The sequence below is a fragment of the Sus scrofa genome, chromosome 14, assembly GCF_000003025.6.
Source record: "Sus scrofa isolate TJ Tabasco breed Duroc chromosome 14, Sscrofa11.1, whole genome shotgun sequence".
NCBI lineage: Eukaryota > Metazoa > Chordata > Mammalia > Artiodactyla > Suidae > Sus > Sus scrofa.
Window position 1 is genome coordinate 59,767,514 of NC_010456.5, and position 60,948 is coordinate 59,828,461.

General features: G+C 41.8%; 1 long non-coding RNA gene across 1 annotated transcript; it reads right to left on the bottom strand.

The window, feature by feature from the left end:
- On the bottom strand, positions 17,673-60,043 carry LOC110256786. Its single transcript, XR_002338773.1, has 3 exons — positions 59,890-60,043; positions 49,465-49,573; positions 17,673-17,918 (listed from the first exon to the last, which is right to left on the bottom strand). It is a non-coding gene; the product is annotated as an uncharacterized LOC110256786 (long non-coding RNA).

Below are 60,948 nucleotides of genomic sequence, written 5' to 3' on the forward strand. Positions count from 1 at the left end.
CCTCTAATTCCTATGGTTTACCATCTCTACATGTTTCTTTGCCTTTTAGATTTCCTCCAGTCAATTGCCTGTTCACAGTCTTTGCTATCCTTCAATCAAGGTTCTTTTTCCTTGTTGATTGGCTAGAGTCTCTTGTTTAATCTAGATATCCACCTGGCTTGAGATACTGTGTCTTTTCCTAATCTCTTCATTTTGTCCATGATATCCTGCATATTGTCTAGGAGTTCTTTGCTTTGGTGCAGTCAGATTCACCAGTCTTTTTTGCTTGATGTTTGTACTTTCGACCTTTCTCACGCTTAGGCCACTAACACTATCTGCTATTAATTTTATTTGTAGGGGAGTCCTTATTTATAATACTAGGTGGGGTCCAGTTTTATGATATTTTTTTGGTGTCGTTAGGTAGTCTGTCCTTTTCCCACTGATTTGTGACAGCTTTTCTAAAAATGTATTAAGTTCTCAAGAGTCTGTTTCTGGGGGCTCCTTTCTGCCTCACTGACGTCTTTTGTGTGTTCTTGGGCCAGTCAGAGACTGTTTCTACTACCATAACTTTCTAGTGCACCTTGAAAACCTAGCAGGACAAATATCCCCCTCTCTTCTTTTCAGCTGACTGCATTATTCATGGTCCTTTATCCCTCCATGTAAATTTTAGAATAGGTTTATCAAATACCTTTAAAAAATCAGCTTAAATTTTCATTAGAGTTGCAATAAATTTAAGGATTTTAGGGGTAGAATTGGCCTTTCACATATTCACAAGAGCATAGAACATCTGTCTATCTGTGTTTTCAGATAATCTTTTCTGCCTTTCATCACGGTTTCAAGTTTTCCCTGTAGGAGTTTTGTGAGTTCTTTGTTAAGTGAATCCCCAGTTTATACCTGCTGTTCATGGTCCTTGATTTTTTATTATATTCCTTACCTTTATTTGATCAAGCATTTTTATAATTCCATGGGTCCTCATCTAATAGCTTGTTGGGTATCCTTGCTTTGACTATTCCTTTAATGATTATCTTAAATGAATAAGCACCTTTGACTTATTAAAATATATTATAACATTAATTTTATCACCTCCTGGATAATGCAAAGACCTTAAAACATTTTGGTATTTACCCTTCTTCTGCTTCTCATGCTCTTGTTATTAAGAATTTTACTTCTGCCTCTATATATTTAAATCCTACAAGACATTATTATTGTTGGAGGTAGTATTTGTTTTTATGTATCTATGCTCTTTTTCCATTGTTAACTTCTTTTTTTTCTACTTTTTATTTTGAAATAATTATAGATTCACAGGAAATTGCAAAGAAATGTACGGGGAGATTTCATGCTCGAAAAGAAGTTTTCTCTTTAATTTTTTATTATAATTAATTTACACTGTTCTGTCAATTTCTGCTGTACAGCAAAGTGACCCAGTTATACACATATACATTCTTTTTCTCACATCCATTATTAGCTTCTATCTGAACTCATTTACCTTCAGCCTGCAGAAGGCAATATATTCTTTAGTGTAGGTCAGTTGGTAACATATATGTATATATATATATGGTAAAATATCTTTATTTTACCTTTGTTTTTTAAGGTCGATTTTACTGAGGTTAGTATTTCCCTTTAGCAATTTGGAGAATTACATTATCTTCTATTTCCATTATTTTTTGTGATAAATCAACTGTCAGTCTTACCATATTGCCTCTTTCAAGGAAATATATCTTTTCCATGTGCTTTAAAGACTTTGTCTTTGTTTCAAGTAGTTCGAATATGATTTGTCTGTGTATGGCTTTCTTTTTATTTATCCTGCTTGGGTTATATAGAGTTTCTTAGCTTGGTGGTTTGTTGTTATTCTTCAGTTTGAAAATCCTTGGCTGCTATTTCTTAGCATATTTTTTACAGGCTCATTTCTTCTTCCTTCCCCTTCTCTTTCTTCTTCCTCCTCCTCTTCCTCTTCTTTCCCTTCCCCTTTCTCTTCTCCTCCTCCCTCCCTTCCCCTCCTCCCTCCCTGTTCTTCTTCAATTGAATTTAAATGTATATTATGGAATTCTTGTTGTGGTGCAGCAGAAACAAATCTGACTAGTATCCATGGGGATGCAGTTTCCATCCCTGGCCTTGTTCAGTGGGTTAAGGATTGAGCATTGCTGTGAGTTGTGGTGTAGGTCACAGACGCAGCTCAGATCTGGTGTTGCTGCAGCTGTGGTGTAGGCCAGCAGCTACAGCTCCAGTTCAACCCCTAGCCTGGGAAACTCCATATGCCATGGATGTGGCCCTAAAAAGATGGGGAAAAAATGTATATTATAAACCATATGACCTTTGTGTCCTTTTTTGCATTTTTAAAATCCTCTTGTCTTTCCACACTCCAGTTTGGTTATTTTCCTTCTGGTTTGTCTTGAAATTCACTATTTCTCTCTTTAGTTGTGTCTAATTTGCTGTGACACCTATTCATCAAGTCCTTAATTTTAGTTATTATAAATTTTGGTTAAGTTTCCATTTTCTCCATTGTAATTTGCATTTCTCTGGGCTAAATTTTCCATACTGTTTTTAAACTTCTTCAACATGTAGATCATAGTTAAAGTCCTATTCTAACCATTTCAATATCTGGATCTTCTATGTGACTGTTTCTATTATGTGTTTTTTTTTTTTTCTCTTGGCTTTTGGTCTATTGTATTTTTGCATGTCTGTTCATTTTTAATTGAATGTTCACATTTCGTATGAAAATATTTTGAGGCTCAGTATGGTAGGTTCATTTACTTGTGCTTAGAACAAGAAGTTGGGCAAGGAGTGGATGACTTTAAAACAATTCCGGACTGAACCGATTTGAAGTTTAATACTTGTGAGAGCTGGTCTATTTCTGATTCACCCTGACTTCTAGAGTGTACTTCTTCAGGGTCTCACCTGAGGATCTGGGGTGTTTACCAAGTCCCACTTCCTTGATGGCTGATGAATGTCAATTTTTGCCCCAGCCTCATGTGTGTGCCTGAAGCCCAGCCCAGCTTTTCAGTCTCTAAGCCACAGCTTTCACTTTTGGGATCATCAGTGGCCTCAGTGGATGGTGCAGCACCCAACATAGGATTCATCTTTCTGGGTTTCCCTTCTCTTCAGGTTTTTGGTCCCTAAAGACCTTGCTATTTTTGTACCTCTAATTCTGGAAAATTTCTTAAAAATCTTTTTTCCAGCTTTTCAGTGTGTGTGTGGGGGGGATTGGTCTCAAGAAAGTTCTTTTACCAGAAGTGGAAGTACCCAGCATATTTTTTAACATTAAAAAATACCCCCCAAATCAGAAAACATTAGAATGTATAATGTGTAGAAGTGTTAGCATAGCTTCATAAATTTTCAGTTACATATTAATTTATGTACTGTGTATCAGGCTAAAAAGTATAATGTATAATTCTTACTGTGGGTCATCATCAAAACACACTGAAAGGTACTGTGTTAAACAAAATCCAAATTTCAGTTCTATGCTTTATAGTCAGTACAATACAGGAAAATGCAATAGCTGCCTTTGAAATAAAAGATTTACATCCTGACTCAGTGTTGACTGAGTTATGTTAAAATGGGCAAGCCACTTAAGCTCTCCAACCTGTTTGTTTATCTACAAGTTGAAGAATTGGACAAAATGTTCTGTGATGTCCTTGCCATCTTTCTTTCTGTCACCTTCTCTAATTCAGAAGTTGCTTAGACGCTGTTTCTCATTTTTTCTCATCTGTAAGTGCAAGTAATGGAAATAATAATGGCTCATAAAGATGCGCATTTCTCACATAGTAATGCCTCTGTAGTTGAGATGTGCCTTACACTTGATAGTATCTTATAAACACTGCCAGCCAGTTGTGACATTGTGCTGTACAGACTTGGTAGTAACTGTTTATAATCATCACTTGGGTCAATAATACCTGTATTACAGCTGCAGATATTGAATTTAGGTGCCTTATAAAAAATCTTCAGAAAGGTAAAACACTGCTAGTATTAAAACCAAAAGGTATCATGGATGGAGAAAGGCCCAGAAAAAGCAGTGGAGTATAAATTTAATATTAGTGTCTGAGCTGTTGGCTGTATCAAGTTAAGCTGGAAGACAGTTTCTTAGAATCCCTAAACCCATGAGGTTTCAAGTCAGAAACAACCAAAAGAGGAATCTGCATGACATTTAAAACACAGAAATAAAGTTGCTGTTACTGTCAGATGACTCTCGTGGACAGATGCAGTGAGAGACAGGTGCCCAGGGGCCTGCCGTTTCCAGCTTTTTTGTTTTCCCAGCTCCATTGCTGTCTTTTTTTCCCTGTTGCTGACAGGAGCCCTGATCCACTATCAGACACTTAGCGTGGACCTGCAGGAACAGTGACTGTGCAGAGGTGATAGCTTGTGCAGATGTCCACCAGTTCCCATCCAGAGTCACCCAAAAGCTTCACTTTGTCCCCTGCACCAGCAGTCAGGGGGGCTGATTAGTGAATCTTCTCTAATCCCAGTTCCCCTTTCTGGCCCCTTACTTCTTCAACTTATAATATAAAGACAGTTTCCTTCAGTATCAGAAATAGTTTTTTTGTGTTTGTTTGTTTTTGTTTTTGTTTTTTTTTTTCTTTTTGCCTTTTCTAGGGCCGCTCCTGCGGCATACGGAGGTTCCCAGGCTAGGGGTCCAATTGGAGCTGTAGCCACTGGCCTACGCCACAGACAACAGCAATGCAGGATCTGAGCCACGTCTGTGACCTACACCACAGCTCACGGCAACGCCACGACGGGAACTCCAGAAATAGTGAGTTCTTTCTGTCATAATAATTATGATTTCGATTTCCATAATGATCTGTCATTTACAAAGTAGTTTCAAGTACAGTCTTTTATTTAATTCTCACCACAAAGCCAGTGCAAGGCTGGTGATTATCCCTTTTTTATGAGCGAGGAAACTGAGGTTCAAAGAATTAGTTAGCTTTCCCAGTGGAACATTCATTATCAGGTTAATTAAAGTGGTCATTCCAGGATAAATTGCTGAAATGAGAAACAAGCTGATTTCTGGCTTCATTGCAAAGCTCCACCCTGGCTTTTTTCATTACTCCTCTGACTCTGGTGCGTTCTGTCCCTAAGCTGCCTCCCCCACCACAGAGGACCAGGCACAGGGGGGAGAGAAGGGATGCACAAAGAAATGCCTCTTGGGGGCCAGAGAATGGGGGTTTGTTTCAGGTAGCAGGGGTATCATTTACAGAGTGCTCACTCCCTAAAGTGCAGACCTTTGGGGAAATCCACACAGCAATACCCCAAACAGTCTCGAGCTTAGCAATGAGGTTTGGTGGAAGACAAGTCTCTCCCCGCTGAGGTATCCTGAGAGTGGAGGGGTTGTCACCAGGGTTCAGGGCTGTGTACAAAGGGACTCCACGCGTGTTCATTCATTGGTTGGTCTGTTCATTTATTGACCACTGTTGCCAGCATCATGCAGAGGATACATACGGGTACCCCGCAGCCCTCCTCCCCCAGGTCCTAGAGAGTGGGGGTGGTAAATGCCCACAGGGACCCCTGTGAGGGAAACACACCTCCTTGACTTTGCCTCCTGAACCCCCCAGGATGGGAGCAAAGGGAAAGGGTCCAGGCTGCAGTCGTTTCCTGGAGGTCCACCCCCAAACCCCCAACCCTAGAACCTCTCCAGTGTCATTTTTAGAAAGATTTTGTGTTTGGCTTATTTTAGTGGACAATTCTATTTCATGTTGAGACCATTTGGATGGGTAGCTGGGTTTTAAGACATGGGGCGTTAATATTTGTTCTCCCCACAGTAGGGCCAAGTCCGTTGCCCTCTGCCGCTGTGGCCAGGCAGGAACCTGTGGGCTTAGAGGGATTAAGGCCCAGTTGAAGAGAAGGTAAAAATCAATGTAAAGTTCACATTCCAACCCCGCTCCCTGCCCGCCCCCAGGAGAAGGGAACCTATAACTGGGGGTGTTTTTACAAGGCTGATTTCAAGAATCACACCGAGCCTGAGGCCGCAAGGAAGGTGATTAGAAGGGAGAAAATGCTGCAGTTTGGGCTGCCTGCATTTCCTCCTCCCCCACCCTCCCCAGCCCAAGGAGAGCAGCTGAGCCTTTGGAAGCAGCAACACCCCAAATAGAAAATTTCACACATATGCTCTGCAGATTTTCAGAAGAAGAAATAATAAAATTCTTGCGATAGCAAGTAGCCTTCCTGGTGTTGTTTTTCAAAGCCCACTAGACATAACCCCTGGGGCTCCCAGGCTGCTCAAACGGTCTCATAGACAATAACGTTATTCTAATGCCTGGAGAGGCATTGACCATCCTTAGCAGTGAGGTCATAAAGAACGCTCTTCACTGAAGCTAAAGAGGCTCAGCTCTGCTGGTTCAGTTTGAATTAAAACAATTAAAACCACTCTGCAGTATTAGCTGTATCAGTTTACCAGGGTTGCCATGACACACCAGGTGGCTTCAACAATAGCATTGTACTGTCTCACAATTCTGGAGGCTGGGCGTCCAAGATCAAGGTCAAAGTTCCTCCTGAGGGCTCTCTCTGTGTAGACAGGTGTCTTCCCCTGTGCCCTCACAGGGTCCTCCCTCTGTGTGTCCCTGTGTCCTGGTCTCCTCTTCTGAGGACACTGGTCCTATTGGATAAGGGTTCACCTAAGGACCCTGTTGAACTGAAGCACCTCTTTAAAGACCTCATCTCAGAGTTCCGTCGTGGCACAGTGGTTAACGAATCTGACTAGGAATCAAGAGATTGCAGGTTCGATCCCTGGCCTTGCTCAATGGGTTAAGGATCTGGCATTGCCGTGAGCTGTGGTGTAGGTTGCAGAGGCGTCTCGGATCCCGTGTAGCTGTGGCTCTGGAGTAGGCTGGTGGTTACAGCTCCGATTAGACCCCTGGCCTGGGAACCTCCATATGCCGCAGGAAGTGGCCCTAAAAAAGGCAAAAAGACACACACACACACACAAAAAGACCTCATTTCCAAATACAGTCACATTGTGAGGTACTGGGGCCTAGAACTTTAACACATGTATTTTGAGAGACACAATTCTGCCCATATCATCAACCAAACACTGCCTTTCCCGTGAAAGGAAATATTTACCATGGCCCTCTGTCTGTGTGCAGGCCACATAGAATTGAGTGTTCTCCTGTTTTCATCAACACCTTTTTGTATTATTATTATCAATGCTGCTGCAAGGACTTCATCTTTTGCAACCTAGCTGCATTTTTTTTTTAATGGAAGTGATAAACTTTCACACACTCTTGCGCTTCGGGGTAGTTTCCAGTTCTTCAAACATAAATATGAGGCACAGACACACACAGCCCGCCCAGGGCTGGCAGTTTGGCCGTGGAAGTGTTGAGCTCCCTTCCAGGCCCAGGGCAGGTCTGGATGCTGTCAGTTGTTGCCATGCAACCCAGGGTGGTTGGGACTTGCCCTCAGAGTCATTTTCCCCTGTGTAAAATCATCCTCTCCTGAGGCCCTTAGGATGACCAAACGAGATGACATTTGTAAAGCAATTAAAGAACTTAGGGCAGGGGCTGAAAATAACTTCCCTCTTGCCTGCTCACATCTTTGTACATAGGATTTATGTGTGATTCTTCAAACAGCTGCCAAAAATTCCCTCCCAAACTGCTGATTCAAGATGCTCTGTTACTGCCCAGGCTTTGTGACACAAGCCCTGCCCTGGCCTGTCGCTGCTTTAGTGGCTCATCCCAAACACTGTTCTCAGCTGATGCTGTGAGCCGGGAACAAGGACAGGACACTGGGATGGCTCCTCTCTGCTCCCTGACACACAGCTTCATCTGGTGAGGCTTCAGAGCTGGGACTGGAAATATCCACTGGCATCTTCTCTTACTCAAGGTTTTCCTGCTGGGACCTCGGCTGGGTAGCCTGGGCAGCAAGGCCCAACGAGGACTGTTGACAGAGGCACCCGGACATGGACTTCCTTGGACTCCCAAAGATAGTGTCCCAGCAAGGTGGAAACAGTGTGGCCTTCATGATTCGGCCACTCCTGCCATTCTGTAGAGAGAAAGTCACAGCCTGGTTCACATCCACCAGGAGGGGACAGAGATCCTAACTCTCCATGGAGAGGGTGAAAAGAATTTGCATCCATTTTTCATAAACCACTACAAAGCCCATTAGCAACTTGGACCAGGACAGGGAGAGAGAAGAGCTGCCAGCCTTGGGGGCTGAGGGAAGGACACTCAGTTGTTAAAGGTTCTACCCCACCCCACTGGGAACTAAATGCATTGTCTTATTCCTTCCAAATATATGCAGGAATCTCCACTGTTCTGGGCCTCAGTTCCCCCGTGTGTAAAATGGAGGAGTTAGGAGGTCGTGGGTTCGATCCCTGGCCTTGCTCAGTGGGTTAAGGATCTGGCGTTGCCGTGAGCTGTGGTGTAGGTTGCAGACGCAGCTCGGATCCCGAGTTGCTGTGGCTGTGGTGTAGGCCGGCGGCTATAGCTCCAATCAGACCCCTAGACTGGGAACCTCCATATGCCGCGGGTGCAGCCCTAAAAAGACAATAAATAAATAAAATGGAGGGGTTGAAATGGATAATCTCTAAAAGCTATTTTGACTTTAAAAGTCTAAGATTCCATCAAGATCCATTGCTGTGATTTGCCCAGTGAAAATGTCTTCAGAATTGTTCTGGCTGAACAGGTGTAGCAGTATGGGGACAGCCACTCACAGCTCTTTCCATCTCTGAAACCCCTTTCAGTGCCACAGTGACCTCCACACCCCACCCCTCACTGCACCCTCATCACATCAATCAGACTTAGATCTTTGGCCTATCCCCCTTCTGCCCCTCTAAGGTTCTCCATGCAGCTACCCAGCTCAGCTGAAAGGCCGTCTGTTGTCTGGTCTTCTGGGGCCAGCCCTCCTGGTAGCACAGAGTCGGGATGGATGCTGAAGCCCCTCCCCGCCAGGGCAGGTGAACTACCTGGTGTCCGAAACCACAATCCATCCACAGGACACGCTCCACGCTGCCTGCCCCTCCTGGTTCCCCTGGTCGTGCTGACCCCAAGGGGCCACACCCCAGGACTGAGGAAAGCTTTGATGTTTAAAAGCACCTGGAAAAATACATTTTCTTTCATTACACAGGTGACATCTAAAATTCATCCTAATAGCATATCTCATTATCTGATTCAAACACTATTTTCTATCAGTTTGTGTCCCACACAAGATTCAGAAATGCCATTCTGATCTACCTTTCCTGAGAAAGAAATTCCAGAAAGTTTGTCCAGGCCTGGTTTTCCCCTGAAATAGCACAGCCTGGAAGCACCACTGTCTACATCACTAACGTGACAAGTACAGCCACCCATGGAACTCTGTGAGTGTCATCGTGTAGAAGCCAGTCCCCCCCCCTTCGAAGGTTGGGGAGGGGTCAAGATCTATGACTCGCACAGCTTCTCACTCCCACTTCCTCCCTCCCAGGGGTCCTCCCACCCTCCAGCCCACCATTAGTTAGTCCCACCTATAGAAGAAGAGAGATAATCAGGCTGTTGGGTGATCCCAAGTCTCCCTCCCCCTCCTTCTCCCCTGAAGCTTTTCCAGCCCTGCCTCTGTCTGCTCTCCCGGGGCTCTGCACGAAAAGGCGTGCAAAGGCGGCAACCCAGTTCCAGGACCTGGGCTCTCACCGATGGTGTGAAGCAGCCAGACGTCCCGCAGCACCCCTCACCCCTCTCCCTTCACTCCCTGGCCACTTCTGTTTGCACAAGATAACACAGTCAAACATCTTTTTGGCACGATCCCAACACAATCACCATAATTCCTCCAGCTCCTGACATGGAACAACATTGCTTGATTAAACATATCCGTTTAAAGTAAAAGCCTCATTAATACCCAGGGTTGGAAGCCCATTTCACTTGGATAACTGCTTGCCTTATTATTTTATTTGATTTATCCCTCTGCCCAGCTCCCATTATAAGGTTTCCCTCCCATTTAATTTAGCATCCACACTAAATGCGTCTGTCTCATTGGACACGTGCAATCTAGAGGAGCCCCAATCCAGAAGCTCCCCCCAAGTCTCTTTCTTTCCATGCTTCAAATGTTCCCTGTTTGTCTCCTGGGAGGAGGGCACCCAGACTATTTTAACCCTGGAAAGGGGAGAAAAATGAAAGAACAAATAAAGGCTTGTTTTCTACACAGACCTTGAGGGAAACTGTGTGAGATGCGTCAAACTCAAGTTTAATTCTTCTGCAGGCCCAGTCCTCTCCCCGGGAATCCCACTGACACTCAGGAATTGTTGGGGCCATCTTCCCAGGAACAGATGCTGCGACTAGTGCTGATCTCATGCTCAGCCCCATTTGTATTGTTGAAACCACCTCTGCAAGGTCACAGCCGACACCTGGCATCCTGGTCGGAGGGCAGTGTTCTTCCCACCTCCCCCTTGTTGCCAGATGGTCCTGAACTTTTTTGAGAATAGCCCTGTCCTGGGCACTACCCTGGATAATATTTCCCACATAATCCTGGCTTCCATAGTTTTCCAGATAAGACCACAGTAAAAAATAAAAATAACGTCACTCTCGCATGGCCCTCTGCTGGTCCCCAGAGCTAAGACTCTCAAAATCATGGGGTGGAGAGGACAGGGTGCTGTCTCTAATTAAATATGAAGCCCTGCTCTGCCTTCCTGCTAGAAGGTTCTGGCTCCCCCTGCCCCCTGGGGTCGGGGGCATCTCCCTCTCACAGTCTCATTAGAAAATACTGCTTCAGGCCACTGCACCTGGGAGGACCCAGGCATTCTTTAGTGCAGTGGGAACACGGGAAGACGCTGCAGATGAAGAAGGATGCACGTGGTGGAGGCTCACCTTTGCCTCCACCCTCATACTCTAGGACGCATTGGAGACAATCAGGTCCACATGATTCTTGATTCCTCTCGTGAAGGTGTTGAGATGGGCACCAAAAGTCCACCTTCTACAGGGAGGGGTGGGGCAAGAGACTAAGCCTCTTTCTCCCCTAAAATCAATGCCTTTCAAATCTTGGTTGGTCGCACTGCGCAAAGCTTACATGACATGGAACTGGGGACAGATTTGCAAACTGATGTGGCTCCCAAGGATGGCAGGAATGACAAATGGGTCTCAGTGGGTGGTAGCAGCAGATGGTTCAGTGCTTATCAGTCACCAGTAAGATTTATGGATGCTTTAATATTGCAAAAGGAATCTGAGTTAATTTCAGATCACTGCAAGGTAAATCCATGCGAACTTCCCACATTCCAAGTACATGGAGAGAGGGAGGGATGGAGTGGAGTGGCAGAGTGCACTCTGCAGCCCCTGCCTGATGCCAAGGTAACTGTTCTTGCCTCATGTACGCAGGACAGTGCTCTTGACTCTGCAGCATTGCAGGGCATTTTCCCTCAATTTTCTTACTGTTCCATCAAAATCTATGTGCTTCCATTGAATCGTGTCAAGTCTGTGGACTTTATCCATCATGTGTGACATGACATGAGTGGGAAATTGTGAGACTGGCTGGTCTGGATAATTTCTGAAGGCTCACTTCTGACCTGCAGCCAGGAGGGTGGGGCTGGCCAGAGCAGGGTGGAGAGAGATTGCTAGTTGGCCACCCACTCCCACTTGTACAAACAGGTCAAAAGACAGAAGAACAAAGGGAAACCCTTTTATCTCATCATAGAATGGCCTCTGGAAAACACTGGCAGGCTGCCTAACATGGTTTTCCAGCACTGGAGTGGAGGGAACCTACATTCGGCATTGAAATGGATCAGGGATGCTGAGACACAGCCCTGTGCTCTGCCAGAGATGGTCCCCTGTATTTTCCGAGGCAGGTGGAAGGGGGGTTGGAACATGCTGAACTGTGTCTTATGTAACACTTCATAGAAGATTGAGGTCAATTGCCTGTTCTGCTAGATGGAGATGTGGCACCGATGGAGACTGTGGGGAAGTTAGTGCCCCAGCTGTATGGCTCCAGAGCCAGGGCCAATTTGGGAATCTTCTCTATGCTGCCACCATGACATGCTTTTCATCTGAAAAACATGACTTTCAGTTGACTCTGCCCAAGAAAACACACTGAGCTTTACCCTAATGCCAAGGGGGATGCAAGACTTTGCCTGGTGGTCATTATGGGCTGGCCAGAAACCCTTCATTGCTGGTGGATGACCTTTAACCCACAACTTTACCCTGTGCCCCGGCACTTTCTGGGCCACCATTGTATTCCATCTGTGCCAACACCCACCCACAGTCTGAACCAGGCTTCCTGGATTGGCCACCATCACACAACCAGCAAGATCCTCTGTTAATGACCCAGCACTGCCCAGCATCGTTGTTGCCATGGTGACAGTCACCCATGAGTACATTAAGAACAAAACAGCCATTTTGTAGCAGGTGTAGTCCTAGCATCACAGAGCAGTACTGACTTATAAAGCTTTCTAGTTTCCCCAAGACTTTTCTTTCCCACAAGACTTTTAAAATTAGGAACAAATATGGAATCGCTAACATAATTTCCCTAGCAACAAGAGAGATGCTCTTCCCTCCTGTAGAGGGGTTAAAAATAACATTGCATGTGCCACTGTAACCAACTAGGACCTCCAAATCCTCTTCTATAACAACCCCCTGGTCATTGTAGATGTCAAATTACCCAAATCCCACCTAACATCAAGGGACTCTTTCTAAGGCACAAATGGAATTCATCTTTGTCAGATCACCAGGCTTCCTCTTTGCCTACATAAAACACAATTCATAGTCAGCTAGGTCCTTATAAGCAGGGGCAGGTCTTCCTTCCTACCCCTTTCCAGCACAGGACCAATCTTCTAGGCATAAGCAGTTACTCAAGATTCTCTGACCCGACCATGTATCTGCCTGGGGGCCTCCTTCCCTTTTGTCCTTTTAATATATTAGCATACAATAAAATGGAAAGATCTTAAGTGATCGGTTCAATGAGTTTTAGCAATGATATATGCAAGAGAAGATATAGAACATTTCCAACACTCTAGAAAGTTCTCTCGTGTACCTTCCCAGTCAATCTATATTTCTTGACCATTTATGACACCTATTGTACAGATGAGTTTTACCTGTTCTGGAACTTCATAAGGGGCATCATATAGAATGTATTCCTTTGTGCATTCCACTGTGTGAACATGTCACAATCTAAAAAACTTTCTGTTAATGGGCAGAGATGATCATACATAAGGCTGTTAAGAATGCTGGAGTTCCTATTGTGGCTCAGTGGGTTAAGAACCCAACTAGTGTCCATGAGGATGTGGTTCAATCCTGAGCCTCACTCAGTGGGTTAAGGATCCAGGGTTGCCATGAGCTGTGCTTGAGGCTGACAGCTGCAGCTCCCATTTGACCCCTAGCCTGGGAATTTCCATGTGCCTCAGGTGCCACTCTAAAAAGAAAAAAATAAATTTTTTTGTGTTGGTCTTTTTGTGAACAATTTTTAAAAATTTCTTTTGTGATAATATCTAGGAGTAACACTGTTGGGTCATGGGGTAGCTGTATGTCTAACTTTACTAGAAAATGCTAGACTCTTCTCCACATTGTATCTTTGAACCCTTTCCTCATCATATGTGAGAATTAAGTTGCTCCATATCCTCACCAGCATTTGGGATTGTCAATATATTTTTTTAATTTTACCATTCTAGTGGGTAACAGTTTCTCACTGTGGTTTTTAACTTGTAGTTTTCTGACAAAAATGACAGGAGCATATTTTCATGTGCTTTGGCCACTTGCATGTTTTCTTCTGTGACGTGCTCGTCCTAGTGTTTGGTCCATTTAAGAAGTTGGATTATCTTCCTATTAATTAATTTATTAATAATATGGTCTGGATAAAGTATTTTGTCAGATATATGTTCTGCAAACAGCTTTTCCCTATCTGTGGTTTGGCTGTTCATTTCCTTGATGGTGTCTTTTAATGGGCAGAAATTTTTAACTGTGATGAAGTCCAATTTATCATTTATTTTTTGTTTAAGGTTAGTCCCCTTTTGAGTCTTGTCTCAAAAATCTCTATCTAAATGGAGGTTGCAAAGAACTTATTTTATATTTTCTTCTAGAAGCTTTGTGGCTCTGCTTTTTTCATAGACTTTTGAGTCATCTCAAGTTTTATTTTTATGTGTGTAATGAGGCAGAGGTTGAGTATATTTTTTTTCCCTAAAGATGTGCAGTATTTCTAGCACTATTTGTTGAAAAGATTTTCCTTTCACCATTGAATTATTTTGGTCCCCTCATCAAAAATAAGTTGACTCTGAAACTCTGGGTCTATTTCTGGACTGTTCCTTCTGTCCCATTTACCTATGTGTCTATTCCTTGTGTCTGCACACAACACCACAATGTCTTGGTCATTGTACTTTACAGAAAATAGTACAAATTCTTCAACATTCTTCTTTGTCAAGATGGTTTTGGTATTTCTGGGTTGTCTGAATTTTCATAAAAATTTTAGAATTAGCTTTTTTATCTCTTCCCTAGAAAAGCCTGATGGATTTTGATAGGCATTTCATTGGAATGATATATCAATTTAGAGCAAATAAACATTTTAAAATAGTGAGCCACAAAGAAGGCAAGAATATAAAATGGGGAAAAGACAGTCTTTTTAGCAAGTGGTGCTGGGAAAACTGGACAGCCACATGTAAATCAATGAATATGGAACACACCCTCACACCATGCACAAAAATAAACTCAAAATGGCTTAAAGACTTAAACATAAGACAAGACACCATAAAACTCCTAGAAGAGAACATAGGCAAAACATTCTCTGATATCAACCTTACAAATGTTTTCTCAGGTCAGTCTCACAAGGCAGCAGAAATAAAAGCAAAAATAAACCAATGGGACCTAATTAAAGTGACAAGCTTTTGCAAAGCAAAGGAAACCATTAAAAAAAAAACCCCTATGAAGTGGGAGAAAATAGTTTCAAATGATGCAACTAACAAGGGCTTAATGTCTAAAATATATAAACAACTTACACAACTCAACAGCAAAAAAACCAACAACTCAATTGAAAAATGGGCAAAAGACCTGAATAGACATTTCTCCAAAGATCTACAGATGGCCAACAGGCACATGAAAAAATGCTCAACATCACTAATTATTAGAGAAATGCAAACCAAAATTACTATGAGGTACCACCTCACACCTGTCAGAATGACCATTGTTAACAAGTCTACAGATAACAAATGCTGGAGAGGGTATGGAGAAAAGGGAACCCTCCTACATTGTTGGTGGTACAAACTCTATGGAAAACAGTATGGAGGTGCCTCAGAAAACTAAGTATAGAACTACCATATGATCCAGCAATCCCACTCCTAGGCATATATCCAGACAGAACTTTCCTTGGAAAAGATACATGCACCCCTATGTTCCTTACAGCACTAATCGCAATAACCAAGACATGGAAACAACCTAAATGTCCATCAGCAGATGAATGGATTAAGAGGATGTGGTACATATACACAATGGAATACTACTCAGCCATAAGAAGAACAAAATAATGCCATTTGCCGCAACATGGATGGAACTGGAGACTCTCATACTAAGTGAAGTTAAGTCAGAAAGACAAATACCACATGATATCACTTATATCTAGAATCTAATACATGGCACAAATGAAGATTTCCACTGAAAAGAAACTCATGGACTTGGAGAACAGACTTGTGGTTGCCAAGGGGGTCAGGGAGGGAGAGGGATGGACTGGGAGTCTGGGGTTAATAGATGGAAACTTTTGCATTTGCAGTGGATAAGCAATGAGATCCTGCTGTACAGCACAGAGAACTATATCTAGTCACTTATGGTGGAACATGATGGAGAATAATGTGAGAAAAAGAATGTATATATATGTGTGTGTGTGTGTGTGTGTAACTGGGTCACTTTGCTGTACAGTAGAAATTGACAAAACACTGTAAACAAACTATAATGGAAAAAATAAAAATCATTTAAAAATAGTGAGCCTTCTATACATGAGTATGATGTAACTTTTCACTTATTTATATCTTCTTAAATTCCTTTCAATAATGCTTGTAGTTTTTAGGGTAAAACTCTTGCACATTTTTATTATATTTACTCCTAGATGTTTGATTTTTTAATGGTATTTTGGAGAGTGTTTTTATTCTTCAATAAGCGAAAGTCCTTTATTACTTCACCTGTGTTTTGCACATGTGGTTCCGGACACGTGGAATACCTTTCTGCTTGTCTACATACCTATCTGCTAGCCCTTCTTCCAAGCATCACCCTTTATAGGAAACCTCCCTCTTTCCCCAGCCTGAGTTAGTAACCTCACCTCTGTATTGCAATAAGGGTTTGTAGGAGTCTGTGTCAATACAAAGATCTTGCCATATTTAATTGGTTTTTTGTTGTTGTTTCTCTCCTAACTGGACCTTGAACTCTTTGAGGGCAGTGGTTGTGCCTTCAATCTCTGTTCACAGTAAATGTTGAATTAAGGAGTCAGCATATAGACTCACAAGCCAAACAGGCATGTTAAAGTTGTGAGGAATGTCAGATGTCACATTCGGTTCTCTGCTTGAAACTCCACTCCATCGCTGCATGTCTGGCTTCAATGAACCTGACTGGTTTTGGCTGTGACCAGATGTGATGCCCCAGAGGTTGCTGTTTGTGTCCCTTATCACTAGACCTTTGATGAGGCTGCCATGGGAACTGAGGAACATTCTGGTTCCTTACTTAAGCAGTAAAGGTCTAGAGTCAAATCTTCTTGGCTAATATTGCCTTTCTTTGTTGTTTAGTTTTAGGCGCAATTAAAACACTCTACTTCCTTATTTGTTAAATATGTTGACTTGGTACCATTTCATGATTTAGAATGTTTTCTCTTTACATTTCCCAATTAACATGTAAGATTAACATGATTTTTAGTATTCACACCAATTCTAGGTAGTTTTACATAGTGATGAATTGTAACTGCATGAAATTTTTTGCTCTACCACATACTAGGTGCATAATTTTGTCCCATTGTACATAAGGAGGCGTGTATGAGCATGTTCATTGCACAAATCACACATCTATTATGTTGATGGAAATGTAGTTGTTTCTCCTTAGGAAAGAGGAAAAGTAAAATGTGTTGTAGGTCATTTTATGAGAGTTCCTGTCATGGCGCAGTGGTTAACGAATCCGACCAGGAACCATGAGGTTGTGGGTTCGGTCCCTGCGCTTGCTCAGTGCGTTAAGGATCTGGCATTGCCGTGAGCTGTGGTGTAGGTTGCAGACGCGGCTCAGATCCAGCATTGCTGTGGCTCTGGCGTAGGCCGGTGGCTACAGCTCCGATTGGACCCCTAGCCTAGGAACCTCCATATGCCACGGGAGCGACCCAAGAAATAGCAAAAAAGACCAAAAAAATAAAAAAATAAAATAAATAAATGCATTTTATGGAGTATCACACAACAATTAGAAGTGGTGAATTAGATTCATATATGACAACATGGATGGATCTTAATAACAGAGCAATTAGGGGGAAAGTAAGAACTAAATAACACAAAAACATTTGTGTAGGAGTTCCTGCCATGGCTCAGTGGTAATGAACCCAACTAGTATCCATAAGGATGCAGGTTTGATCCCTGGCCTTGCTCAGAGGGTTAAGGATCCAACATTGCCATGAGCTATAGTATATGTTGCAGATGCAGCTCAGAGCCTGCATAGCTGTGGCCAGGGCTATGGCCAGCAGCTGCCGCTCCCGTTGGACCCCTAGACTGGGAACTTCCATATGCCACAGATGCAGCCCAAAAAGGCAAAAAATAAAATAAAAATAAAAATAAAAAATAAGTAAAGACCCAAAAAACAAACAAAACAAAACAAAACACCATTTGTGTAAAAACTCATCAAACGTTAATAAAAATTTGTTGAAACAACAGACAAATTTTTTAAAAACACATTCAAACAAAAAGATACACTAGAATTCTTGCAAGGATGGAAGGTTTTGTTGTAGGAGTGGAGAGCAGGGGATTAAAGGAAATCAATCAGTGAACCACGGAAGGGTCCTGGCAGGTCACTAAAGATCAGTGTGAAATGAGGACCTTGAGGAACTCAATCTTCTCGTCCTAAGACCTGAGAGAAAAGAAAATTAAAAAGTAAAAACCATATTTTGAGAGGATTAAATGAGAATTCATGAAAAGTACTTATCGAGTGCCTAGCACATAGTAAACATTGAATCATTTCATTAAACTAATATTTGTAGACCAAATGAGGGGAGGGACCTTGTGTATTTGGTTTATCCCAGCATCTCTAGCACTAGAACCATGCCTGGGTGCACAATAAGTATTTGTTGAGTGAATGGCAGGCACTGAGGTACAGTGATGAGCAAAAGCAATGTTGTTTCTGCCCTCATGGAGCTGACTTTGGAAGGGAGACGAACACCATTTTTTTCCCTTTTTTCCTTTTTTTTTCATTTTTTAAAGTTTTAATTGAAGCATAGTTGATTTACAATGTTGTGATAATTTCTGCTGCACAGCAAAATGATTCAGTTATGCATGTACACACTTCCATTCTCTTTTAGATTCTTTTCCCACATAGATTATCACAGAATATTGGGTGGAGTTCTCTGTGTGGTACAGCAGGTTCCTATTGGTCAGTTATTCCATACACAAATAAATATAATATTGCACCTGTTTCTTTTTTTTTTATTTTCCCACTGTACAGCAAGGGGGTCAGGTTATCCTTACATGTATATATTACAATTACAGTTTTTCCCCCACCCTTTCTTCTGTTGCAACATGAGTATCTAGACATAGTTCTCAATGCTATTCAGCAGGATCTCCTTGTAAATCTATTCTAAGTTGTGTCTGATAAGCCCAAGCTCCCGATCCCTCCCACTCCCTCCCCCTCCCATCAGGCAACCACAAGTCTCTTCTCCAAGTCCATGATTTTCTTTTCTGAGGAGATGTTCATTTGTGCTGGATATTAGATTCCAGTTATAAGTGATATCATATGGTATTTGTCTTTGTCTTTCTGGCTCATTTCACTCTGGATGAGATTCTCTAGTTCCATCCATGTTGCTGCAAATGGCATTATATCATCCTTTTTTATGGCTGAGTAGTATTCCATTGTGTATATATACTACATCTTCCGAATCCAGTCATCTGTCGATGGGCATTTGGATTGTTTCCATGTCCTGGCTATTGTGAATAGTGCTGCAATGAACATGCAGGTGCATGTGTCTCTTTTAAGTAGAGTTTTGTCCGGATAGATGCCCAAGAGTGGGATTGCAGGGTCATATGGAAGTTCTATGTATAGATTTCTAAGGTATCTCCAAACTGTTCTCCATAGTGGCTGTACCAGTTTACATTCCCACCAGCAGTGCAGAAGGGTTCCCTTGCACCTGTTTCTAAGCACAAATGCTCCTGGTTCTATGAAATTCTGTAATGGGGAAATTTGAACTGGTTAGAGACCTCAGAAAAAGCTTTGTTTAGCAAGTGATCATTGAGGCAAGATGAGTAGGAATTAACTAGATAAAAAGAGGAAGATCATTCCAAATGGAAAATGTAACATGCGCAAAGTCCCTGTGGCAGATGAGAGCTTGGTAAATACAAGAGACTGAAAGCAGGCCAGTGTACTGGGGCTCAGAGAAGGATGGCCCCCAGGTGGGCAGTGAGACTGGAGAGGGTGCTGGAGCCAGACCATGTAAGGCCTCATCAACCACATCAAGGAACTTGTCTTTATCTCCTAAGCAATGGAAAGTCAATGAAGGGCTTTCTGAGGAGAGAGACACAAGCAAATACTCATTTTAAGAAGATCATTTCAGGCATCAGTTCAGAGGCACATGGAGGCGCCCACAGTGGATGGTGACTTTAGTTAGAGGACATGCCCATAGTACAGCTGAAAGACCACTGTAGCTGGCCCTGGGCTGATAGTGGTGAGATGGAGAGAAGTGGGTGGAGAGTAAATACTGGCCGAAATGACCATTTCTAAGCCACTGATATGGGACATGAGGCAGATCCATTCCATATGGCTGATTCCTAAATGTCAAGAAAAATCCGAGGAGTTCCAATTGTGGCTCGGCGGGTTAAGAATCTAACATACTCTCCGTGAGGATGTGGGTTCGATCCCTGGCCTTGCTCAGTGGGTTAACGATCTGGTGTTGCCGCAAGATGCAGCATAGGTCACAGATGTGGCTGTGATCCATTGTTGCTGAGGCTGTGTTGTAGGTCAGCAGCTGCAGCTCTGATTCAACCCCTCGCCTGGGAACTTCCATATGCCACAGGTGTGGCTATAAAAAGAAAAAAGAAAAAGAAAAAGAAAAATCTGAATCTATCTAGAATAATTTTGGTGCTCATGGGAGGGAATTAATGGATCATAAGGTACCCAAGGCTCACAATGAGATAAGAACTCTAAATAAACTGGGGGCAAAGGCCATCCCCCCCATCTCTCCTGATACTGCCCTACCACTCACTTGACAACAGGAAGGATTTGGGTTTTATCAATATCCTGGTCCTAGCTTAGCAGGTTAAGGATCCAGCGTTATCACTGCTGTAGCTCAGGTTTGATCCCTGGACTGGGAACTTTTGTATGCCATGGGCATGGCCAAAGATTTAAAAAAATTTTTTTTAAAAAAAGTCTTGGTCCAAATTTATCCCTTTGACCTAGGTAATGATGACCCTGGCCTTGTGGATATGTAAATTCATGATGTTCATCAACTAACTGTGGAGTCTGGTGCTGCCCACAGCTCCTATGGTAGCACAGCCTCTATCTGCCCATCCAGGACCTTCTTGACCACATCAGTCCAACCACATACCTGTCTACCAGAAGAAGGGAGGACACAGGCTTGTCAGTCCTCGCAGGGCCAGGCCAAGGACACTCCAAGTCTGCTGATCTCCACACCTCTCACACAGAGCCAGCCTGCCCTTCTACACCTATTCAGTGGACCTCTGGAGCCAAGTCCAGCTCCAAGCCCTCTCAGAGGTCAGTTTGAGGGCAGCAGCCTGTGTTCCCAGTCTTCCTTCCAGGGCATCTCGCCCCCACCCACTTCAATTGTACCCAGTGATGAAAGCTATCACTGTGCCCCAAGAAGCACCTCTCCCCTGGCTGACACCCTCTAGGTGTTAGTTCCTTCTTTTCCTGCAGGAAGACCCTCACCCCTTGTCCCATAACACCTCAGCACCACTCTTCATGGACGCCATCCTATGATCCCTTCAGACACCTGGAATCACATCACATATCATTTCTATAAAAGGGATTCCAATGAATGCTGTGGCAGCAAATAAAAGGTATCGGGGGTGGGGACCTGAGTGCTGAATTGTCCATCAGATATTGCTTCTTCTTCTCCCAACTGTCACCTAAGGGTCCCAGTATGCAACCCACCCTACACATCCATGCCTTGACCCCTCCAGGCAGGGCAGTCACCCTGGCCAGTGAGTACATCAGTCTTCAGTCAATCACTTCACTAATCTCCTAAGCACCCATCGTACACGAAGCCACCTTCAGGGACACAAAGTTTGTGTGGGTGGGAGAGGATGTCCCATAAAGTACATGGATTATTTGTGCTTTGTGCTCTTTCTACACAACCTCTACAAGCACAGAGGGAAACACATTCCTAACATGTGCAGGATGAGTGCCAGCTAGAGCTGCCTGCCACCCATGCTCCCTCAGCCAAGTGGTCAGGAAGCGGTGTCTTCTGAGCCAAACCATTGAGGTGGTCTGACCTGAGATGCCCTCTCTCTACAAAAGAGATGCAAGCAGCACATGTCCCCTGACCACACGCACACCTCTCCCCCCTTTATCCTACATTTGTCCTTTTTAAAAGGTTTAAGCATCATGGTAGCATGATTCACAATAGCCAAAAAGCAAAAATAACCCAAATGCCCATCAACAGATGACTGGATAAAAAAAAAATGTAATGCTCACAGACAGTGGGATACTATTCAGCCTTAAGAGGGAAGGAAACAGTGACCCGTGCTACGACATGGATGAATCTTGAAGACATGAAGCTAAGTGAAAGAAACCAGTCACAAAAGAATAAATATCATATGATTCCACCTATATGAGGTTCCCAGAGGAGTTAAATTCATAGAAACTGAAAGTAGAATGGTGGTTGCCAGTGGCAGGAAGGAGGAGGAAGGAAGAGTTAGTTTGAATGGGGACAGAGTTTCATTTGGGAAGATGAAAAGCATTCTGGAGATGGATGGAGGTGGTGGTTGCACAACAATGTGAATGTACTTCATGCCACCGAACTGTACACTTAAAAATGGTTAATTGGTAAATTTCATGTTATGTGTATTTAACCACAATGTTTTTAAGTTAAAAAATGTTTAACGGGAAGCAAAATAGAGATGAGACCAATAGGATGTTTTTTGATGGAAACGAAGTTGATCACACTATGGGAGGGCATCTAACTGGGTGACCCGAGCCAGCCTCTACAGAGGTGTAGCTGTTGTGGCAGGAACCACTGCCCCACCACAGATGTGGATGATCTGGTGTTAGAAGTGTAGATGGAGCCTAAGGGATCCACTGCTTGGTTATTAAAGCCAGGCCAAAGATAGCACTGGATGGAAGAATGCCCAGAGACAAGACTTGGCTTGTTGGTTTCCTTCATGGCCAGCCTTTTCTCCTCCTGCTTCTCCAACACTGATGTCTAAAGGGAGGTGGCTTGGCCCACCACCTTCTCCTTGGGCTGTTGGCCCCCTTCCTCTAATCTTGACCCCTCACCTCTTAGGGTGAGTCCAGTTCTGACTTCTCCTTCCAGATTCAGACCAGCATCCACAGCTGCCTTCTGGATCTTTTCACCTGGGAGTCCCAAACCATCTCAAATGAAGCCTGTTCGAAAAGGTACTCATCGCCTGTCCCACCCAAGACACTGCTCCTTCTACATTTCAACTCCATCTACTCACCAAAGTCAGAGATCTAATGTCTACTGGACCTTTTCTCTCTTTCTTCCCCTGCACGCTCTATGGATCTTCACCTTGTATGCATAGATGCTCGAATTCAGCCCTTGTCATCTCTTACCTGTGCACCAAGGGTAGTTTCTTACCTGGTTTTCCTCCAGCCTCAACCCCTTGGGTTCATCTCTGAGAAGCTGACACAGAGGGCTACCTAACACGAACATATGGCCCTGTCACTGCCTGGATTCAAACTTCCTTTTAATAATTCTTTATCGCCTACATAATAACGTCAAGCCCTGCAGCTTATCATAGAAAAGCTTTCATGAACAGGAGTTCCCGTCATGGCTCAGCAGAAACAAATGTGACTGGTATCCATGAGGACGCAGGTTTGATCCTTGGCCTCACTCAGTGGGTTAAGGATCTGGTGTTGCTGTGAGCTGTGGTATAGGTTGCAGACACAGCTCAGAGCTGGTGTGGCTGTGGCTGTGGCATAGGCCAGGGGCTACAGCTCAAATTCAACCCCTAGCCTCGGAACATCCATATGCCGAGGGTGCGGCCCTAAAAATATATACATACATACATACATACATAAAACAAAGAAAGGCTTTCATGACCAAACTCTATGTTTAAGTTGTATTAAACCAATTGCTTAGTATTATTACACTTCCTTATTACAGAATTGTTAAAGGGTCCGTTTTTTAAGTATAAAGTCATGACTCCATGCTAATATAAAGTGAACGTGTGTCAGAGAATTAATTTTGTTCACTATTTACCTGGGAAACAATAACTGGTTTCAACTGATTAAAAGGAAAATCCCAAGAGCAGATACACAGAGAGGCAAGAAGAATAGTAACATGAATTTGCTTAACAGATGCAAAACTGGCTTCTTGTGTGGTGGAAAGGGAAGTAATAGTATTTCTACTGGAAAAAAATCATTGTCGTGTCTGTGGCCAACAGTCATTTGCATCAATATCCACTAAGTTGCTTATGGTGTGTGAAATCGCACGCCACCATTTCCCCTGGTATCAACGTCTGATACTCATGCAGTGCCTTTGCCACAATTCGTGCCCTGATATTGATCTGTTAACTTAAGGCCATGGTTTCTTCTGATTCCCTTAGTTTGCCCACAGTGTCCTTCTACAAGATCCCACCAGGACACCATTTGATGTTGAGTTTTCCTCCTCTCACCTTGGGCTCCTCCTGGCTGTGGCAGTTTTTCCGACTTCCTGTTTTTGTTTTTGTTTTTGTTTTGTCTTTTTGCTATTTCCTTGGGCCGCTCCCGCGGCATATGGAGGTTCCCAGGCTAGGGGTCTAATCGGAGCTGTGGCCGCCAGCCTACACCAGAGCCACAGCAACTCGGGATCCAAGCCGCATCTGCAACCTACATCACAGCTCAAGGCAACGCCGGATCGTTAACCCACTGAGCAAGGGCAGGGACCGAACCCGCAACCTCATGGTTCCCGGTCGGATTCGTTAACCACTGCGCCACGACGGGAACTCCCGACTTCCTGTTTTTGATGACCTGTGCAGTTTTGAGATCTATTACAGGCTGTCCATTTGTAGGAATTTTTCTCCTTATTAGACTGGGGTTTACAGGTTCTTGGGAGGAAGATCACAGAGGTAAAATGCCCTTCTTATCACATCGCATCAAGGGTTCATATCACTAGCAACGTAGTGTCACTGTTGATGCAGACCTTGATCGCCAGGCAGACCTGGGATTCGTCAAATTTTCTACGCCACAGTTACTCCTCTTTCCTCACTTCTATACCGTCCTCCTTAGAAGGACATCGCTCTGTGCAGCCCTCACTTAAGGCTCACTCCCTTTAAGGTGGGGTAGCTTCATAATTTTTTGGAAATTACTTTGCACAGGAGATGTGTCTGTTCTTCCTTACGTTTTAATTAATTCGTCATTTGCTGATATCCAGGTGGTGTTCTTGTTCTGAGCGCTTTCTTACTGTCTGCCCTACAAGCTGCTCCAGGCACACTCAAATAGTTCCTGCTCCAGTCCTAGAATCAGCCACTTGTCCAAAAACGCGGTTTCTTTTAATTGGGACCCAAGAACTGGCTGCATCCATTGATACTGAGGAATCCTTGCCTCTCTCAGCATGCAAGCAAAAAAAGAAATACATATGTATGTGCTGACATACACATATTCACATACAATCACATATATAGATGCACACACACAAACACACACATATATATGAGTGTGTGTATATATATAATATATGCATATTATATACATTACATATGTATATTATATGCATATATTATATATATAATTTGAAAGCTCCAATTAAAGTTTTCTCCAAAGATTGGACCGTGTGGTCCTTCACCTCCCATTCACATGGTCCCTCCCTGGTCACGTACCACCCAGGGCAGGGGAGTACATGGGTACATTTATTCTTTGAATTGCTTTGTCTTTCTCTAGACTTTGACTCCCCCAGCCTCTCCATTCTTATAGAAATCCTCTCCTTTTTGCCTCCTCCACTTCACTGGCTGCCCTTTCTTGGGTTCATTCACAGCTTTCTCTTCCTTCACCACCTCTTAAGGTACAGAATATACATTTTTCTTTTCTTTTATCTTTTGCTTTTTAGGGCTGCATCTGTGGCATATGGAAGTTCCAAGGCTAGGGGTAGAATTGGAGATACAGCTGCTGGCTGACACCATAGCCACAGCAACACCCGATCCAAGCCGAGTCTGCAATCTACACCACAGTTCACGGCAACACCAGATCCTTAAACCACAAGGACAGGGATTGAACCCGCAACCTCATAGTTGCTAGTCAGATTCATTTCTGCCATGCCACAATGAGAACGCCTTTTTTTTTTTTTTTAACATTTTTCTTTCTTTTTTTTTTCCTTTCCTTTTTACAGCTGCATACATAGCATGTGGATGTTCCCACACTAGGGGTCTAATCAGAACTGCAGCTTCCTGCCTACACCACAGCCACAGCAACATGGGATCGAAGCCACGTCTGCAATCTACACCACAGCTCATAGCAATGCCGGATCCTTAACCCACTGAGCAAGGCCACGGATCGTACCCACAACCTCATGGTTCCTAATCGGATTCGTTAACCACTGAGCCACAATGGGAACTCCCTAAATGATTTTTTTAATTTGCATATGATAAAGTCCACTGCACTATAAAGTTCTATGAGTTTTGACAAACTGTGTGCCATGAATCCACCACTATAGTATCACACAGAATAATTCCCCTGCCCTAAAAATCCCCTGGGCTCCACCCATTCATTCCCCCAACCCCACACCCTTAACCCTGACAACCCCTGATCTTTTCACCATCTCCACAGCTGTGCCTTTTCCAGGATGTCACAGAGTTGGAACCATACAGTATGAAGCCTTTTCACATCGATTCTTTCCCTTAGTGATAAGTATTTAAGTTCCTTCAAGTCCTTTCGTAAGAGCTCATTTCTTTTTAACTTTGAAGAATATTCTATCACAGGATGTCACACAGTTTGTTTATGCATTCATCTTAAAAGACATCTTGGTTGCCTCCAGTTTTTAGTGATTATGAATAAAAATGCTGTAAACATTCATGGACAGGTTTGTGTGTGACAGAAATTTTCAACTTGGGCAAATTAGGAGTGAGATTGCTGAATTGTATGGTAAAACTATGTTTAGCTTTATAGGAAATTAGCAAACAGTTTTCCAAAAGCCGTAGCATTCTGCATTCCCACCAGCAACAGATAAGAGTTCTTATGTCTCCGTATCCTCACTTGAGGTCAGTTTTCTGGATTTTCAGTCATTCTAACAAGAGTGAAGTAGTACCTCATTTTTTAAAAGTTTGCATCACCCTGATAACAAATGCCATTGAGAATCACTTCATCTACTTATTTGCCATCTGGATGTCTTCTTTGGTGAGGTGACTGGTTAGATATATTTTTTTCCATCCATAATTGAGATTTTATCAGTCATTTTAAGGATTGGTACACAGACATTATGGAGAATTTTACAGCAATTCTTTTGTGTGTGTGTGTCTTTTTTACGTCCGCAAGTACGGCATACCGAAGTTCCCAGGCTAGGGGTAGAATCAGAGCTGCAGGTTCCAACCTATGCCACAGCCACAGCAATGCTGAGCTGTGTCTATGACCTACACCACAGCTCATGGCAACGCCAGATTTTTAACCCACTGAGTGAGGCCAGGGATGGAACCTGCAACCTCATGGTTCCTAGTTGGGTTTGTTTCCACTGCGCCATGATGGGAACTCCCCTCACAGCAATTCTTTTTTTTTTTTTTTTTTTTTTTTTTGTCTTTTTGCTATTTCTTGGGCCGCTCCCGCGGCATATGGAGGTTCCCAGGCTAGGGGTCGAATCGGAGCTGTAGCCACCGGCCTACACCACAGCCACAGCAACGCGGGATCCGAGCCGCGTTTGCAACCTACACCACAGCTCACGGCAACACCGGATCCCTAACCCACTGAGCAAGGGCAGGGACTGAACCCGCAACCTCATGGTTCCTAGTTGGATTCGTTAACCACTGCGCCACGATGGGAACTCCCCCTCACAGCAATTCTTAATGAACATACCAAAAAATAATCCACGTAGATTTTAATTCTTTTCTAAAGAGTTATTATAGTGACTTTCCAGCTTAAGATTTGCAGACAGGTTTTCCCTAAGATATCAACTGACAGTATGTTCAAGGATTGATAAGCTATTACAGTGCAAGTCTCAGTAACTCACATTTTAAGACCACACATCCTATGTACTCAGGTTTTCCGTTTTTTCCAACAGTTTAACAACCTGATTAGGAAAACTGGATTACCACGGCCAAAGGTATACAAAACGCAGATAGTCTGAGATGCCAGGGAGAGCCAAGATGAGGGAGCAGTTTTTTGAAGAAGTAACTCCACTAAAAATAGCAGTGGAACAGAAGGAATTGCAGACATTCAAGGTTGAGGCAGCATTCCAGATCAGCAAGGGCTTTTGCAGCCTGCCCAAGGCCCTGGGGACACCCTGGGCCTCCTCTGTTCCCATCTTCTCATCAGAAGAAGTTATGAATCATTTCCCTGGGGTCACTGTTTCTATACCTCCTGCTGCTGCCTCCAGTAAGTGGGCTCTCATGTCTGTCTCTCAGTCGGAAGCCCTGAAAGAAGATGTGATTGCTTCCCTTAGTCCCCATCAGCCAACGTGCACCAAGCTGTCTGAGATGCCCAACCTCACAGGTGATAGGCCTGCCGATAAATTAGCTGGCTTTGGGAAAGACAGCCACCAGGGTCCACTTACCTGTGACCGGGTGTTGGAGACACATGTGTCAGACAGGGAGCCATGGAGTAAGCGCTCCTGACTCTGAGAGGAGGGCATGGGGCTTACACAGGCTGGTGAGCGGTTTCTTGAGCAAAGTCTGTCATAAGTTTCCCCTGGGGGCAACATTTCCCCATCACCATCTCCAACAGCAAACACTCAACCCCCCAAAAACACTAACATTTGAACAGAGGAACACCTAAAGGAGAGGGCCATCTGAATCCACGAGAGTTTCTGGTTGGACCATCTATCCCTGCCTTAAAGGCCACAGTGCATCCCAGGATCCAAGAGAGCAGACATTCAAGCCATTCTCCCCTCCCCTCCCACTCATTGTCACGAGGGTGGGTGGACATCGTGACTTAAAAAGGAGTTGTCAGCAAGATCCAGAGCAAAAGCGGAGGAAGAGGACTTTGGGTCTCTTCACTCTGGGCATGGAATTCCTGCTATTCTGCGTTCTACCTACCATTTCTAAAATTCACTTAGCCATGGTTTTATATACATGCATGCTTTATCTCAGCCACTGCCTTATTTTCACCTGCAGCCCACCATGTGTATCATTATGCTAAGGAAGGAACTGACATGAAAAGAATGAGTACAAAGAGTCACAAAATTTGAGCCCCCATGCCTGGGAAGGCTTCAGGGTAAAGTGGTGCTGTTCTGGCTTCCTCGAGGTATTTCTGACAATTTGTGTGGGCTTTCTTTTGGTTTTCTTGGTTGGTGATGGTTTGTTTTTTTTTTTTTTGGCGGCGGCGGGGGCGGGGGGGCTCAGAAGTGATCTCTAACAAGCCTGCAACGTGAGCTACAGTCTGCGTGAGATGGGATGTGATCACCTCCTTGACATCTCCTTTAAATAGGTCAAATCTCCCAAAAAGGAGATGTGGCCTCATCGCTAATACACATGACATTTTCCATGAATTGGAGCTAGTTTGGGGCCTCTAAGAAGCCTTTAGAAATAGTCACCAGCCTCCTCTAGTCTCTTGAAGGAGACACTGCATTGAGTAATCAGCGTATCCTCTGGCTGCAGTCGTGAGGAATATCCCTTCCTGGGGTCTGAATCAAGGCACTTATCAAAGGGGAGAAAAAAAATTGATGTCACCAAGTTTGTTCTGGGCATGTTTCCCCCTTTTCTTTGTGTATATCTGAAAATTAATTTCAATCTTAGGCCACAATATTTCATTGCTGTTGTAGCCCAGATCTTTCTTTTTTTTTCTTCTTCTTCTTCTTCTTTTTTTTTTCCTTTTAAGGGCCACACCCATGTTATATGGAGGTCTCCAGGCTAGCGGTCGAATTGGAGCTACAGCTGCCGGCCTACACCACAGCCACAGCAACGCAGGATCCAAGCCACATCTGGGACCTACACCACAGCTCATGGCAACGTGGGATCCTTGACCTTCTGAGCCGCAACCTCATGGTTACTAGTCGGATTCGTTTCCACCGCGCCACAACAGGAACTCCCTGAGATGATTCTAATGATATAACTATCTCCACTTGTGGGCTTGTGCTTCATAATAAAACTCAGGAGGGCAGTTGTCATTAAAGTGCAGTGATACCTGCATTTCAAATGAGCTCAACCCATTTGGGGGTCTCATAATATTGGGGGAATGAATATATCATGGTCTTCACGTTGGGAATGGCTACAACACTGAGTCTCTGGAGAGACAATAGTTGCAGGATTTAAAATGCTCTGAGCTATTCTTTGACAGCGAAGGTGTTGCTTTAATACTCATTAAAAACCCGGATAGCATTCTCTTTGGAACATTTTGAAATGGTCCTGAAATTCATCTTTCAGACTGGAGGTGGAGGAGTTTTATCAGATTTTCTTAACCATCGCACAAGAGCAATGCACTCTTTCCTCGATAGAATCACAGAGAAAAATGTATCCTTCACCTGTTCCAGACAACAGGCCAGGAACGCCACCATTAGTAATTTATTGTAAATTGGTATTTCATTGTTCCAGCTTTCATCTAAGTGGCCTGGCAGGGGGGAGGGGTGGAGTGTGAGTAGTTTTCTATAGGCCATTGGGTCATTTGTATTTAGTCCCTTAGTCACCAAAGAGTTTCTGTCAGAACCAAAAGCAAACTTCTGTTCCTGGCAGTCAGGCAGTTTAGTCACCCTGTCCAGTCCTTTTGACTGAGATGACTACATTGCTGAATAAATATTACATTTTTCCTTTTAAATGCATTGATGGATGGCACCAAAGGAAGAAATCCACAGAGACTCTAAACCAAGCAAAGTCACAAACCTTAGGAGTGAAGTAAGTGCAAAACTAGCATTCTCTTTCAAGGTCTCTCTGTTGAAAATTGGAGTAGTTGGGCTTTTGCTTTGATGAATGCACAGGTGTGAGGCCAGATGAAAATCCTGGAGACCACCCCTAGAGAGGAATCTGATGCAAAAGACCTGCATAAGACTGGTGCCCCAAAGGGCTGCAATTGTAAGCATTAGGGTGAACCAGAAATAAACCCTAATGTGCCTCAGGTAAAGCAGGGAAACATACTTGTCCAGACTCAAGGGCTGGGAAAAGAAGGACACTCCTCTGAGAATACACAACTCTAAATAAGATCTTATACAGATTTTCAGAGTAAATTCAAATAAGCTCTATAGCCTCCAAAAATCACAAGCAGATGACTTTATTTAAGGTGGTCCAGGTGGTAGCACCTTCACGCTCCTGTGAAAACTAAATGTAAATTCTCTTTGAGTGAGTTTAACATCACCCCAGAGCTCAAAGAAGTCCCAGAGATAATGGTCCAAGGAAATAAGCTTCTAATAGCGCAAATTACAAAAATCACAAGATAAGGTAGTATGTGTGAGAACCAACAGAGTAAAGAGACAGAAGAAACAAATCCTTGAAGACAACTTGAAAATATGATCTAGAAACAGTAGATCACACAAAACAACCATGAAGGGTTTTTTTTTAAATCAAAATTAAAAAGCAATAAATGAAATTAAAATTCAATGGATGGATTATCCAGCAGATTAGATATGGCTAAAGAGAAATTTAGTGAACTTGAAGTTAGGTCAAAGATACTTTCCCGAATGTAGCTTAGAGAGGCAAAGGAACAAAACGTGAAAGAGGAGATGGGAAACAGAGAGGTCAAAATGATAGTGTGTAACATGTCTTAACAGAGAATCAGCATGAAATAGGCAGAATTATGTCGTGTTATAAAAGATTGGTGGATGAAAATTGTCCCAGCATTATGAAAGGATACCAATTTTTAGATCCAAGGAAACTAAAGTTGGAATGAAAGCAGATGGAAGACCTGTTAAATATAAGAAAAAATGATAAAGAGAATGATGCATATGTAGGTAAATCTAATGTACATTCATAACACAAAATAGTAGTAGTATTTGATTTATAGGTCAAGCACAGTGCAGTATTAAAATTCTGAACAGCATGAAATGTAAGAAGAATGTTGGTCATTATAAGTTTTTGAAAGTCCTTGTATGATCCAAGAGGAGGTTGAAGATGCTGTTTAATTTTAGTCTTTAGAAGCTTTGCACATGTATTTGAAGATCTAGGGTAGCTATCATGAGACTAGAAACCATTCTGAAAAAATAGAAATGGTAAGAGGCTATTTATTGCAGTACTGTGAATAGAAGCAAAAGGCTGAAAACTCTTATGTTCATCAGTAGATGACTGGTTGAATACACTATGATACATCTATGCAGTGGTGTTCTACAAAAAATAGACCTTCCAAACTAAGTAGGCAGAATAAATAAAATTGGGGGGGGGGGGTAAAAACCCTTCCATCATTCCAAAAGAATGCAAAAAAAGGAGAAGGAAAGTATAAACAGGAGAAAGAAGACAAATCAAAGCATGTAAAATGTTAGAGTAATGACTCTAAATCTAGTATATAAGTAACTATAATAAGTGTAAAATGACTAAACTCTATAGTTAGAAGCAGAAAGCATGAAACTGGATTAAAAGAACTCCATGCATATGCTGATTATGAGAGGTATACCTAAAACACAGGATCTTAAATGATTGAAAGGCAGTGGCTAGAAAAATATGCATCAGGTGAATATTAACCCCCCAAAAAGTGACAAAGAAAACTTTAAAAAATAAGCTTTGCAGTTTCTGCTATGGCTCAGTGGGTTAAGGATCTGATGTTGTCTCTGAGTTGACATGGGTTTGATCCCCAGCCCAGCACAGTGGATTAAGGATCAGGTGCTGCTGCAGCTGTGGTGTAGATTGCAGCTGCAGCTCACATTCAATGCCTGGCCCAGGAAATTCAACATGCCACAGATGTGGCTGAAAAAGAAAAAAAAAGTTTTGCTACAGATTTACTAGAGTTAAAGATGATGAAAATTCAATGCATGAGAATGAATTTGTGGGAAACATATTTAACTTCAAAACACATAAATCAAAAATTGATTTATCTGAAAGAGGAAATGTAAAAATTTATCTTGGATTTCCTATTGTGGCTCAGCAGTAACAAACTCAACTAGTATCCATGAGGACACAAATTCCATTCCTGGCCTCACTCTGTAGGTTAAGGATCTGGCATTGCCATGAGCTGTGGTGTAGGTCACAGCCGTGGCTCAGATCTGGCATTGCTGTGGCTATGGTGTAGACCGGCAGGTACAGCTCCAATTAGACCCCTAGCTGGGAACCTCCATACTCTCTGGGTGTAGCCCTAAAAAGACAAAAATAAATTCATCTTAATGGTGAAAGATATTAATATATCTATCCTCAGATAACTGTAGTTGACCAACTATAATTAATAAATCAAGCAAACCAAATATTAGTAAATATACAGACAATATACAACATTGTATCTCAAAATTATGGAACATATATGTCATTTTCAAGCACATGCCTGCAAAAACTGACCATATTCTAGGTTATAAAGCTAACTCCATCCAATTTAGAAGGGCTGGCATCAGACATGACCACAGTGCATTATGCTAGAGAACATTAATAACAATAGCAACAACAAAACCTATAAAAAATCATACATTTAGGCATTAAAAATAGACTTTTAATGACTCATTGATCCAAGAAGAATTATAATGGAAATGCGAAAATATTTTGATGTAAAAAATAATGAAACTATTTCATACCAAATTCATGGGACCGACAAAATAATAACTCTATTAGCTTAGGTATTAAGCAAAAAACAAAAAGAAAAAGGAAGCTACTAAAATAATGAAGTAATGAGGTAAACATTCACTTGATTTCAAGAACACAGGAGAGTTAAAACAGTAGAAAGGAGAGGAAGGCATGATAAAGTAGATGGTAATGATAATGTAAACAAACTTGCCTTAGAAAGGATCAACAAAAACAAAGTTTGGTTCTTTGAAAGAGTTGAACGCATACAAAACTTTGGTTGAAATTTATTAAGAAAAAGAGAGACCAGAAACCCCAGGGGTTTATATAGGAAAACAAAGAGAACACATGCTGATAAATAAAACAGATAAGAAATTATGATTAATACCTTTTTGCTAATACATTTTAAAAATTAATGGATTGGACAAATTCCTTTAAAATGTAGTTTATCACATGGAAGCAACCTAAATGTCCATCACTGGAAGAATGGATAAAGATGTGGTACATATGCACAATGGAATATTACTCAGCCATTAAAAGGAAAAAATAATGGCATTTGCCACAACATGGATGGACTTAGAAATTATCATGCTAAGTGAAGTTAGTCAGACAATGAGACAGCAACATCATATGCTATCACTTATATGTGGAATCTAGAAAAAGGATACAATGAACTTCTTAGCGGAACAGACACTGACTATGGTTTCCAAAGGAGACAGCTTTGTTGGGGGGAGGGATGGGCTGGAGGTTTGGGATGGAAATGCCGTAAAATTGGGTTGTGATGATCATTGTACAACTACAGATGTGATAAAATTCATTCAGTTAATAAAATGTAGATTATCAAGAGGAAATAGGATGAATGGTCTTAAAATGATTAAGGTAATTAAATCAGTAATTTAAAAAAAATTCTCTCAGGGAGTTCCTGTTGTGGCGCAGTGATTAACAAATCCGACTAGGAACCATGAGGTTGCAGGTTCGATCCGTGCCCTTGCTCAGTGGGTTAACGATCCGGCGTTGCCATGAGCTGTGGTGTAGGTCGCAGACGCGGCTTGGATCCCGAGTTGCTGTGGCTGTGGTGTAGGCCGGTGGCTACAGCTCCGATTTGACCCCTAGCCTGGGAACCTTCATATGCCTTGGCAGCAGCCCAAGAAATAGCAAAAAAGACAAAAAAAAAAAAAAAATTCTCTCAAAGAAAACACCAGTCCCACTTGGCTTTGCTACCAGTTTTACCTAACATTCAGGAAGAATAATTGATAACTGCCAGTTAATATAAGAAGAGGGGAGAAATAGCCAGTTCACTTCGTGAATTTGGCATGATTTTAGTACCTAAAACCTGATAAGAATAGTATGAGAAAGTAAAATTATATGTCAGTCCTGCTTGTGAATGTAAATGCAAAAAGCTTCAGCACAAATGAAATCCAGCAATATATAAAAAGATGAATGCATCATGACCAAGAAGATCTAATCATGGGAGTAAAAATTAGTTTAATATTAGGGAAATAATCTATGAAATTCACCATGATAATAAATTTAAGAATAAAAACCACATATTATCTCAATAGTACAGAAAAACAGTTGATAAAATTTCATTTCTAATCATGATAAAACAGCTCTTAGCAAACTTTAATGAGGAGAGAATGTCTATAACCTAATGGTAAACATTTAAAAATTTTATAATAGACATCATACCTAATGGTAAAATATTGAAATCATTTCTCTTAAGATTAAGAGGAAAAGTAGTTGGCCTTCAACTTTCATTCAACTTTTTATTGATTGCTAGAATAAGCAATAAGATGGGAAAAAGAAAAGATATAAATACATAAATGGAGAAGTAAAAATGTCATTATTGGCTAATAATATAATTGTATAAATAGAAAATTTAAAAGAAGCCAACAGGAGTTCCCTGGTGGCCTAGTGGTTAAGGATCCAGTGTTGTTACTACTGTGGCTCAGGCCACTGCTGTGGCATGGGTTTGACCCCTGGACTGGGAACTTCCACATGTCATGGGCACAGCCAAAATAAATAAATAAATAAATAAATAAAATAAAAGAAGCCAACAACAAATTATTTTAATGAGAGAATTTAACAAGATTGCTCTATAAAATTCTCCAATGGGGAGAAGCAAAATTATATATGCACTTTACCCTTTGATAAAGCAATCCTGTTTCTATTACTATATCTCAAAGACAGCAAAATGAGAAGTCTGCACAGAGTATCCATTGTAGCACTATTTGTAATACCAAAAGAATGGAAATAATGCAGTTGTCCATCAGCAGGAAACTGGTTGAATAAAGTGGTTGTGTATGATATATCCACACAATTGAGTTAAAAAAGGAATGAGGTATGCCTTTATACCCTACTATAAAATATATCCCCATATCCTGCTAAAAGCAAGGTGAAGTGGATATGAATATATAAATATGCCAGTTTATATTAAAACAAGAAAGGATAAATTTAAAAATTAGAATGATTATCTCTAAGAGATAGAAAGAAATAGGATAGAAAAGGAGATGAAAGCTAGGGTTCTCTGGCGTTCGCATTGTGGTGGAAATGAATATGACTAGCATCCATGAGGACACAGGTTCAATCCCTGGCCTTGATCAGTGGGTTAAGGATGCAGTGTAGCCGTGAGCTGTGGTGTAGGTGGCAGATGCAGCTCGGATCCTGCGTTCCTGTGGCTACAGCATAGGCTGGAGGCTATAGTTCTGATTCGACCCCTAGCTTGGGAACCTCCATCTGCCGCAGGTGTGGCCCTAAAAATACAAAAAAAGAAAAAGCTAGAGTTCTCTGAATACAACTTGTTCTGTAGAGTTAATTTGGCAATTATGTGAAGATTTTACAAAATTATGAAACAAAATTATTCCCTAAAAATCTAAAGCAAAATTAAACAAATCTGACTTGTACATTGATTGAGTCGTTGGCATAACCCCATAGAGAAAATTATTCTAATTGACTTTAAAACATAGTAATTTGATTTTGCATTTCTAAAGAAACACATCCTAAGAATTCTAAAATATGTAATCACATTATTAGTAATAATACTGGTATTAGCATTCTGAAACTAAGATGGATGAGAGAGAAAGAAAGTAAACAATTTTGTCAATGTGGTGGGAAGTAAGATTTCAGTGTCCAAAATAAAAAAAATCAAAGACATTCACAAGCTCATAATGTACCTGATATTTAATCTTTTAAAAATGCACATCTTAGCTCTGTCCACTAACAAAGACTTGAACAATGACCAACTCACTAGCAATAAGTACCACAAGCACAAGACAGGTTCTTAAATACCATTTCCCAAGAACCAGGGCTCTTTGGAGAAATGTCTGCTTCCATGAGATGTGCAAGATGGAACTGTAGCATCTTGTCAGACCAGACATCAAGGAAACTGTCAAAGTCAGTTGGGGTTGTAAAAAATGGACCCAGAAGCCACATGAAGAGATTCCCAGGGGCCAAATTAAGGGTAGTGTGTATATTACTAAAAATAATGACGGCTGTGGATTTAAACACACATATAGTTTAGTCCAGGAGTTACTCATGATCACACAAACAAGTGAGTGTATTAAATGCCTCTTTATTGGTTGACTTTAAGGATACTAGGGAACTAACCCATTATTTTGTAAAGTGATGAATCACAGAAAAGAATCAAGAGTTTATATTCACTTTTCCATGTGAGCCATTCCTCAAAGCAGCCAAAATGTTGTTGAGGGAAATCTCCCTTTATCACTGCTTATAAATGAAAGAATAAGTTAGATAATCATATATTTGGCACCTCTAATGATCACCAGTGGTTGCTAACCTCACAGATTGGCAGGTAACGGGATATCACATGTCTCATGATGGGAGTTTCTGTAAAGTTACTCCTCCCATCCTCCCAAAGAATCGAACCTGCATCAGATCAGGCCTCGGACCTGTCAATTTACAGGACACAAGGTGAGAAGAACACTCTGATGGCACTCAGATGCAATGAGCAACATTTAAACAGTGCCAAGTCATAAAAACCAAATGACCTAGTTTCTTTAACAAATAAAACTGCAAGAAAAGGGGGGAAGGAGAAAAAGAGAGGGTGAGGGAGCAGCAGCAGCCCCAGAGTTTGTTCTGCATCCCAGATTTCTTTTATGTGTTTCCCTTCTTGAGGGTGAGGTCTGCCCGGGTGGGCTGTGAAACTTCCAGATACTGTATCCATATCCACAGCCAGGAAGGAAGACGGGGAGAGGGTCAAACTCTTGAGAACCCTTCTCTGGGACTCCCAACCGTGACTCAAGCAGAGTTAGGTCTCCTGGGCCTAGGGAGATGACTGTTTAATTTTATCTCAAACAAAATCTGGGTTAGGTGAGATAGGAGGGAGAGTATACACTGAACATTGGGCAGCCATTTGTCTCTGGCACAGATGGATTTGCACACATTGTCCTAGAGACACTGCTTGTCCTGGTGGGTCAGACAGCTGGGGTCCAGATCACAGCCTGATGCTGGGGACAGAGGGCAGCTCTGACTTGTAAGGAAATTAGAGGCCATGTCCTCTTTTGCACAGTATTCCAACCAAGGCAGCTAATCTGCCAGTTCATCTGTCATGAACTGTATTTCTCTGTTACCCCAAAAGAGACTTCACCTCTGACTTTGTTATCCCAGTGCCATTATATATAAAACATTGTCAGAGTTCTCTGGTAGGTTAAGGATCTGGTGATGCCACTGCAGTGGCTTGAGTTGCTGCTGTGGTGCGGGCTTGACCCCTGGCCTGGGAACTCACACACACCACAGGCGTGGCCAAAAAAAAATGCAACACATTGTCTTTAAAACTACACAAGTTTGGAGTTTCCATCATGGCTCAGCAGGTTCATGAACCCGACTAGTATCCATGAGGATGCAGGTTCGATCCCTGGCCTCAGTCAGTAGGTTAAGGATCCAGTGTTGTTGTGAGCTGTGATACAGGTTGCAGACCAGGCTTGGCTCTGGCATTGCTGTGACTGTGGTGTAGGTTGACACCTGCAGCTCCAATTTGACCCCTAGCCTTGGAACCTCCATATGCCGCAGGTGTGGCCCCAAAAAGACAAAAAAATAAAACTACGCAAGTTTAATTTGCTTCTTTCTAGACATTGATATCAATTATGACTCTGTTTAGAGACATTTTTATTTTAGGGTATGTTACATATAAAAAAAGGATGGGAATCCTCTTTCTTCTGACTTAAATATTTTCCCTCTACTTTTATAGAATACTGAGGATTATCTAAAATCATATTACAAAGCTATCAAGCCTTAGAATTTATAGCTATTACTGTTCAAATCTCTATGCCAGGGAATTAAGCTAAAATTGGGAAAGTTATTTCTTCATGTCTCTCCCTAGCTTCCTTTTTTTTTTTTAATTGAAGTATAGTTGATTTACCATATTGTGTTAGTTTCAGGTGTACAACAAAGTGGTTTATTTATACATATTTTTGCAGATTCTTTTTCTATTATAGGTTATTACAAGCTATTGAATATAGTTGCTTTTACTACACAATATGTCCTTATTGTTTATCTATATAGTGATGTGTATCCATTAACCTCATACTCCTAATTTATCCCTCCCACCCCCTTTCCACTTTGGGAACCATAAGTTTGTTTTTTATGCCTTTGAGTCTGTTTCTCTTTGGTAAATAAACTCCTTTATCTTATTTTTTAAGATTCTGCTTTCCCTATTTTCCTTTTTTCTTTTCTTTTCTTCCTTTTCTTCTTTTTATGGCCACACCTGTGGCATATGGAAGTTCTTGGGCCAGAGGTAGAATCAGAGCTGCAGCTGCAGGCCTACACCACAGCCATAGCATCACTGAATCTGAGCCACATCTGCGACCTACACTGCAGCTTGTGGCAGCACTGGATCCTTAACCCACTGAGCAAGGCCAGAGATCAAACCCACATCCCCAAGGACACTATCAGTTTCTTAACCCACTGAGCCACAATGGGAACTCCCTATCTTCCTTTTAGCCACAGAAGAAAAGAGCAATTTTTTTTTAATTAACACACTTCATTTTTTCAGAGCATATTATGGTTTGAATTGCATCCCCTAAAAAGATCTGTATAAGTCCCCAGTACTTGTGGATGTGACAGCCTTATTTGGAAATAGAATCTTTGTAGATCATCAATTTAAGATGAGGGCATTAGGATGTGCCCTAATCCAATATGGCGGGTGTCATTATACAAGGAGGAGATTTGGACCAGACACAGAGAGGGAAGACGGTGGGGAAGAGGTCATGTGGTGATGGAGGCAGAGACTGCGGTGATGCAGCTGTAAGCCAAGAGCACCAGGCCCCGCCAGACATCACCAGAAGCTGGAAGAGACAAGGAAGAACCCTACCCAGAGTCTCGGAGGGAGCATGACCCTGCCTACTTCATTTCAGACTCTCCAGAACCATGGGACAATACATTTCTATAGGTTTAGACCACTCAGTTTGTGATGCTTGGTTACAACAGTCCTAGCAACGAAAATAGAGCAATTTTAGGTTTACAGGAAAACTGATCAGAAAGCAGAAGGTTCCTATGTTCATGCACATGCCCTACCTCACACAGTTTCCCCTATTATCAACCTCCTGTGTGAGTATGTTACAGTTGTTACAATCCATGAGCCAATATTGATGCATTTTATTGACAGAAGTCCACAGATTATGTTTGAATATACTTCTGGTGTTGTACATGCTAGTTTTTGTGTGCACATAAGTTTTCATTTTAATTGGATAAATATCTAGAAGCATGATGGCTGGCTCATATGTAAGAGTATATACGTAGTTATGGAATAAAGTGCCACACTGTCTTTGAAAGTGCTGCACCATTTTGAATTCCTAGCAGCAGTGAAGAGTGATTCTCTTGCCCCACAGCCTCGCCAGTGGGTAGCAGTTAACATCTTCCACCTGGTGGGGGTTTCAGTATCTGCAAACAGATCCAAGGATATGGCTCATAATATTATCTATGGCCCTTGAGGGGAACTAAAGTTCCTTGACTTTGTTTAGCGCTAAACTGTTACTGTCTTGCTTGACGCTTTCCCTTTCTTTCTGCATTTTCTAACTTCTGTGATTAAATTTACTCTTTGGAACTCAGGGAAAGCCCAGGAGGCTACAGTTTTGATGCAGACAAAATGCAGGCAGAGGATATGGGCATGGAGGTGGGGGTGGGGTGTTCAAAGGCTTTCTCTGGCCAATCATCTTGCTCTGTCTGGCGTTGAGCCCACCTCTGGCCTGACTCAGGGCACTTCCCTGTGCACACATGGCATCTTTTAGCCAGGATGGATTCTAGCAAGGAGGTCTCTGGGAAGTTGACAGGATGTACTATGGGCTGACGCCCCCTCCCTTCTCTGACCCCTGAGGAACCCTTCTGCACATGTGTGATCTGGGAAGTCTCCTTGACCTCAAGAATGAGAAATAGGTGGTTTCTCCCTTTATCCCAACAGGACATAGCTCCTCCTTGCTCCTGCCATAATCTTTATCTTGAAGTTATCTGTCCACAGGGGACAGATTTCAGCTGCTCAGCCTGGGACACATCTACCTAATGCCTCAGAATCTCTCTCCAGATGGGATTAAGATGGCAGAAAGAAGGGCTGGAGCTCAGCTTCTCTCCTAAAAACAATAAAATTCACACCTAAAGGCTGAGCAATCTTCACCGAAATGGACCAGAAACCTTAAAAAAGATATCCTACTCCAGAAGACAAAGAGGAGGCTGTATCAAGAGGTAGGCCACATCAAGAGGTACGCAATCATGTAGCTGATTATGTGATATAAACAACCCCATACCTCCCAGGTGGGAAGCCCCACAGACTGGAAACTAACTGGTTCTCAGAGACTCACCTACAGGAGTGAGAGTTCTAAGCCCCACATCAAAATTTCATGTGTGGGGATCTGGCACAGGGAGAAAGAGCCCTGGAGCATCTGGCATTGAAGACCAGTGGGGCTTGTGTGCAGAAGCTCCACAGAACTGAGGGAAATGGAGACCACCTTCTTAAAAGGTGCACACAGATTTTCACGTGCACTGGGTCCCAGGGCAGAGCAAAGTCTCCATAGGAATCTGGGTCAAACCTGACTGCAGTTCTTGAAGGACATCCTAGGAAAACAGGAGTGTACTTGGTTTGTTGTGAGGGAAGGACATTGAAAGCAAAGCTCTCAGGAATATTCAGCAGCTTGCCTTTCTCTGGAGGTGGCCATTTTGGGAAAATCTGGCCCCACCCGTTAGCCAGCTGCTGAGAAGCCCCAGGGCAAACAACAACCCAGGTGGGATCACAGCCCCACCCATCAGTAAACAGACTACCTAAAGACCCCTCAGGCACAGAGCTGCCTCTATTCCCATCCAGAGACTAAGTCCCACCCACCAGAGGGATTAAAATCAGCTCCACCTATCAGTGGGCAGGCATCAGCCCCTCCCATCAGGAAGCCTAAAGCAAGCCCCATACTAACTTCAGCCACAGGGGGCAGACATCAGAAGTAAGAGAGGCTACAACTCTATTCTCTGTAAGAAGGTCACCACACCAAAAACCTATAAAAATGAAAAGATGGAGAACTATAACTCAGATGAGGGAGAAAGGAAAAACCCCAGAAAAACAGCTAAGCCATGAGGAGATTCTTAGCCTCCAGGAAAAAGACTTTAGACTGTTGATGCTGAAGATGATGCAAGACATTGGAAATAAACTGGAGGCGAAGATGGATAACTTACAGGAAACACTGACCAAAGAGATACAAGATATCAAACTTAAACAAGAAGAGATGCAAAATACAATCACTGAAATAAAAAATTCCCTAGAAGCAGCTAACTGCAGAATACAGGAGGCAGAAGAACGAATAAGCAAGGTGGAGGACAGATTAGTGGAAATTACAGATGCAAAACAGAAAAGAGAAAAAAGATTGAAAACAAATGAAGGAAGTCTCAGAGAACTCTGGGACAACATTAAACGCACCAACATCTGTATTGTAGGGGTGCCAGAAGGAGAAGAGAGAGAGAAGGAGACGGAAAAAATATTCCAAGAGATAATAGCCCAAAAATTCCCTAACATAGGAAGGGAATCACTCACTCAAATCCAGGAAGCACAACGAGTACCATATAAAATAAATCCAAGGAGGAACACCCCGAGACACATATTAATCAAACTGACCAAAATTAAAGACAAAGAGAAAATCTTGAAAGCAGCTAGGGAAAAGAAACAAACAACATACAAGGGAACCCCGATAAAGTTATCGGCAGATTTTTCAGCAGAAACTCTGCAGGCCAGAAGGGAATGGCATGATATACTTAATGTGATAAAAGGGAAAAACCTCCAACCAAGATTATTCTACCCAGCAAGACTCTCATTCAGATTTGAAGGAGAAATTAAAACCTTCACATATAAGCAAAAGCTGAGAGAATTCAGCAACACTAAACCAGCCTTACAACAAATACTAGAGGAACTTCCATAGGCAGAAAAGAACAAGAGAAGAAGGAAAGAAAAAAGCAATTAATAAAATGGTAATAAGAACATACATATCAATAATTACCTTAAATGTGAATGGACTAAACGCCCCAGCCAAAAGACATAGACTGGCTGAATGGATACAAAAACAAGACCCATATATATGCTGTCTTCAAGAGACCCACTTCACTTCTAGGGACACATACAAATTGAAAGTGAGCGGATGGAAAAAAATATTTCATGCAAACGGAGATCAAAAGAAAGCTGGAGTAGCAATACTCATATCAGACAAAATAGACTTTAAAATGAAGAATATTTTAAGGGACAAAGAAGCACATTACATAATGATCAAAGGATCAATCCAAGAAGAAGATATAACAATTTTAAATATCTACGCACCCAACGCAGGTTCACCACAATATATAAGGCAACTGCGAACAACCTTAAAAGGACAAATCGACAATAACACAATCATAGTGGGGGACTTTAACACCCCACTTAGAGCAACGGACAGGTCAACCAGACAGAAAACCAATAATGAAACACAGGCCCTGAATGAAGCATTAAACCAGATGGACTTAATAGATATTTATAGGACATTCGATTAAAAAGCAACAGAATACACATTCTTCTCAAGTGCACATGGAACATTCTCTAAGACTGATCACATCCTGGGCTACAAATCCAAACTCAGTAACTTTAAGAAAATTGAGGAGTTCCCGTCGTGGCGCAGTGGTTAACGAATCCGACTAGGAACTATGAGGTTGAGGGTTCGGTCCCTGCCCTTGCTCAGTGGGTTAACGATCCGGCGTTGCCGTGAGCTGTGGTGTACGTTGCAGACGTGGCTCGGATTCCGCATGGCTGTGGCTCTGGCGTAGGCTGGTGGCTACAGCTCCGATTCAACCCCTAGCCTGGGAACCTCCATATGCCGTGGGAGTGGCCCAAGAAATAGCAACAACAACAACAAAAGACAAAAAAAATAAAATAAAAAAAAAAGAAAATTGAAATCATATCAAGCATCTTTTCTGACCACAATGCTATATGACTGGAAATCAACAAGAAGAAAAAAATCTACAAAAAACACAAACACGTGGAGACTCAACAACATGCTACTAAGCAACCAATGGACCACTGAAGAAATCAAAGAGGAAATTAAAAAATACCTAGAAGCAAATGACAACAGAGATACGACACTCCAACACCTGTGGGATGCAGCAAAAGCCATTCTAAGAGGAAAATTTATAGCAATACAAGCCCACCTCAGGAAACAAGAAAAAGATCAAACAAACAAGCTAACTTTACAACTAAAGCAGCTTGAGAGAGAAGAACAGACAAGACCTAAAGTGAGTAGAAGGAAAGAAATCATAAAGATCAGAGCAGAAATCAATGAAATAGAAACAAAGAAAACCATAGAAAAGATCAATGAAACGGAAAGCTGGTTCTTTGAAAAGATCAACAAAATTGATAAACCCTTAGCCAGACTTATCAAGCAAAAAAGAGAGAGGACTCAAATCAATACAATTAGAAATGAAAAAGGAGAAGTAACAACGGACATCACAGAAATACAAAGGATCATAAGAGAGTACTATATGCAACTATATGCCAATAAAGCAGAAAGCCTAGAAGAAATGGACAAATGCTTAGAAAAGTACAATCTTCCAAGACGAAACCAAGATGAAATAGAACAGATGAATGGACCCATCACAAGAACTGAAATTGAAACTGTGATTTAAAAACTTCCAACAAACAAAAGTCCAGGACCAGATGGCTTCACAGGCGAATTCCATCAAACATTTAGAGAAGAGCTAACACCTCTCCTTCTGAAACTATTTCAAAAAATTGCAGAGGAAGGGATTCTCCCAAACTCATTCTATGAGGCCACCATCACCCTGATACCAAAACCAGACAAAGATACCACAGAAACAGAAAACTACAGGCCAATTTCATGGATGAACATTGATGCAAAAATCCTCAACAAAATACTAGCAAACTGCATCCAAGAGTACATGAAAAGGACTATACATCATGATCAAGTGGGATTTATCCCAGGGATGCAAGAATTCTTAAATATCCACAAACCCATCAGTGTGATACACCACATTAACAAACTGAAGAATAAACACCACATGATCCTTTCAATAGATACGGAAAAAGCCTTTGACAAAATCCAACACCCATTTCTGATAAAAACCCTTCAGAAAGTGGGCATAACGGGAACCTACCTCAACATGATAAAGTCAACATAGGACAAACCCACAGCAAACATCATTCTCAGTGGTGAAAAGCTGAAAGAATTCCCGCTGAGATCAGGAACAAGACAAGGATGTCTGCTCTCGCCACCACTCTTCAACATAGTTCTGGAAGTCCTAGGCACAGCAATCAGAGAAGTAAAAGAAATAAAAGGAATCCAAATTGGAAAGGAAGAAGTAAAGCTATCCCTATTTGCAGATGACATGATACTATACCTAGAGAATCCTAAAGACTCTACCAGAAAACTGTTAGAGCTCATCCACAAATTTGGCAAAGTCGCTGGATACAAAATCAATACACAGAAATCGATGGCATTTCTATACACTAACAATGAAAGAGCAGAAAGAAAAATTAGGGAAGCAATCCCGTTTACCATCACATCCAAAAGAATAAAATACCTAGGAGTAAACCTACCTAAAAGAGTCAAAAGACCTATACTCTGAAAACTATAAGACACCAATGAAAGAAATCAAAGATGACACAAATAGATGGAAAGATATACCATGCTCGTGGACTGGAAGAGTTAATATTGTCAAAATGACTATACTACCTAAGGCAATCTACAGATTCAATGCAATCCCTGTCAAATTACCAAGGACATTTTTCACAGAACTCGAACAAAATATTTTAAAGTTTGTTTGGAAGCACAAAAGACCCAGAATAGCCAAAGACATCCTGAAAAAGAAAAATGGAGCTGGAGGAATCAGGCTCCCAGACTTCAGACTATACTACAAAGCAACAATCACCAAAACCGCATGGTACTGGCACAAAGACAGACATGGATCAGTGGAACAGGATAGAAAGCCCAGAATTCAACCCACGCACCTACAGCCAACTCATCTATGACAAAAGAGGCAAGAATATACAATGGAGAAAGGACAGCCTGTTCAATAAGTGGTGCTGGGAAAACTGGACAGCCACATGGAAAGGAATGAAATTAGAACACTCCCTAACACCATACACAAAAATCAACTCCAAATGGATTAAAGACCTGGATATAAGACCAGACACTATCAAACTCTTAGAGGAAAACATAGGCCAAACACTCTCTGACATAAACGACAGCAACATCTTCTCAGACCCACCTATCAGAGTATTGACAACAAAAACAAAAATAAACAAATGGGACCTAATCAAACTTCAAAGTTTCTGCACAGCAAAGGAAGCCCTAAACAACACAAAAAGACAACCCACAGAATGGGAGAAAATCTTTGCAAGTGAACCAACTGACAAGGGATTAATCTCCAAAATTTACAAACACCTTCTGCAGCTCCATACCAAAAAAACAAACAACCCCATCAAAAAATGGGCAGAAGATCTAAACAGACAGTTCTCCAAAGAAGACATACGCATGGCCAAAAAAAAATCATGAAAAGATGTTCAACATCACTCATTATTAGAGAGATGCAAATCAAAACCTCTCTGAGGTACCACCTTATTCCAGCCAGAATGGCCATCATCCAAAAGTCTACAAACAATAAGTGCTAGAGAGGGTGTGGAGAAAAAGGAACCCTATGACACTGCTGGTGGGATTGTAAATTGGTGCAACCACTGTCGAAAACAGTATGGAGATGCCTCAGAAAACTAAACATAGAACTATCATTTGATGCAGCAATCCCACTCCTGGGCATCTACCCAGAGAAAACCATGACTCGCAAGGACACACGTACTCCGATGTTCATTGCAGCACTATTTGCAATAGCCAAGACATGGAAACATCCTAAATGTCTATTGACAGAGGAGTGGATCAAGCAGATGTGGGACATATACACAGTGGAATATTATTCAGCCAATAAAAAGAACAAAATACCAGCATTTTTAGCAACATGGATGGACCTAGAAATTATCATGCTAAGTGAAGTCAGCCATACAATGAGACACCAACATCAAATGCTTTCACTGACATGTGGAATCTGAAAAAAGGACAGACTGAACTTCTTTGCAGAACAGATGCTGACTCACAGGCATTGAAAAACTTATGGTCTCTGGAGGAGACAGTTTGGGGGGTTGGAGGGATGTGCTTGGGTTGTGAAATGGAAATCCTGTGCAATTGGATTGTGATGATCATTATACAACTACAGATGTGATAAATTCATTTGAGTAATAAAAAAAATTAAAAAAAAAAGAATCTCTCTCCATTTACTTGGTTCTTTGATTTCTTTCATCAGAGCCATGTAGTTTCCCTCATATAGATCTTGTACAGATTTGTTAGATTTGTGCCTAAGGTTTTATTTATTTATTTATTTTCGGCGCTAGGAAAGTGAATTTTTTTAAGCATCTTTAAAAGGAAATAAAATTAGAAAGCTTGGCAATTACAGAGAAGTAAAGTAAAAGAAGAGCAATTAAACTGCAATTCAAGGCATAATTCCAAATTCAAAATACCAAAAGAACAGGATACAGTTTGCTAAAAGGCATTTTAAAAACCGTAAAGGCTTCCTTTGAAACACATGTGAGAAACGAGCTGAGATTCACCAGGAGAGCCCAAGAGCCCAGTTCAGGGCTGGAGCAGCTTTCTGCAGAGCAGAGCACATGGCCAGCAGGGCCCTTACCACCCACTCCACACCTCACGCCAAGGATGGCCCCAGGCCCCCCAAACCCCAAATCTCTCTTCCATTGTCAGAAAGCCAAGGTGAGGATCTGAGACTTCACCTCTTCTGATAAAGCACAGGCTCTCAGACAGACGATGGGGAAACATCAACCCCTGTCCAAAATTAGACCTCTCATCTCACATCTGAGGAGAACTAGGATGAAAGCGATGCTCTTAGCCAAATGTTGTTTATTAGGTAGAACTAATGTAAAACTTTCTCTTAGAGGGAACAACCCTGTGTGGTGGTAGAGGTCAGTTTCAGAGAACAAGAAAACAAATGAGATAATTAAATTTCTCTGGGGAAAGATGAACTGAGATTTGGAGTGGAGGGATGCTAAGAGCAGAGAGAAGGAGAGAAAACAGCAGGGAACGACCAAGCAGATGCTTGGCATCAGAAGGACTCTGGAGCCCAGTATCTGATTCCATGGAGTGGGGGCCATTTCCAGGCTGTTGGGCACCATCCCATGAATTGAGCCCTCTTTGATTTCCCTGTTTCATCAGTTATGGCTGCAATTCCTAATGCTTATTGTGACATCAGGATTTGGTGGGGGAGGGGATCCAGAAATGGGGGCTGAATTCCACATCTGGGTCAGCACAGAGAAGAGAAAGAAAGATCCCCTAGGAAGTAAAACAGGCATGACCTCAAAGAGTCCTACAGAAGCAGCACTTCAAAGCCAGACATGACCATAGGAGTAGGAATTTCAGGGAACATGCAGACATTTGGAAAAAATATAGGATATAACAATCAAATGCTCAACTAGGTCACGTAAGAAACAAAAAAGTCTCCTTTTTTTAAATGATGACAATAAATGTTGAGTGCATATCATGTCTCAGTCTTTTTTTTTTTTTTTTTTTTTTTTGCCTTTTCTAGGGCCACTCCCACGGCGTAAGGAGGTTCCCAGGCTAGGGGTCCAATCGGAGCTGTAGCCACCGGCCTATGCCAGGGCCACAGCAACGCGGGATCTAAGCAGTGTCTGTGACCTACACCACAGCTCACGGCAATGCCGGATCCTTAACCCACTGAGCGAGGCCAGGGATCGACCCCACAACCTCATGGTTCCTAGTCGGATTCATTAACCACTGCGCCATGATGGGAATTCCATGTCTCAGTCTTTGTGTCAAGCAAATTACAAGCATTTTCTCCTTTGACCTTATAATCCTAGAAGGATAGGATGCTTATCATTATCTCTTTTTATATATAGGAAAATTGAGACTTAAGAGAAAGTAGTAACTTGTCCAAGGGTACCTAGTAAAGGACAAGCCAGGATTTGAGCCCAAACTGGCTGACCCTAGAGCCCAAAGTTTACCCAGGATGGTTGATAACACTTTTTCTGCATCCACTGGCAAGAGTGACTCATGGCTAGCTAAGAGGTCTTATGACTTACTGACATTCCTCTCGAAAGGTCACCAAAACATCTCCCAGTTGCAAAATCCAAAGATCTGACTTCTGAGTCACAAAAGGAGTTCCCTGGTGGCTCAGCAGGTTACAGATCCAGTGTTTGTCACTGCTGTGGCTCAGATTACTGCTGTGGTATGGGTTCAATCCCTGGTATATTGCAGGTGCAGCCAAAGAAATGGCAATAGTTAATATTAATTGTGCACAAGCTAGATGCTTCCTCCTCCTCCTTGGTACTTCATTTTTCTCTAGAGCACTTATCATCATTAGACCATTTATATTTAACTTGTTTATTGCTCTATTGTGTCTTCCCCAGCTAGCTGTTCCTAAGAGCAGCAGAGATTATTTTTGTTTTATCTTATTAGCCCTCAATAAATATTTGTTGAATGTGCCTTAATATTTATCCAAGAGCATGACAATTTGGAGAAGTGTTGGGAGTTTTTTAAAAAGTTAAATAAGCTTCTACCCTAGGACTCAGCAATTCCACTTCTATGAATTTACTTAGGAGAAATGAAAATATATGCTCTCTCCCCCAAAAAAGTTCTACACAAGTGTCCCTGAAAACTTTATTCCTAACATTCTAAAAGTGGAAACAACCCAAATGTCCATCAACGGGAGAATGGTTAAGGAATTATTGTATATCCGTTAAATGGAATAGTACTAAGAATGAAAATGAATGAAGCACGAATAAAACAAGCAGTATGCATGAATCTCAAAAGCTTATGCTGTGTGAGAGAAGCCACACACAAAAGGAGAATGGAATGTCCTATTTCATTTTATATGACTTTAAAGAACAGGTGAAGTTAGTCTGGGGCAATAAGGATCAGAGCAGTGCTTACCTGGGCTGCGCTGGCATCGAATGACTGGGGCCAGAGGGAGCGTGTCCAGGGTTATGGCAGCATTTATTCTCAATCTGGTTTTGGGTAGTGGTTACAGGAATGGAAACAACTGTGAAAACATATCAAGTAGATCATTGAAGGTGCATATGAACATACTACAAAATGTAGATTACATCTCAATAAAAAAAAAAACTTATTTTAAAATATTAGTCCAAAAGAGTAGAAGAATTGTTCTTTTCACTCAGGAAGCAGTGGAACCCAATGAAATCAAATTCCATTTACTAGCTAGGAAACCTCTGTTTACTCACATGTAATGTGAAGAATCTAATGCTTACCTGATAAAAATTCTGTCAGGATTAAGTAAGATAAAGTATATAACATGCTCAGCATCTTCGTACCTGGCACAAAACAAGTGGTCCAAAAAATTAATTCTCTGTCTTGCTATGGAAGAGAAAAGAAAATTCTTCATCCTGATTGCTTTGCTCCCACTGCAAGGTTTTGGCTACCTTTTATGCCGATGGCAATTTTCTAAACATACCTCTGCTCTTTAGAGATTGAAAAATTCAGCCCATAAGACCACAAGTGCTTTTTGACCTCTATGCAAAGCAAAACTGGGTCAAAGTGAATCGATTTAGATAATGGCAAGGTTAAAAGTCTTTTCTGAAGTCTCTTCCCTAAACTTCAGATCTCTCTCTTTACCCCTTTTTTTTAAAAAGCAGTGAAAAATAGTGGCTGCTCGCTGACAAAAGCTTTTAAAAACTGTCATTTTGATTCTCAAAGTAGATGTCTGCTAAGGGTTTGGATTTGGTTGGTGCTGTCATTTTACTATTGTAGAAATGAAAGTGATTTTTGGTTGATTTTGCATTATTGACTCATGTCATGATTCCTATTCCTCTGAAGTGGGAGCTGAGTTGGCTCCAGGGATCCTGTATGATCTCTATGTCTTTAATGTGGTTCCTTTTAACTCATCCCCTGGGGCTTCATGACACACCCAGGTTAGCGGGATCTCAGCTGGAGGAACTGCCCCCTCTCTTGCAGAAATCCAGGCCCCCCGGAGGCTGCGGGTAGTGGGTAGAGCAGAGTGACAAGGTTCCACCCTCCAAGGTCTGACCCAGGAAGCCCCTGCCCACCTCTCTGAGGGTGACCCTCCACCTGGGGTGTCCCATCAAATCTCAATCAGAGGGGGCGGGGCTGGGAGCATTCCAGGCACCAGTGAGAAACAGGGTTCAAGAAGCCCCACCCTCCCTGGTTTTGGTGCGGGTGTCCCTTTCACTGCAGAAGTTCCAGGAAACCTGGCCAGCTAGATCTCCAGATCTGCCTTCTGCCTTCAGATTTTTCTTGTAGCCTGGTGTCACATGATGTGGAATTAAAGACTAGACATGTGGGACCCTACCTTCTCTCTGTCCCATCAGTGCTGAGCATGTTGTATACTTTATTTTATGGATGAAGGCGGATATCGTGAAGCCTCTGATAACAGGTTGTCCTGGGGATTGAATGAAGATGTGAAGATCGCTCCTGGCACACTGCCTTCAGAGGAAGTGCCCAACAAGTGCCCGCTATTGTTGTGTGTTGTTATTTCTCTAATGATATCATACCAGCTTGCTGTCTCCTGCGGTGAGTCAGCAGGTGGCATTTTGTCTCAGCTTTGCTATCACGTTGGATGTCTCAGACAGGTTGTCCTGAGAGTTCTGCTCAGACACTGCTGAGCCCACTACATCAGGGAGCATCACCTTTTCTCAGGTCTCATCTGTCTTCAAAAGAAATGGAGACATGGGTCCATTAGAATATGAGGCTCAGAGAATTCTCCTGAAATCTTGAAAAGTCCTCATTTCCTCCAATGACTCTGTTTCCTCATTATAAACAGCACACACAGAACCACTTATGACCTATCATATGGGCAGAGATGCAGGAACTAAGAGGTCAACATCAGTAAAACTTTGGATGTCACCTGACACAATTATTCCAAGATGATATCTGCAAGGTGCTTCATGGTTTTCTGATTTTGCACGTTGGTTTCTTACTCTGTAAGTGGAATGTGAGCCACAGAATGATGACCTCAGGGCTGGAAAGGTCCATAGAGATCATCTGGTCTGTGGAGCACTGACCAAGGGCCAAGGAAGGTCTTCAAGCAGGGGGTGTGACCCTTTGAAACTGTACCTAGTTTTCATGTACGTGTTTATTTTTGGAGAAAGGTCCATAGCTTTCATAGATTCTTTTCATAGATTCAGTGTCCCAACCTCCTGATTTTACATATGAAGAAGCTAAGGCCTGAAGGAAATAGTATGGTTTTAACAAACGAATTTCTTTTATTTTTTAATTCAGGTTTTAAAAGATTTATTGAAGTACAGGTGATTTACTAGGTTGTGATAATTTCTGCTACACAACAAAGTGATTCGGTTATACATGTAGATATATCCCTTCTCTTTCAGATTCTTTTCCCACATAGATGATCACAGAATATTGGGTAGGGTTCCCTGTGCCATACAGCAGGTCCCCGTTGGCCAGTCATATCATATACCTCATGCACATATGCCAATCCCAAACCCCCAGTCCATCCCTCCCCACTTCCTGTCCTGTTTGATAACCATAAGTTTGTTTTCAAAGTCTGCCAGTTTGTTTCTGTTCTGCAAATAAACTAATTTGTATCCTTTTTTTAGATCCCACATATAAGTGGTATCACATGGTATATGTCTTTCACTGTCTGACTGACTTCACTTAAAATGATAATCTCTGGGTCCATCCATGTTGCTGCAAAAGGCATCATTTCATTCTTTTCATGGCTGAGTAATATTACATTGTATATATGTACCACATCTTCTTTATCCATTCCTCTGTCCATAGACATTTAGGTTGCTTCCATGTCTTGGTTATTGTAAATAGTGTTTCAGTGAACATTAGGGTACATGTATCTTTTCAAATTATGGTTTTCTGTGGATAGACGACCAGGAGTGGGATTGCTAGATCATATGGTAGTTCAATTATTAATTTTTTAAGGAAATTCCATACTGTTTTCCACAATGGATGTACCAAATTAAATTCCCGCCAACAGTGTATGAAGGTTCCCTTTTCTCCAGACCCTCTCCAGCAATTATTGTTTGTAGACTTTTTGATGATGGCCACTCTGACTGGTGCGAGGTGGTACCTCATCATAGTTTTGATTTGCATTTCTCTAATAATTAGCGATATTGAGCATATTTTCATATGTTTTTTTGGCCATCTGTATGGCTTCTTTGGAGAAATGTCTATTTAGATTTTCTGCCCATTTTTCATTGGGTTATTTGTTTTGTTTTGTTTTTAAATATTGAGCTTTATGAGTTGTTTGTATATTTTGGAGACTAATCCCTTGTCAGTTGCTTCATTTGCAAATATTTTCTCCCATTCTGTGGGTCGTCTTTTCACTTTGTTTATGGTTTCCTTTGCTGTGCAAAAAAATTTAAGTTTCATTAGGTCCTATTTGTTTATTTTTGTTTTAATTTTCATTCCTCTAGGAAGTGGATCTGAGAAGATATTGCTGTGGTTTATGTTAGAGAGTTCAGCCTGTGTTTTCCTCTAAGAGTTTTATGGTATCCGGTCTTACATTTAGGTCTTTAATCCATTTTGAGTTTATTTTTGTGAATGGTGTTAGAATATGTTCTAATTTCATTCTTTTGTATGTAATTGTCCAGGCTTCCCAGCACCACTTATTGAAGAGACTGTCTTTTCTCCATTGTATATTATTGCCTCCTTTGTCATAGATTAGTTGACCATAGGTGTGTGAGTTTGTTTCTGGTCTTTCTATCCTGTTCATTGATATGTATTTCTGTTTTTGTGTCAGTTTTGTGTCAGTTCTGCTTTGATGATTGTAGCTTTGTAGCACAGTGTGAAGTGAGGGAGCCTAATTCCTCCAGCTCCATTTTTTTCTTTCTCAAGATTGCTTTGGCTATTAAAGTTCTCTTATGTTTCCACACAAATTAAAATTTTTTGTTCTAGTCCTGTGAAAAATGCCATTGGTAATTTGATAGGGATAGCGTTGAATCTATAGATTGCCTTGGGTAATAGAGCCATTTTGAAAATATTCTTCCAATCCAAGAGCATGGGATATCTTTCCATTTGATTGTATCATCTTCACTGTCTTTAAACAGTGTCTTACAGTTTTCAGAGCACAAGTCTTTTGCCTCCTTAGGTAAATGTATTCCTAGGCATTATATTCTTTCTGAAGCAATAATGAATGGGATTGTTTCCTTAATTTCTCTTCTGATTGTTCATTGTTAGTATATAGAAATGCAAGAGATTTCTATGTATTAATCTTATATCCTGCAACTTTACCAAATTCATTGATGAGCTCTAGTAGTTTTCTGGTCACATTTTTAGGATTTTCTATGAATAGTATCATGTCATCTGCAAACAGCAACACTTTTACTTCTTCTTTTCCACTTTGGATTCCTTTTATTTATTTTTCTTCTCTGATTGCCATGGCTAGGACTTCCAAAACTGTGTTGAATAAAAGTGGTGAGAGTGGACATCCTTGTCTTATAACTGATCTTAGTGGAAATGCTTTCAATTTTTCCCCATTACAAATGATGTTAGCTGTGGGTTTGTTATATATGGCCTTTATTATATTGAGGTAGGTTCCCTCTATGCCTACTTTCTGGAGGGTTTTTATCAGAAATAGGTGTTGGACTTTGTCCAAATCTTTTTATGCATCTATTGCTATGATTATATGGTTTTTATTCTTCAGTTTGTTAATGTGGTGTAGCACAGGATTGATTTGTGGGTCTTGAAAAATCCTTGCATCCCTGGGATAAATCCCACTTGGTCATGATGTATGAGCCTCTTAATGCATTTCTGGATTCAGTTTTCCACGCTAATTTAAACCTGGCTCTCTCTAAAGGAGGCATACTGTTAAAAGAAGTTAGAGGATAACCACCTGTTTCTATATCTTTACAGTCCATCTTTCGGGTAGGCTCCCTCAATCTAGTGGGCTTACCAAGACTTTCCGAAGCCTCCCTGCCACCCATATACTATTCTCTGCCATTGGAGGATCTGGTCACCAGGTTTAGCAAACAACCACAATACACAGGCCAGCAACAAAACAACCACCACAACAGACACACCAGCAACAAAACAACAACAATAGGAAGCCTGGTTAAATTTGAATTTCACGTTATCAGTGAATAGCATGTTATTATAAGTATGTCCCTATTCTGAAACCCATGTCGAACCAGGCAACCCTCTATGGAGAGACTAAAGCCACATAAACCCCAGTTCTGACCTGCAGCTCATTTCGGGAATGTTCTCCTGTAACTACTAACTAAGAATAGGGCCATCTGGGAGCAGAGACCAGGGCTCCAAGTTAGTCTACAAGTCTTGGATGACCCTATGCGAAGCCTAAAGCCATGAGTTAAGTAATAATTTCTAGGCTAACAGAGGTGAGGGAAAGGTTTCTAAGCTGAGAAAAGCTGAAACTAGGACACAAAAATACAGTCCCTTCCTGACCTAAAGGCAGTAAGAGTTATAGCAGGGACTCCTGTTCTCCTGCAAAGGTTATAATATCCAGAGCTGGGGGCCACCAAGGACACAAGGCTTCTGTGACCCTCCCAATGAATTAGAAGAGTGCCTCTTTCACAGGGAAAAACCTGGAATTCTTGAATTAGTTGTTTCTCAGTAATAATAATTACCAAACTAACATCCATCTATATAGATTTTATAAATTCAAAACAATTGCACATATAATTATTGAGAATCAAAAATTTAATCACAGCTGATTAGAAATTCAAAGTCGCCAGACCATCACATGATTACAGTCAACATCTTGCTTTCATGGTTATGCTGACTTGCCTAGGACCTTGTTTCCTGGAGAAATTTTTCCCAGATTTGCCCACCTATCTTGTGACATTTTAGGCTTGAGTCTTTAAAAATGTATTAATTCTGGGAAACTTTATTGGCAAAGTTAAATATATCCTGAAGCATGCAGAAAAGCACTTGATAAGCCATTGCTGCAAATATATTAAAATACACTGACAGATGACATACTAGATTTTAGAAAGTAACAAGAGGCTTTTAGCTCATCCCCTATTTATCCTCATCAATATCGTATTCCTTATATATGCCTGGTCTATTTCTTTTAGAAACTACATAGTACAGTACTACATGGTCATTATCATTCTCAAATATATGACATCTAAATCACCCAAAGCGGGAGGTCCCATTGTGGCTCAGCGATAACAAACCCAACTAGTATCCATGAGGATGTGGGTTCAATCCCTGGCCACATTAAGTGGGTCTTTTTAGGGCTGTACCCATGGCAAATAAAAATTGATTTTTTTTTTTTTTTGGTCTTTTTAGGGCTGTACCCATGGCAGCCACCATGAGGTGAAGAGGATCCAAGCCATGTCTTTGACCTATGCTGCAGCTCACAGTGACACCAGATCCTTAACCCACTGAGTGGGGCCAGGGATCACACCTGAGTCTTCATGGATACCAGTCAGGTTCATTACTGCTGAGTCATAATGGGAACTCCATGAGCAAACAAATTTAAAAGGAGATTTTTTAAAAAGTATATCTTTGGATGAAATCCAGAATTTATATCTTTATTGAACACTGAGAATTTCAAAAACAAAATTATGTACAGCCTCTAATTTCCTTTTTATGGCATGAAGGCATCAGCTCAAATTTCCCATCACGTATCCAACAAAGTTTCACACTTAGGTTTGATAAATGTGTTTTCAGCACATTCCCACATTCCACTAAAGTTGAAAAGGGTCATAGAATTTTGGGTAGTATAAAATATGCCAGAGGTATCAGATGATTTTTTTTCTGCATCATGTCTTTTTATTTTTTAATGATTTTAATTTCTTCCATTATAGTCAGTTTACAGTTTTCTGTCAATTTCTACTGTGGAGCAAAGTGACCCAGTCTCTTTCTCACACACCACACACACACACACACACACATTCTTTTTCTAACATTATCCTCCATTTAAAGAATGTGTAGAATCTGCCATGAGGTGTTGAGTCCAAGCAGAGGTATTGGGCAGCCTGGCCCAGCCTCTGACCCACAAGGGTGGGTGGACCAGCAGCCCAGTTCACAGAGGAAGAAGGGAGTCCCCTGGAGGGAAGCCTTGCTGGCCGTCAGGGTCCAGCCGGCTAAGGAGGGTATCCACTGAGTGGGGGCAGCCACCATGAGGTGAAGAGGATGTCAGAGAGGGCAGATGCAAGACTGTTCACGAACAGGGGAGATGATCGAACGTGTTAGTATATTAAGGATAAGAGGACCCAGGTTTCTCACATTTGGAGAAGGGAGTTACAAATATGGATAGGGGAAAAGAACTAGAAGTAAACCCATGTACTGGATTGGGATTGAAAAAACTGTATGACCTCAAGTCCAATATATACAGTTACATAGAAGTAAAGACAAATGGAAATGTGTGTATGTATGCTCACGAACACACATGTATTCCTCCATACGTGCACACACATTTAAATGCAAACACATATGTAGCACTGTTCACTAAATTGCTTGGAAACAATGACATCTCCATAGCAATGAGCATATGTAGGGTGCAGACTTTGGCTTCAGAATTGCTTTCCCCACTTAAGGACACCAGGGGAAGTTAACTGATTCTAGGGCTGGGCGGGGAAAGTACAAACCGGGAACATCCAGTGGTGCAGAAGCGCTCAGAGAATGATAGGTCGTGTCAAAAAGATGGGACGTCAGCCTGAAGGGCCCCCCCTACTGGTCAGATTGGGGACACCATGTGCATCAACATAAATAATGGTGGTAACAGATTGCAACCCATGAAAAAATAGGAACATGTGCATCCATACAAATATAAAAAATAAATAATAAATTCAAAGTCTGATGGGGAATGGAATACTTACATAGTCTTAAAATACCACCCCATAAAATACCTGTGAATTTCTAAAGGGAAAAATGTCACTTCACAGTGAAGACTGGCACAGTCTACCTTCATCTAGTGATCAAAGTCAGCATACCAGTCATGGGGCAAAGCAAAACCCTATGCCCCCTGATAGGGCATGAGGAGAAGAGCACAGCCATCGCTTCTGTGTTAAAAGCACATATAGGAGTTCCCGTCGTGGCGCAGTGGTTAACGAATCCGACCAGGAACCATGAGGTTGCGGGTTCGGTCCCTGCCCTTGCTCAGTGGGTTAATGATCCGGCGTTGCCGTGAGCTGTGGTGTAGGTCGCAGACGCGGCTCGGATCCCGCGTTGCTGTGGCCCTGGTGTAGGCCAATGGCTACAGCTCCGATTAGACCCCTAGCCTGGGAACCTCCATATGCCGCGGGAGCGGCCCAAAGAAATAGCAAAAAGACAAAAAAAAAAAAAAAAACACATATAACCTGGATCCAATCTCCAGGAAACATCACATAATCCCAAACTAAGGAAACTTCTAGAACATAACTGGCCTCTAATTTTCAAAACTGTCAAGGTCCTGGTGTTCTGTGGTGGCACGATGGGTTAAGAATCTAGTATTGTCACAGCAGCTGCTCGAGTCCCTGGTGTGGCACAGATTGGATCCCTGGCCCAGGAGTTTCTGCATGCCATGGGTGTGGCAAAAAAAAAAGTGTCAAAATGCCACAAGTGAGGGGACAATGGAGGACTGTTTCAGACTGAAGGAGGCAGAGGCCAGTTGCTACCTGCATCCTGTCGGGGTTATGGGGACACTTGGTGGAATGCAAATGAGGTCTGTGCATGAAACTGTAGTCCTGTATCCATGCAAATTCCCTGGTTTTGATACTTGTGTGGTTGTGTGGGAGAATATTCTCATCTGTGGGAAATACACACTAAAGTACTCAGGAGTGATGGTGCATCCAGGTTATCAATGAACTCTCAGATGGTTTAGGAAAAACATCCCTCATTATCTGAGTTTTTGCATTGTCTTGGAATAAAAATTAATAATGTACAGAAGAAGGAAGATGGAATGTCCCAGAATACATTCTAAGTATCTTCCTTTAATCTACTGTTCCTCCCATGCACATATGTAGCGTAGTTGTATTTCTGGCTCAAATGATTTTTTTTAATTTAATTTTTATTTTTTTTGTCTTTTTTGTCTTTTTAGGGCTGCACCCATGGCATATGGAGGTTCCCAGGCTAGGAGTCTAATTGGAGCTGTAGCCGCCAGCCTACACCACAGCCACAGCCATGCCAGATCCTTAACCCACTGAGCAAGGTCAGGGATCAAACCTGCAACCTCATGGTTCCTAGTTGGATTCATTTCCGCTGCACCACGACAGGAACTCCTCAAATGATATTTTTACTAGATTCAGTCTTTGTGTTTTGTAGTATTTTAAGTTAGAGTTTATAAAAATTTAATGTAATAAGAAAATTTAATTTAAAGTAATAGCATGTAACAAGAAGGTAATTTATATACCAACAAAATTTCCATATTGTTGAAAGTAACTGCTATAATACAATTAGTGGACCATTTTTTAATAATTTCTAACTTTTTTTTTTTTTTTTTTTTTTTTTTGCCTGCCATGTGGCATATGGAACATCCAGGACCAGGGATCTAATCCAAGCCACAGTTGCAATGTATGCCACAGCTGTCGCAATTCCAGATCCTTTAACCCACTGTGCTGGGTAGGGGATTGAACCTGCATCCTGGTGCTGCAGAGATGCTGAAAATCTCGTTGTGCCACAGCAGGAACTCCAGTTTCTAACTTATTTCTATGTAATACCTTGTGGCCTATTAATGATAAATGAATATTAGCTATTAAAATGATTTGTGTCACAATACAAATACTTATACATTTAAGTGGGGAATTCAAAAGACCATTCTGTTTTTGGCAAACAAATTCCAGAAGACAGGGACAAGTCAACTTCAAAAGATCAAATTTCACCTGTGTCTAATATTATTGGTGCATTAATTTTAATTTTTATTTTAAGATACTCAATACATGAGTCAGAAAAACAGCTATATGCTTAAGCAGTTTATCTGAGAAATTGGGCAGGAAGTTCTGTCCTTTATCCAACTTCTTTTTATTTCATAATCAAATCAGAACAATTCACAGCCATCTCCCACTCAACAACAGTTTATCCATTCTTGAAACTCAAATGTTCTGAACAGCCACAAAAAAAGTAGGCTTTTCCCCATTATTTTCAGTGGGAAAATTTATCATACATTTCACTTCAACAGAAAATCCCTAGCCAATTACTAAGACAACTAAAACAGTGAAACACCTTCATGTAAGCAACGAACACACGAAGGGATATGAAATGCTTAAAACACTGCTTCCTGATCACCCCACAATGAATATGCTAAGCCAGCACTGGCTCTCTCTGCATTTGCTAGCATGTAGGACTTGCATGCAATTTTATATTTGCAAAATAGCACAGCAAGTAACAAACCAAAAGAAATGGATCTACTGGAAAAATGCAGTCAGACGTTTATTATAAATGAGGGCAATTTCCTGCAATGCAACTCACCAAGTGATGTTGGCACTGGAGCTGACAAATCTCAAGAAGCCGCTGCTGTAGGTGTTCCTGGATCCTGATAAAATCAGAGGAGATGGGTGACACTACAGGGTGAAAAAATTGCCAGCAGAGCTCTGCTTAGACTATCATGTGTGTACAGATCTCGTCATAGGGTGTTAAAGAGGCATGAGGCCATTTTTAAAGCAAGGCTTCCTGTCCTCTGGCTTCATGTTAAGAACAGTGGTAGTGCTACTTATGTAATTCTTTTTTTTTCTTTTCAGGGCCGCACCTGGGGCATATGGAGGTTCCCAGGCTAGGGGTCCAATCAGCGCTACAGCTGCCGGCCTGCACCACAGCCACAGCAACACCAGATATGAGCCGAGTTTGCAACCTACACCACAGCTCACAGCAATGCTGGATCCTTAACCCACTGAGTGAAGCCAGGGATTGAACCCACAACCTCATGGGTACTAGTTGGATTCATTTCTGCTGCACCACAATGGGAACTCCCTTATGAAATTTTAAACCAGCCTTGTCCAGGGGTTTGGTCTGACACTCTTTCCGGTCTTTGCCCTGGTCTTCCTCCAGCTCAGTGGTCAGTAATCCCACAGCAGGAGATTTTTAGGAGCTCCCTGACATCTCTTTCTCTATCTCCCCAACACCTGCTGCCTCTGCAGAGTTACAGCTTCACCTGGGCATCCACTACCTCTTTAGAGCCTTTGAAATCAGCCACAAATTGCAGGGCTCATTTCTTCCATAACCACGTATTGTTTGTAGAAAAATTTTTTGTTATGCCTTGTCAATGACAGTGAAGTTTTCGTCTGCAGCCTGGTCCAGGTTCAGGGATGTTTTCCATATGAACACCAGCAAAAATCTTTGTCTTGAGAAATACATGGATTTTGCAAATGTTGGGCTCTATTGCAAGAGCAGTACATAGGATATGGGAGGGTAAGGCCCCTGCAAGATGAAGGCACTTTATTTCCATCCTTTAGAAAACTGTTATGACATACTGACTTTAACACAAAATGAAGACAGTTTAATGCCATCTACCCAAAATTCGTCATGCTAAGC